Genomic DNA, 72089 nt, shown 5'->3' with positions numbered 1-72089 from the left:
CTTAAATAATGACTGATGTATCTTCATAAAGATAAAGGATTATTTTTGTATATCTCAGGTTTTTTAATTATTATTCAGTTGGTTCTACTTCAGTGCGTACAATCGTTACCAAGGCGCCCTTTAAACAATAGTCACATTAATATTTATCAGTTTCCTGCACGAACTCTCTCAAACATTTAATATCATGGCCGGCTACAATGCGAGAAGGTGCTGATAGAACCACATTTCGATCAATATAAACGACACACAAAGTGGGTTATATATGTTTAATTGGTGATTGTTAAAAATGTCAGCATGGCGAACTGTTATCTGCAATATAACAACCTAGATGAAACTGCTTCCTTGGAAGAGGTTGAGCAAAATGTCGTGCAAAATAAACTAAGTGATACGAAGAAGGCCAAGACAAATGATGTTTATTTATTTTTGATGGGTTTTGGTGTCGCACCGACATATTTATAGGTCACATGGTGACTTTCCAGCTTGGGTGGTAGAGAAAGATCCTAGGTGCCCGCTTGTGATGAAATAATTCACGGAAACACCGACCTTCGGTAAGCCAGATGGATAGTTTCCTAACATGAAGAATAGGACGAAAATGTTTAGGCAATGAGTGATACGCAAATTGCCGATACAGAAGGACTCGATGGGATTTTGAACCTAGTGGATATATTTTATCTTTCGTAATGATCCTATTGTTTGTTGCTTTGGTAAGCTAGGATGTTAATTACAAGATAATGTTTCGCAAGGTGAATCTTCTTATCTACCACCGGCCCGGTACCACTTACGTATGAGCTTGACCAACATATCAAATCAAGATTTATTATGGTAACATTTACGGAACCTTTACTATTGTCCGTAAGTATTGACCTGGCACTTATAAATCTTTGACAATATTTTCGAGCGTTTTCATTAATTTACGCAATATTTGTATCCTGAAAGTATCTACATTACTTAAAGTAACATGTAATGTAAATCGATGACACGGTGGCGTAGAGGCAAGGTATCTGACTTCCACGCGCGTTACCACGATACTTGATATTTCTTTTTTCAATTTATTGTATTGTAATGTTATCTTTAAAATTATTTTATGTATCATATTTCATGAATTTTAATTGCTTTCTCTTGTAGTATTTATTTTCTGGAACGCTGGTGACAGGTAATTTGTCTTTTTATCTAAGATATTTTTAAACGATTTTTTTTTTTCAAATTTTTAAAGGAAAAATATGATTACGTTAAAAATAAACCTAAATTCACATAATTTACCAAATAAGTAGAAGTGCTAAAAAGGGGGGGGGGAAAAAAAAGACTCGATTTTAGAACTCAAAACCCACCCCCGAATTTGCAGTAAAGCTTTGTCCCCACAGCTCCCTGAAATTTGCGACTTTTAAAACAATTAAGAATATATATTAATATTTGTTGTTTTTGCTTTTTATGTTGGGAAACCAAAATTTAATTTGGGGAAAATAAGGGAATTTTCATGGTGCCGGCAAACTTACGGACAATACTTTCTGGTTCAATATGTTTAAAGGTTATATACTCATAAATATAAAGCGTTTTAAAAATGAGAATAAAACTTTGTAGTATTAAAATGGCACTTCCCCATGGGTTTTTTTTGAAAAATTGGGGATAACAATTTTACTATGCCAAAAGTCGGCGGATTCTAACAAAAAAACTATACAGTTGACATTTCTGTCACTAACTGAAGTATTAATTTCTGGCTAGAGGGAAAAAAGGTGCAAATGGAAGGAAAGGGGAAACATAGTGTCCTTTGGTGAAGGTAAATAGCTCTTCCCCTTTGTAAATGAACGCCATTTTTCATTTTTCTGTGGATTAATAAATACGTAATTTTTAGTTGAAATTCCTTTGAATCTGGGCGAAGTAAGCATTTGTGCATAAAGGGGGAAATTGTATGACACATGTACTGTAGGGCTTGGATTATGGATGTACACGTTGTTTTTTTGGGGAGCAAAAAAAGACAAAAATACTGTTGTACAGATAATGATATCATTTTTGGAAGAAAAAAAAGGCAGACATTTTTCGTTGATATGCACCTTTTTAAAAAATATTTGATATTTAATTTAAAAAAATTTTGAGAATGCCTTAAAAGCTTAGAAAACAAAATTTTGTCTATTGGTTTAAAAAACGGGTAAAGGCGGTTTTCATCTTTTTTTTTTTTTAGAATTTTACAAAAATAAAAGTACAGGAAAATTTAAGTTTCCAATTTTAAAAGTGTTGCAATCAAAACTGTATTAAACATTGCCCGAATATCAATGTTAGTTTTTTCCTCCCAAAAACGTCAAAGTCAAAAAATTTTTTTTTTTAAATATTATGCAAAAAATTTTGGGCCCAAACCCTTTTCCCTATACTAAAAAACGACGTCGACGTCAAAGTCTTTACACAAAAGTGTTTTTCCCTTTTGTGTTGGCTTATTACACTTTGCGACGTAAAGACAATATGTAGACGTGCTACAGTCATGCGAAAAAAAAAAACCTAGTTAGGGAAAAAAGTGTATATTAAAAGTCTGGGGTAATCAAAAAAAAGAATTTTCTCTATTTTGTTTTGTTTAAAATTTTCTATCAAGAAAAGAAAATGTTCTCATTTCTGGCAACATTTAAGATAAAAAATGACTAAAACATCAGTTTGATATTTGAAAAAAACCTTTTTACTTTTTTTTTTCAAATTTGTTAGCATTGATCTTTCTTTGGGGAATTGTCTAATGGGTAAACGAGGACAGATTGAAAGGGACTATTTCCCTTTACCCTGCTGGGGGCAATTTTTTTCCCCTTTGCGACCTTGGGCAGGCTAAATGGTCCACTGTTCGTTTTCAGTCTTACATTTTTAAAAAAACCCCTTCAAAATAATGGTAGCACAATTTAAAGGGGAATTTTTTTTAGCAGGCTGGGTTAAATCCCCACGTACTTTAGCCGTAGGTATCGCCATAACAATAATTTTTGTTAATTCACTTTTTTGTTTATAGGTGTATTTGTATTTTGTTTCCCATGATTTGTTAGGGCATACAGGTCGTGAAATTAAAAACCGAATATATTGAAAATATTTCCCAGTAATTTCATGAAAAGTTTAATGCTTTAAGCTCCCTTCACGAGTGACAGGTGAGTTTTGTGACCCCCTCCGTCCCCCCGCCCGTCCGTTCACAAGTATTGTGAACACAAAAGGACCATTTTTTGAAACTTATTTTAATAAAAACTACCACAATTTTTTTTACATGAAATATCGGTTCCATTCAAAAATGGCGATCCGTGTGGGTTCCAGATTTAAAGGCCCTTAAAGGAAAAAAAATTTTGCTTTTTTTGGGGTTTTGAACACGATAGAAACCAAATTTTGCAATTGATTTTTATAACACTTGCACACAACTTGTACTGGCATAATATCTGTGTTCCTTTTGAAAATTGGTCAGATACAAAAAAATTTTTCCCAAAGGTTATGCCCCCCTAAAAGCCAAAAATTTTTTTTTGTTTTTGCGCCTTCTTTTTGGTTTGATTTATACAAACTTGCACAAAATTTTTATCTTGGGGGTTATCTATGCCAAGTTCAAAACTGGGTCATGTGGGGTCAAAACTAGGTCCGAGGTCAAATAAAAGGGAAAAAAATTCTAACATAGAGGCCACTTTTATAATTTATCTGCAGCATTTGGGTCAAAATGTTTATTTTGATGTTTCCTGGCCGATTTTTGAAGGGGGTTAGTGAATAAAAAACTAGGTCCCCAGGTAAAATCAAAGAAAGCGCTTGAAACATCTAGGGACATATTTATGCCCCTATTTATGAAATTTTTGGTCAGGGTGTTTATCTTGATGATTACTAGCCGGGTTTTAAAAACCGGGGTATTGGTTAAAGCTATTCACCCGGTCAAGGGAAGGAAAAGTGTTAAATTTTAGGCCAACTTTGAACCATTTGGCAAAATGTTTATCTTTTGGATTTCAAGGAGTAAAACTTGGTCGTGGGGTAAAAATTGGGTCCCCCTTTTAAAAAAAAGGGAAGTGCGTGTTAACACTCTAGGGCCATCCTTTAATCCTATCTTCATAAAATTGGTAAAAAATTTTTTATCTTAAAAGATTCTTTTGCAAATTTAAAAATGGGTCTTGGGGTCAAAACAGGTCACCACAAAAATTTAAAATGAACAGCTTTTTAAACACGTGGAGACACTTTTTAATTTTTTTATGAAACTTGGTCAAAATTTTTACCCTGATGATTCCAGCCAGGCTTAAAGGTGGCGAAGGGGGCAAAATGACCCTCTTTTTATTTTAAATATAAAATTGTGAGATTTAAGTAAACATTTTTGTTCCCAGTTGAAAAACTTTGGAGGTTTTTGCTTTAGTTCTTGGGGACAAAAAAATGGGAAAGAAACTTAAATGCTGGAAAAATCCACAGTTTTTAAAACGACTTGCTAAAACCCCTACATGCAATTTTTGGGGTTTGGGAATTCCCAAAGGGAATTGAATGAAACTTTTAATTTTTGAAAAGCATCAACTTGATCAAATCGCTGCAGCTTTCCCTCACGGAACAGCGCCTTCCCTTTAAAATCCAGTTTTCTGAAAAGGAAATGGATAGGAAAAGGGAAATTTTGTATATAAAAACGAAATGTATCACTTTTGACTGGCGGGAGGTGTAAACCCATTACATAAATGATAAACATGTGTAATAAAGTTTTAACATGACTTATTTAAAATTTAGGAGACGTTGGAAATTTTGATTGTTTATATAGAAAAAAAAAGAAGAATTTAAAAGTTTCGCGAAAATTAACATTGATAAAAGATTAAAATGTATTAAACTCTTTGAAAAAAAAGAAAAAAATGTTCGACAGAGCATCGTTTTTTATTTTTTATTCAACTCGTTTAATAATCAGTATTAAAAAACCCTGTAATTCCTTGGGGGGGGGGGGGGGGGGGGGAAAAAAAAAAAATTTTTGTTAGCTGCGTTTGAAGTTAATCCCTCTATGGGACTTCTATTTTAACTGGAAAAATGCTTACGACTTTTGTATTTTAAATCCCCGGGCAAAAATTTTAAAAACTTTTGAGCGATTCAGACAAGCTCAGTTCCGGAACAAAGTAACTCAAGGGAAATTTTAAACAGTGAAACTCATAAAATACAGTTTTGCAACAGCTCTTCCAGTGAAAAAAAATCAACAAAAATTTAAAACTTGAAAACCCGAAATTTACAGTTCCGGAGAATGACTCAAAAAAATAAAAAAAGAAAAAAGGGGGGCCCATTAGGCCCCAAACGTCACCTAACAAATTTCTTTACTAAAGCTTCAAAAACAAGAAAGTACCCCCGTAGGTCTATCATAGTCATAAAAGTCAGTTCTAAATAATGTGCAAAACGTACATGTCAAAAAAATTTTTAAAGGCGTTCTTAAAAAAAACAAGGGGGAGTAGTAAATAGGTCACTGAAAGTCGTTTTCGGTAGGTGTGCAAAATTATACATTCTTTTAAATTTCAGGCTGTACTTGAAAAAAAAAGAAAATTTGTAGGTAAAAGGTCCAGAAAGGTGTTTATACTGGGGTATCAGGAAATTATAATTAAACAGTTGGAATAGATCTATAATTTTGAAGTATTTTTCCTATTAACATAAAACAATGCCCCTAGGGGCCCCCAGGCCTCTTTTTCAAACCAAGGGCATAATTCAAAAAAATTGTTAGGATCAATAGAAAAGATTCATAAAAAAACCAAAGCTCCCCCATAATTTCAGCAAGAAATTTTAAGGGGTTTTTTCCGTACAAGTCATGAAAAATTTTAGGCCCTTTGGGGGCATTCAGTTTTTGTGTAGCTCCTAGGCAATGCAAATCCAAATATAAAAAGCAAAAGCTTGCTTTTTCAGGCAAGAAGATATTTAAGTTTTTCCTTATATGTTTTTTAAAATTAGGCAACCATGGCGGGCCTTTTTCACCCCGGGAAAAAAATTTGAACAATTTTTGGAAAGGGGGACACCGGCGATGCATACCAAAATCAAAACCCTAGGTTTTGGGGTTTTTCGAAAGAAAAATTTTTAAAATTTTTTCCCTATACAAGTCTATTAACCAAAGTGACCCCCCGGGCGGGGCATATTCATCCTAGGGGTCTTTGAAAAATCTTGGTACGGACTTTTAGCTACTAAAAAAATTAAAAACCCCCTAGGCCTTATGGTTTTGGAAAAGAAGTTTTTAAAAATTTTCCCATATAAGTCATAAAAAATGGGGGGACCCCCGGGGGTTTTAAACCCAAACCCCAATGTACCCCCCCCCCCCAAAACCCCGGGGCGGGCTTTTTGCCCCTAGGGGGGATAAATTTGAAAAAATTTGAAAGGACCATGATGTGCTAATAAAAAATTCAAGCCCTGGGCCTTTGGTTTTGGAAATTTTTTTTAATTTTTTTTTCCTTTCGGTTGCCTGGCAAACCAAAAAAAGTTTTTTTAAAGAAGACTATCCAAGGCCTCCCGGGGAAATTTTTCATTAACTGTTGGGTTTGGGGGGGGTTTTTGTTTAAAGGAAAAGTGGGGCACGGAAGGATGGGCCGGACGGTAAGTATTAAATGGGCTCCCCCGAGCACTTTGTGCTCAGGGACAAAAAAACAAAGAAAACTAATAAGAAACCCCTTAAAAATGTTAACCCTTTATCGTTAATTTTTAAAATTTAACTGGCCCCTTTTTAATTTGGAAAATTTGGGGGTACTTTCAAAACAAAAAAAGACAAAATGGCAAATTATCAGATCTTCAGGGATGTGGGGGTGATCAAGATCTACAGGTTTAAAACCCCGTAAAATTGTGTCCAGCATGAAAAAGGGTTACTTTGCATAGTTAATTCCGTTCAAACTTTAAAAATCATTTCAAGTGTGGGCTAATGATAATGAATAGTAAAAACATTCCACTGACAGATAAAACATTTTCTCACTCTTTCTACAACGACACTTTTTAAAAGGATGTCTGTCACATGAAGAAACGAAAAACTTTTTAAAAGAACCTTGTAAGGGTATGTGAGAAAGTTAGGGATTTTTGACAAAGAATTTTTTTTTATTTCGTTATTGAAAGGAAGGTTGACATACAAATAAAATGTTTTTTGTTTTTTTTTTTTTTAAATTTATTTTGAAAAAAAGTTATGGGATCAAAATTGATACCAGAACAAATAAAAAAAAAAAAAAAAAGCAAGAAACCCCCTAATGTTTTTTTTTCTTAAAATTTCAGGGGTTTCATGATCGTGATATGAAATTATTTGTTTTCTGGGGTTTTTAACAACATACGTGTATCTAGGACTAAAAATATAAAGGAAAATTTTTCTTTTTTTACAAAACCCCTTAAACCGTGTAATATTAATAATTTCAAAGAAAATTGCTTGGTAATTTAAGTTCAAGGAAAAGTTCTGGGGTTAAGTGATTGACACCTAAATCAACATTTTTTTTAAAAAGATATTGTTTTTTATCTGTTTGGTAAGGTTTGTTTTGCTAAAAAAGTATAGACGCGCTATGAAAAAACCAAACCATTGTGGCTTTGTGACCCTGGTTCGCCCCACCCCTCGGGTATCGCGTATTGGTCAGAATCCACGCTGTTCGCTTACGGTTCCCCTTATTGCATAGACTTTAAAAGCAAACCCGCATGCCCCTGACCAGATTGCGCGGATGCAAAGCCACTATGTTGGTTTTCTCATGGCACTGCTCATATGACCATTTTCGCCGCAGTTTTGTTCTAAAAGGTTGGGGGTAGGGGTTAAAAAGGACCGTAAAACTTAGTGTTTTTGGATTGGGGTTTTTTTAAACTTTTTTTCAGTCCGGTGTTACAAAAAGCAGGAACTAATTGCCCCAATTTTTATGGACTCAACCCGTAGCGATGACTTTGATCACCCCCGTACATTACATTAACAGGCTGCCCAGTCCTAGAACTTCGGAAAGCGGCCAGGGAGTGGCCCCACGACCCCCCATTCGGAAGGGCGGTAAAAAGAGTTTTAAAGAAACTTTTTTTGCAAAAAAGGTAAAAAGGCCCCCTTGAAATTTAGCACCCCAAATCGTACTACGCAGATTCGGGATATTTGGTTGAAAAAAATTCCCGAAAGTTTTCGAATGAATATGCTAGCTCGTTAACTTGATGAAAAGGAACTTTTTGTTTTGTTTCATAAATTTATAAGTATATAAATTAAAAATTAAATATATCATATATGTAAGTGTCGATTTAAGGCTCTGGCCCCCAGTCGTTGAAAAAACACAACAACAACAACAAAAAAAATTTTTTTAGTTTTTGGTTTATCAAATAGTTATGGCAATTTCTCAAGAAGGCATTGAAACTTATTTACTGACAGTTTTAATGCGGGGAAAAAACACAGGGAAAATTATTGGGTATTTATTTTTTTTGCGATTCAAAATTTAAAAAGCTTTTTGTAAGGGGGTATTAAAGGCAAACAAAATTGTGTTTAAATTTTTAACGCCATGTTACAAATCCTCGATGGTAAAATTGGTCAGAAGGTAAGTATTTTTATTGCAGGCCCCCTGGTTGAATTCTTACACGTTATTTTTTCTAAATTTCGATTTTTAAGCAGTTTAAAAAACAAAAACTCATGTTCGTATTTCATATATGAAGAATTAAATTTTAAAGAATTCTTTAACGGCGGGTCTTATTTAATTTTTATAAACCCTTGGGAAAAAAAGTCAAGGAAAAAAGGGAGAAGAAATCCATCGCTTTCATTCTTATATTACGCACGTTTTTTGTAGAAGTAAAATTGTAACAAAAAGTTAGCAAATTGTAAAAGAAAAAAAATTCACGCTGAAAACAAAAAAAAAGGACAATAAAAATTTCAATCATTTACATTCCCCTTTCCCCCTGCTACTTATGAAATTGGTGTATAGTTGAAAGTCCCCGTAAGCTTCGAGAAATTTGGTACACATCCCGACTAAGTATTTTTTTGTTTTTCTTAAAATTGTAATTGGATGTTTTTTAAAAAAATTCTTTTGATTTTAGGCATCCCTGTAATCAAAAATATTTAAAGTAAGGTATTTTTTGCCAAATTTTTTTCCAAATTATTTTTCGATTAAATAATGATGGATTTTTTTTTACCAAACAGTAAAAATGCAAAATTTAATTCAAAACATTTTTCATACTTAAAAAAAATCTCATCGAAAACAAACGCACAGCAACAAAACCAAATATAAGCGACGTATAAGTAAAAAATAAATAAGAAATGTCCATGTTGCTATTTTCGCAGAGCCGTTCTTTTCATGGAAAAATGATGGATGTTTAAGTTCCAATTGTTTTCAAAGGTATCATTTTGTTTTTTTTGGGCAAGGGGTCTATAAAAATGTTTGGGTTTCACCAGATAAATTTAGATATTAGTGAAAAGTTTTAAATGATGTTAATCAAAAGGTGGAAGGCAATAGATGAATTCAAAATGTTCCAATCTGATGCAATAAACCAGATCTAAAGGGTATCTATAATTGGCTTCTTTGGGGACAGTCAAATCATTTGTCTTGCCTGAAAAAAAAAAAAAATACGACAACAAATATGAGGCATAGCCACTGTTCGACTGATTAAAGAGGGGAAAAGGGTTTACTTTTTTCTTTTGGGTGGTGTTTAAAAACCTTAGGGGAAAAAACACGTTTTTGAAAAATGTTATTTATACATAAATATATTTATGTTGTATAATAAAGAAAATTGTTTTAATGAAACAATTTAGTGATAAAATTCACATAATATTCCGTGTGAACATATATATATCATTCAAAATAACATGATTTTAACGACTAAGATCATTTAGATCACCTATCCATGTTCGCTGTTATTTCGAACCAGGATCATGTGTTTCTTTTGTTTATACAATATATGAGCCGGCCATAAGAAAACCAACTAAGGGTTTTTGGCCCAGATGGATCCAGACCACCGCCAGGTGGTGGGGGTTTCCTCTGTTCGCTTTCAAGCCTATAGCATTTGGGAAAAACTTTAGCGAACACAGGGACCCTGACCGCGCGGGGAATGCGCAGGCGGTCTGGACCCATGCAGGTTCAAACCCATTTTTTGTTTCTCTGACGGGCTCATTTAGACATAAAAGGGACATGGTGTACAACAAAATGCTGTTTTTATTACAGATTAAATGTCCCCTTAAGAAAATTTATACAATCCTTTACTTAGAAATGATTTCGTTGCAAGATACCCAGAGATTTATGGATTAAATGTATGGTTCTATCTTAATGTTAAAAAGGGTTTTAAAGTAATGCGGTAGAAAAATTTTCAATTTCCTTTCGTTTTTCAGAAATGGGTTCTCTATATAAACCTTTATTTTGGCGGTGTGATTTTTTGCCCCAAACAAAATAAACCCTTTTAAAAAGAAATGTTTTAAAAAAAAAAAAAAAATTAAAATGCATGTATTACTTTTTAAATAGGACAAAAATCAATTTGAAACAAGAGACAGTGTTGACACTCGATGTAATTTCCAAATTAATTGATCTCCTACCTAAGGACTAGTGCGGTATAAAGAACCCCTAGATGGTCCTCCGCATATCTCATTTGGGTTGCCTGTACATGCATCGCTCTTTCAGCTTTGGGCACTTTCTTCAGACACATGGTTTGTTCCCCCCAAAAAATTTCCTTTTGCCACGTCGATAACAAACATATAAATATTTATGTCATCGATGACCATATATAATAAACTAGGTACCGACATTATTAATGAAAACATACACCTCGGACATTGTTTGATACCTATGTCTGAATAAATTAGAATCATTATATAAATGAAAAAATTAACTATGGCTGTTATTTGCTGTCTGGTCCCACGGCTTAGTCTGTCTTACAGAACATCTTCTTTCATAGCACCCCCCTTAATCAGGAGATTACCATATTTATAATTTTTCATTGAAATGACTTTTACATTTTTTTTTACTACCTCGGTCGGGGCAAATGCGAACTTTTGAATCCGACCTTCAACACAGTCTCGTTGTCATGGGGGGTCCCTCATAGTTTTAGCTTCCCCGGGTACTTTTTACTATCGGAATCGCATAACATCCAATATCGGTACTGACCTAAACTGAAATAAATTTCAAATTTTCTTTTGGCCGCAGTATTTTTGTAAGTTTCACGCTGCTGGTTTTCTTTTGTTGGAGTTGTAAAAAGTTCGGGAGTTTTCCCCTTTTATAATTAAGACGGGCCGATATAAAGCAATAAAATTTCTGATTCAGTATTCTGTTCATGATAAACATTTGTGAAAACTGGATTAGTTTAGATTAGTTCTATGTTCGTCTGGAAAAGGTATGTCGACAAAAAAAAAATGTTCCTTTGGTTTGTTGTAGACAGCTTCACGGTCCGTTAACACGGACCCCAGTTGTATGTATTGTTTGTAAAATGTCTTCAAAAAAAAGAGAAAAAAGACAGGGGTAAGTTATAAAGATAATTGATATCTTCAGGAGGCACAGTGGTGCAGAGCTGGCTATTTATCTTCCGATTCGGAGGTCGCGGGATAAAATAACGACTGACAGTGAGAAGTATATGAACGGTCGAATCTGTAAACCATAAAAGTCAGTACAAACTGTTTTATGAAATCATTGGTCAGTCTGTTTCATTTTTAAAAATCAATTTATCAGTTTTAGCTACACATAAAATAAAATTTCCTTTCATTAACTTCTTGTTATGTTGGCAAAGTATGCAAAATTACTTTATTGCATAATATATGAGAAAAAATATTTTTTTGTATAAAAAATGGGTTTCAAATAAAATAAAATTTTTATAAAAGAGTCTTGTGTAAACAAAGAATTATGTGTTTTTTAGTAAATAATATTGATTTAAAATCATTATATCTATAAATGCCATTCTAGCGCATATTAAACGTAAACATTCATACTAGAGAGATGCACCATTTATTGCACATTCTAAATTTTGTATATTTCCGTTTTGAAGATACAGACTAAAGACTGCATCCGCGTTATGATAAATACAAGCGCAGATGTTAATTCTTATTTAAAATTCCTGTATTTTCTTGAAAAGTAAGAACATGTAGACCTAGGCACGCGGCTTAAAAGATTTAAAGAGTCAAATATTCTGTTCTATAATTTATTAAATAGTTTTTATCAGAAAGCCCAAAATACGGGGGAAAACAATCTTTCCCCTTGATTCAAATTTGATGTTATTCCTTGTTTAACCGCCTTTTGTTAATTTTTACCCCGTCACAATTAAAGCTGTTAAACTAAAATAGAAAGGGTTTGGGCCCCACTTTAAGAAAAAATTTTAAATTTTTGACAGTTTACATCCCTTATGCGGGCTGCTTAGTTTATAGTCGGACTGAAAGTCTAGTTTCCGTCTTTGGCCCCCTTAACACTTTTAGAAAAAGGAAAAGATTTTTAAATTGAAACGGAATTTTTTTTGGAAACCGTGTAAAAAGGTTTATTTTTAAAAATTGAAATAACTTTTAAATGAAGGTACTTTTTAAAATTAGCAGTGAAACATTCCCCTGCATTTTAAGTTAAATTGTTGCTTTCTGTATTCTTTTTTAAGTTTAAGTATGTATTAGTAATTTTTTTTTATCTTTGTCAGGACTAGTACTTCAAGAGTAGACATAAATCTGTTAAAAGTAAATAAAAAAGTAAAATTAATACTAGAAAATCCTTTTAAGAACAATTTTAACATTTCTGTACATGGAAAGGTTTCCGAAAAAGCATTTTTTATTTGTAAAAAGCTCGTATGTTTTAATATTTTACATACAAATAATCTGGTTTTTTTGCTGTATAGTCTCAAAAAATTTTTGAATGGCTGTATACAGTAATTTTTTTTAATGTTTTTGGAAGACTGGAATAAAAAAAAAATATTTGTTAAGGTAGAGAGATAAAATGGATAAAACCCAGACTATTTGTAACTTTTAAAATTTTAGATCTCTTTTTCTATTGTTTAATCAGGGGGAAAAGAAAAAATTTTTAAAACTTAAGAAATAAAGGGGGCCCCTAAAAAAAATTTATTCTTGCAGTGACTTTATGGAACCTTATTTATAGCCATGTGCAGAAGCAAAAAAGTACAAAAATTTTAAATTTTAAAAATTAAATTTTGTGCCTTAGAACAGCAAAATGGCTATATATCCCTAAAGTGTTTTTTATGAATAAAGAAAAAAAAAATTATTTGATTGAAAATTTGAAAAGTGTGATGATGTGCCCTCAGTTACTTTATGGAGTTGAAATCTGGCGTATCAATAAATTTGAGGAACTTGAGCGTGTATAGTATTATGTCTGTAAACGTTTTATGTGCTTAAACTAAATACATCTAATGATTTGACTTTGTGATTGTGAATATATCATTTTATATAGAAACATGTGAAAACTTTTAAAAAATTAGTTATTTAAAAAAAAAGCCCAGCGAGTAAGTTTAAACGTTTATTAATTAGTATAATGATATACAAAATTATTAGTTCACAATAATGGATTTTATGTGTGTCTGCAAAGACACGTTTTTTATAGGTTTTGGGGAAAAAAAATCGATTTTATCAGAAAAAATTTTTTAGCGTTTGTAAATGATTAAAGTAATTTTTTGCACGAGAATGCGGTACGCTAAGTTCAAAAAACAAATTTGTCGTTTTATATGATTGTCAAAGGTTTCCCATGAAAAATATTTGAACTAAACCGCGTGTATTTTTACGAAAATGAAAGGGTGGATAAAAAATTTTTTTTATGTTTTTACTTGAAACGTGAAACAAGAAAATAAAAACCGTCCGTAACGTTTTAAGCGGTAGTAAACTTGCACCGGGGTAGATTCAAATAATTTGGGTACCAAAATTTTTGTATTTTTTTTTAATTTAATGTTTCCCCGTACAAACTCAAGTTTATTTTTTTTACCGCCTACCTTATTTATTTTTGTCACCCTTTAAGAAAATTTTATCCCGGTTTCAAGCAAATCCCTGTTAAAAAAAGAAGGAAAATAGAAATTTAACAGTGTATTTTGGGTAGAGTTTTGGTGTTAATAATTTTAAAATAGCGCGTTTGCTGTCTAATATAAACTACCGGATAGCTCGGGGCCCCTTTTTTCCTGGTAAAGCTTTTATTCTTTTTAACAACTATGTATGATGACGGGTATTTTTCGACGGCTTCAGTGCCATTCTCGTCTAAATGGCAATAGGGATGTTTAAAATATCTTATCTTTTGTTTTTCCCCCTAAATTCGTAGAAAAAATATCTTTCTTGTTTAATATAGCTTTAAAACTTTTATTTCTAAAGTAATTTCGTTTTGTTTTCTTTTTGCATTGATTTAAGGAGAATTCCTATAGTTTTTTTTTTTTCATTTAAATTTTTTTTTTGAAATTCACATTATGATAGGAAAAATTTTTGTGAAAACGTGAACAAAAAAAAATATGGGGACCAGGTTGTTTTTTTGAAAATTGTTTTCAAACCAATGTTGCTAAACTGCCAGGTTTTTCAAGATTTTTTATAATTTTCTGTTTTTTTTAAACCCCAAAAAATACACCAAGCAGCCAAAAAGGTTTTTTTTTTATAGGTTTTTTATATAATTTTGTTCATTCTATTGTAAAAATTTTTCTTACATAATGGGGAAAAATAAAAAAAAAATTTGTTTTATTTCCTTTTTTAACTTTTTTCAATGAAAAATACCATAATGAAAAATATATTTTTTTAAATTTTTGAAAAAAACTTTTCATAGAAATTTTTCCTTTTTTATTTTATAAAATAATTTTATTGTGAGAAAAAAAGGATAAAAAATTTTGGGCACCGGCCCAAAATTTTTTTAAGCCTTTATTTGTACCAACCCGTTCCAAAATGGCCAAACCGAAAATGATTCTGAAAATTCTAATTTAAAAAATTTTTTAAAAATCCAGTTTTTTTTATAATTAATCTAAATGTAAAGGGGTTTTTTACATAAAATCAAATTTTTTTTACCTTTTATAAATAAATTTTCTTTAAAAATCTTAAACCCAACCACAAATTCAATACCTTAATTTTCAATACACAAAACCCCTTTAAACAAATTTTTACTTTAAAACTATCAAAATTTTTATTTCATTCAAATTCTTTTTTAAATTTCGTCCATGTTTTAACAAATTTTGACCATTCGTTTTCCCTAGAAAATTGCTGCGCAGAAAGATGCGCTAAAAAAAATAAGGGGTTCCCTTAAACAAATATTAAAATTAGAATTTCCCGGGGGGTTAATCGGTAGTTGGGGTTTGCGGGGTCGACCACAGTTGGGGTTCAAATGCCCCAAGGGTCCCCGGCCCGTTTGGGGGTTTCCCCCCCGGGGGTTTTAAATTACCCAAAATGTTTTACGGGGTGATTGAAATTCGACTACCGCTCACCCTAAAACCTAGTAAAGGTATTGTGAGAATACCCCTGTACACTCCCCAAAATCCCAATCGGTCAGTTAATTTTTCATTTGTTTTTTTAATAATGTAAATTTTTTCAAAAAATTTCAAGCGACAAGAATAGGGATGCGCTTTATTAATTATTTTTTACCGATCACCGCCAAGTAACCCCTCAGGCGTTTTGCTTAATTTTGGATATTTTGCAAGTGCGGGATGTGTACAACAGAGGTTGTTAACACTTTTGGATTTCTGACGAAAGTCCAACTAGAAAAAACAAATAGGTGAATTGACCATGGCAACGAATGAGCTGTCGGAATGTTGCTAGCTGTGAACTTTCGACATGTGTAATTTTTTTTTTTTGAATTTCAAAAAAAATTTTGATGTTTATTTTTTGTAGTGTTACTTTGATGGTTATTTATTTTGTAACCCTTTTTTCCGTTTAAAGAACCCTTTAATCGATGGTTATCATCCCCCCCCTTTTGGGAAATTCAAAACCAAAGTGCAAATTCTTTAAGGACTGATTTTGAACTGTGAGTATAATGCCCATAGCCCCCGGGGCGTTTTTTTAGTCAATTTAGATGATATGTTTTTTGCGGCTTCCCTAGTAATGTCAAAAATGTACATTAAAACGGTCATTGGGTATAATGCCCCCACTGCAAAACATGCTAAATTGGTCAAAAACCCTAAAGGGTTACTTGGCGGGGAGTCGGTCAAAAAAAAATCAAAAAATTAACTGCAGTACCTTTTTAAATGTCGGTATGTGAAATTTCGTGTAAATACATGATTATTAACAAAAAGTAAAACAAAAAAAATGACCCTTAGGAATTTTGCTGAGTGTTTATAAAAAATATAGACAAGCTGGTTCCACTGAAAAGATTTTTTAAAAATTTACGGGTTTTAAAAACTGTAAAAATGTACATATACCCCCCCTGGGTTGTTTTTTACATTAAAATCAAGTGGATTTATGTTTTAAGGAAAACAATATCCCCGACGCAAAAGTGCTTTTGACCCGAAGGTCTTCTTCCCTTGCTATAAATTGATCCAAGTTGTATGAGATATTTTCAGTAAATCAATATCGGTACTTTTGAGGGGGTTCCATTTATTAAGCCTTTTTAAATTAGTTTATAGGTAAAGTGCATAAACTATTTACGTGGTGTTGCGTAGTTTTATAAATTTTGAAGGGTGGTTCCTTGCACTAGATTAAATTTTAGAGCAGCCCAAAATGGCTTGTTGCAAAGCATTTAAATAAATGCACTTAAGTAAAAACAGGGTAGGTTCCTGAATACCCCAAAAAAAAGAAAATTTCTGGTAATTTGTATTTATTAAGCGAGGTAGGTTCTGTTTAAAAATAGTGAGTTGGAGAATAAAACAAATTTCAAAAAAAAAAAAACAAAAAGTTTTTTTTAAAGTTTTGAGTTTATTCCTAAGTAAGTTTTCTGAACATAAAATCCAAGTATGTCATGAAGACCCCTTGATAGTCGTTTTTTCGTAAGGGATACTGTGAAAGGATTTCAAGAATTCTTTTAGGGGCGGTTATTAAATAATAAAATTCGCCTAATAAGTTATAGGGAAACGTCTAACTGCGTTAATTTTTAGAAACTTTGTATGTTCGGCTTTTGAATTAAAAATTTGAAAATTGTTGAACGTTATGGGTAAAAGCAATTGAGTAAACTTGTAATGCACTACTTGACAAACCCGTAAATTTTTTGTTTTCTTTGGAGATTTATATGGTTTGTCAAAATATTTAGATTTTACTTTTTTTATGTTTTTTTTCCCCACAAAATATATTTCGCCCTGTTCTTATTATGTTTAATGGTTTAATTAAACTAGAGATTTTTTACACCCAAATTGTTGTTTTCATTTTAGCAGCCTTTTAAAAAATCTTTCTCCCCTTTTTTGTTTTTAAAAAATTTTTTCTTTTTTTTTGTTAATACTTGTTTTTTTACAAAAATTTTGTTTAATATTCAGATTTTTATTCCGAACATTTTTTTTGTCCTTTTTTTATTTTTTATTTTTTTATTTCTTTCTTTCTTTCTTTAATTATTTTATTTATTTATTTCTTTATTTGCTTCGTATTTAAATTTAAATTTTTTTATTTATTTATTTTTTTATTTATTTATTTTTTTTTTATTTGTTCTTTATTTATTTTTTTTGTTGTTCAGTTGTTAGAGAAAAGAGTATTTTTCTTATGGAAAATTTTTTATGCTGAACTTTTATTCCTTGAAAAGTGTTGAAATACAATTTTAAAAACGAAATGTGTTCCCTTAAATAGTCTTTTTGTTGCAAATTTTTTTTTTCCCGGTAGTGTTGAAATAAGTTAAAAAAACTAAAAAATGTCCCGAAATGAAAATTCAAGCCTTTGAATTTACATTAGATGTTGATCACGGTTTGTTTCCTGGTTCATTGTTTAATTCAAAATAGCACTTTTTCTTTTTTTTTAAAAAGAAAGTTTTAGGCATAGGAGTTTTTTTCAAAAAAAAAGGAAAACCCTTTTGCTATAAAAAGCCACCTATTTTTTAAAGTGCAATGTGAAATATTGATTTTGGGTAATTTTTTTTTAAAACTTTTTTAACTTTTTGTGTAGGAAGCGTGTAGAAGTTTTTTAACATACGCGTTACCCGGGGCACTCATTTGTATATTTGAATTCTACCCCAATGTTCAGCTCATAATCTTTGTTTCTGGAAATACCCCCAAAATGAAACAAATTTAAAAGGGGTTTATCAGACCAAAATTAGTGCCAAATTCGGGCGCGAGGGCGGGGAAACAACGTTAAATAAATATGTCTCAAGACAATTGTTTTTTCCCCATTCCCTTCCCCCTCCGTCACACTTTTTTCGACCAAATACTGAAGAAAACCCTTTTTAAAGCCAAGGGGGGGTTTAAAATTAGGGCAGCGACCCCTTTTTTTAGGGGCATCCCTCAAAGGCAAAACTGAAAAAATGTAGAATTTTAAACTTCCAAGGATGATTGGAATTCGGTAATGATCCCTTTTTTTTTGAAGTACTTGTTAAAAGGGAAAGACTCGGGGCCTGTAGGGGAAAACCCTTTCCTTCATAATTTCAGAGGGGGAAGGGACAGGACAGAATAGGAAAACCTTTTTTTGTCAGTAACTGGAACCCTTTGATCTAAAATTCAAAAGGGGGGGGATTACAGGTAGTGACCCCCTTTTTTTTTTCGGCCCCACAAAGGTCGGCACAGGGGCCATTGTAAAACCTTATTTTTCACAATAAAAGGAAGAATCTTTAAAACTTCATAGGGGTTTAAAGGGATTTGGGGAAAAAAACCCAAAAATTTTTGAGGTTAAAACAAAGGGCAAGGTACAGGGCCTGAAATAAAAACGTTTTGATCTTTTTTTGAAACCACCCGATTCAGAATTTGAAATTCAATGATGACTGAAAGTAGACAGTTGCTCCTGTTTTATTTTTTTACAATGGAAAACGCTTTCCGATCAATAATTAAACCAAACCAGAAACTTAAAAAAATTTTTAAAAAATGTAGGACTTACAAGTAGAGACCCCTTTTTGTTTTGGGGTCCTGATTAAGGTCAAGGTCAAGGGGCCCCGAACAAGGGGAAAAAGGTTCCGATTAACAATGGGAACCACTTGACCCCGATGTTGAAACTTATAGGATGTTTTTGACATGCCCAAATAGGGGATCCATTGAGTTTTGTGTCTCTTTTACTCTCGTCCCCCTCCCCTTTTGACTTTTTGCCCATTACAATTTACATGGGTATGCATGTCCCCGTTGCTAAATTATATTGTTAATTTTTATTTTTTTTTGTTTGTTATTTTATTCAATGTCTTTTCATTTATTTAAATGTCATTTTTAAATTTTTTATATTTCGTTATTCTTTTATATCTTTGATTTAAAAACAAAACAAAGATAGAAGAAAAAAGAAATATAGAATAACAATAATGCTTTTTCCCTAAGAATATGAACTACAAAAGAACAACGAAAATAAATAGCAATGGTCACTTTGAATTGAAAGACACGACTTGAAAAACAATATCAAAAATACAATAACAAAACGAAAAAATAGAAAAAAAAAATGATTTTTAAAAAGAATATCGAACATACATAAGAATAACACATAAAAAAATAACAATAGCAAATTTTTTGAATTTTAAAGACACGACATTGAAAACAAAAACAAAATACAATAATAATGTAAATTTTAAAATTAAATTTTGAACGTTTTTGCCATTATCCCGGGGGACATGCGTTTTTTCAAAAGCGTTCTGTTTTGTATTGCCATTTTTAATGTCTTCGGCTTGCACAGAAGTTTTTACTTGGAGATTTTGCAAAAACCCGCCCAAATTTAGAAGAGCATCAAACGTCAGAACAAAAACGGGAATCTTGGGCTGACTTAACTGAACAAATGTTTAAAAGTCGACTCGGGAAGTAAAGACAGCGAAGGTCGAAGGGGAAAGAAACAAAGAATCCCTTATTGACCTAACGTAATCTTGGTGGCATGCTTTAAAAACCCTCTACTCCCGGGGAGACCTGTTGAGATGTTTGGCATAAGGGGTTTTATACTGTTTTCAGAATTCTAAACCCAAAAAACTATAGGGACGAATTGACCCCATGGTTTTACCTTTGCATTAATACATAAAAGGCAAAACTATTTTTAAAAGGAGGTAGTTAAACACGAGCTGCGCGGAAAAAAGGAAATATAAATTTTTGTAAATATAAATTTTTATTGGAAAATTTTAATGTAAATTAATTAATACTTTGATATGCAAAGTATACAAATAATTCAATAAAATAATGTACCCCAAGACCCCTGATTACTTAATGAAATAATGATATGAATAATCAGGGGGGTAAGGTCAACCATCGCGGTCAAGTTGCGAAATACATAATTAATAGTTATTGTTTTAAAATTTTATTAAAGAATGTACAAAAATTTTAATTTTGGCAAAACCCTTAATAAACCTTCGAGAAGTACGGTCGTAAAACATAGGTGTAGGGGTTTAAAAGTGCCCCCGGTTTGTGCAAAGTGATGTTTTTAAAGGGATTATCCTGATGTATAATAAAATGCATGGATTTGCAGTTTGTTAGAAAGAAAAATTGCGAATCAGCAGTTATTTCCCGCTTTGCTTTTTTAAAAATAAAAGTAGGAAAAAAATTCGTTTATTTTTTAACCCTTTATTTTTTTTATTTAAAGACCCAAAAAATCAATGAAATCGGAAAAAAAATTTCAAAACAAAGCCAAAATTTATTTGAAAAAAGGCCGTAATAAGTAATTTGACCCCAAATACTTCCCGTAAATCAGAACATCCCATTTTCTTACATTCCGCATGGCAGTTAATATAAGTACATACAAGCCCCTGAATAATGATCATTTTCTCAAGCGAAATAGTCTTAAAATATTTCGACATATAATGTCTGTTCGAAAAATAGTTAAAATAAAAATATCCCAGAATTACGTATAGATAAAAAAGCTATAAATTTAGCGCGGTAACTACATGTAACGCCATGACGTCGATGAGGTCATTTTAAGGGAACGATGTTTTTTAGGTTTTTGTGGTAATTAATTTTTATTTGATTTAAACCATTCACCCTTAAAGGCTCGACAAAACAGTTAAGTGGACGAATAACAAAACAGTTCAGTTCAATTGCTGTACCCTCAATGTTCACTCAGCCTAAGTTTTTTCCATTTTCCTTCTCAAAAAAAAAAAAATAAAAAAAAATCTAGCTAGGGTCGTTAAACTCCCCGAAAGTCATTGATAGGCACTGCAACGTGTCTTATAGTAACCAAGGAAAGACTACGTGATGTTTCAAGTCATTATTTCTGTAGGAAAAAATGGTTTCTATTTGGTTGGGCATTTTTAGGGGGTATTAAAAAGTATCTTACGACGGTTCTTTCTGTTTCTCGTATATTCAGTTATAAAAAAAAAAAATTTAAAAAACGAAAAAGTAAATTTGATCTGAAACATGATGTTTTCAAAAATTTAAATTGTAAAGGGAGAATGTTTTTTGAAATTTGAAAAATTTTGTGATTGCGAGTTGGCTAATTAATTTATTTCTGGTAATTAAATTTAAAAAAAAAAAACTTATGCAAAAAAAAATTTAAAACTGAATTTATCAAGGCCCCTTTCCCTGATGAAAATAAAATTTTTGAAATGTTTTTGTTTTCCAAATCCCCAAAAAACATGTCCCCGTTCATTTAAGCAAAATTCATTTTCAGGTGTTTATAGAAAAGTTAGGTTAAAAAAAGGGTTTATTTTTACGCATATTGGGCAATTTTTTTTTTGGATTTATCATTAGTAGGCTTTTTCATGTCTATATTTTTTTTCAAATTATACCAAAAACCCAACCACTAAAATTTGTTTTGTTTTTACATATCCCAATTTTATATATCAAAACGTAACATGAGATTATGTAATAATTAACTTTTTTTACTATTATATTATTGTCCCTTTTTTTGTGTTTTTGTAAAGGTAAAAATTATTTTAAACTATAAGGGTGGCGAAATTTGATAAAGTTTTTTTGTAGGTTTTTATTTCGATGTTATGTTACGTAAAGAAATATTTTATATTGTTGAATATAAAAATGTAAATTTTCAACAATTCCTTTGTAGGAACGCCCCACGATTTAAAAAACTAAATTTTTAATGGAAATTATAAATTTCTTTAAAATTTTGCAAGGCGGGGCTTATAAAAAAAAAAAAAAATTTAAATACCGGGGCCCCTGTAGAAAGACGTGTCCTGTGCTGTGTCATTCTCTCCAATGAATGATTTACATCCGGTACAGCGGCGGCTTTCCTCGTGGTAAAACACACTCAAACAGTCTGGTATACTCCAGCATTTTACCAAACAATCGGTCTTCCTCACGGCATTTTTGAGAACGAAGGCAATATTTTCATCTCTGCTTTGTACCCCCGAAGGGCCCTTTCGAAACCGGTAAATTTTATTGAAACATACCCTGGTCTACCGAAAAATAAGTATAAAATAACATATTGAAACTTCCCCTTCTGTTTTCTGTATATGATATAACTGAAAAATTTTGAATTACAGTGGTCTTTAAAAACTCGAGTCTTCAAAATGTTATGGAAAATTATGTCTTTAAAGGATTTTCATTATCCCCCACCAATGAATTTTTATATAAATACCGGAGACAAAAATCGATCTTGGGCCGTTTGGATTTCCATGAAACAATGACAAGCAAAAAACCCCGGGTTTGGGATATTTGTAAATTTTAAAGGGGTAGGGTCCTTATTTTTGTAGGCGAGCCCCCTTTGGGAAATAAAGGGGATTTACCAAATTTATACAAATAAATGTGTTTGAATACTTATTTTCTGAAAAAAAATCATTAAACCTGTGTTGATTTGTGCTTAATGGTTTAATAATGCGGAAATAATAACTATATTACCGCAGAAACGCAAACATTTATTTAAATAAATGCAAATAACACGAACGTTTTACTTACTTTAGAAATAAAATTTTTTTGAAGCTCATTTTAAAAAAGGGGGAAAAAAATTTATCTATCTTTTTCAAAAAATTACGATAAAAAGCAAGACTATATAATATATTTTAAAAAATTTGTTTCCCTAGTTAGTTAAAGGTTTAAAATAATAGGTAGTAAAATGTTGAGTATTGCAAGAATTTTCCCACTTTCCCGGTTTATTTAAAGAATGGGACGGCCCTGCAGAACCGTTATCAGACAAGTTGTTTAGAAAAGGTGAAAGAGTTGCATGGAAAAAGAGCCCCGGACAAATCAGTTTTAAATTTTTTTAGGCACATATAAAAATTATCAACATAAGCTTTTTTTGAAACAGTGAAAATAAAAACATTGAAAAAATGTTAAATATCTGTTTTTCCCTTTTCTTTAAATATAAAAAACATTTGGGGGTCATGTACTTTTAACTGGAAAAAACTTGTAACAAACGAATTTAGATGTACAGCTAAACATTAAAAACAAAACAATACATGCTACGGCCAACTTATTTTAATTTACCCCAGTACAAAGGGAACCTACCTCCTTAAATTTTTCGAGGGGGTTTTTTAATTCCGCTTAAAACCGGTGTAGGATGAGGGGGTCAGACTTTAAAATGGGGTTTGCTGTTATATTGTTATGCATCCCTTTCTTCCAAAAAAATATTTTGTAGATTTTATTTTTTGGAATAACTTTCAAACAAAACGGATGGGAAGCAAAAAATTTGTTATTGTGATCATGTTTACTTTTTAACCAACATTTTTCATCGTTAAATACCGATGCGACAAATGATCAAAACATAACTTTATTGTGATATTTTATTTTATGTTAAGTGGTGAAATAGAGAAATAATATTTTTTATAATTTCCTCCCCTTTTTTTGGGCCTTTTGAATTTCTGTACCCTTGATTTTTCCCAATATAAGCCCTACATAAACCATGTCAGTAGACAATCCTATGCGTCAAGCTTGCAAAAGAAGTAGTAATAAAGCTCAGAAATGTTACCTTTATTGTTGGCATTTCCATCATGACCATAGTATGTGGTGCTTCCCACTTTTTCGGTTACACGTGTGGTAGATTTTTTCTGGTGAGAATTTGTTGTTGTTGTCTTAGTTATTTTACAAAAAAACTCAAAATTACCGTTTCGTGTGTTTTTAAATTTTAATTACGTTGTTTTTGTAAACAAAGCAAGGTTTTTTATTCAACAAACTGACGGAATTGACCCGAAAATATTTGAATAGGCTTACTTACCTACTGATATTTGCCACTGTCTGTTAGCCGCGGATTGTGTATATTTTACGGTAATGGACACGTATTGACGATCGGCAATTTCCGTGCGATTCCGTGTCTTCCGAATGCGGTTTCGGTATTCTTAGGCCGTAACAGAAAAATATATTTCACAAAAACCGGAGAATGCCGAAATAGCATTCTGAGAATACGTAAACGAACGGAAATTGGCGATTGTCATTACGGGTTCATTACCTTAAACGAGTATTGGTCTTTTTTGATCATGTAAGCATGTAATGAACAGAAAATTCGTTGAGCTGCACAATTTGGCATAAAATAAAAGGAAAATGTGTTTGTTTTCTGTGCGATATCAAAATATATCTTCACTGATAAGAAAGACAATTCTGATATTTTCACCCAGGCTCCGCCTTTGTGAAAATATTCTATTGACTCCCTTATCGGTGAAGATATATTTCGATACCTCACTGCAAACAAACGAATATCCTCTATTTATTTTACAGATCTACAAAGCATTTGCTTCCGTCTGGTCTCATAGCAAAATATTTCTTTAGACGAAAGATTGTTTTGTACTGCAGTTTGTATACGAGTCCTAGATCTCCAACTATCTATTGATCATAGATAGAAAGATTACAGGTAGTAAGGAGAATCGGGAAATCCGTGCAAGATATTTCCTCCATACCACGTGTTGTATATTTTGTATGTCACAATTGAAAATCTAAACGAGAGGTACCAAGTTAAGATTTATCCTCATACATTTTTGCATATATCACCCGCTTTGCGCGGAGTTCTTGTTTAACAATCTTTCAAAAACCATTCACCAAAAGTAAAACGTATGTCACAGTCAATGGTCAAAGATCAAAGTACCACTTTACTTGTTCCCTTGCATACTGATTAAAACTACCCAGCACTGCTAAAAATTAAATTAAAAAAACATGCTTGTTTTTGAAGATTTTACAAATAATAAAATGTTTTTGCGATCATTAGATCTACATAATACCTTTTATGGACAAATAAATTTTTTGTAAAGGTGAGTTAATATGGAACGCCGGAACTGTCTTATGCTAAATGAATATAAGGTATTTTCTATCTTTAGAGTAGTATCTTCTCAAGATCCTGTTATGTCTTGTTAATTACTGATATCATGTCCACTTAACATACTATCTTGTCTGAGTGACGAACTATTTTACGTTTAACGACATCCTATTTTCTCAAAGTAACATGCCGACATGTCCAGCGTGTATCCTGTCAGAGTGACATACTATTTTATTAAACGACCAACCTATTTTCTCAAACGAACATGCTATCTTTTCTAGTGTGTATACTATCATGTCAGAGTGATGTACTATTTTGTTTAACGACCATCCTATTTTCTCAAAGTAACATGCTATCATGCCCAGTGTGTATACTATCTTGTCTGCGTGACGTACTATTTTGTCAAACGACCACCCTATTATCTCAGTTTAACATGCTATCATGTTCAGTGTGTATACTGTCTTCTAAGAGTAACGTACTTTTTGTCAAATGACCATAACAAGACAGTACGTTCACTGGACATGATAGTATATGTTACTTTGATAAATTAGGATTGTGGTTTAACACAATAGTATTTCAGTCTAACAAGATAGTACACTCAACAAAATTCCTAATCGGTCAGTTAATATTTGCATTACTGTTTTGTTAATAATGTATGTATTTACAAGAAATTTCACATGCCGACATTTGAATAGGTACTGCAGCTTATTATTAATTTATTTTTGACCGACTCACCGCCTAAGTAACCGCATCAGGCGTTTTGCTTAATATTGGATATTTTGCAAGTGCAGGGCATGTGTACCAACATGCACGTGTTCGTTAACACTTTTGGCATTTCTGACGAAAGTCCAACTAGAAAAACACAAATCATGGTGAAATTGACGCATGAGCAACGCAATCGAGCTGTCGGAATGTTGCTAGCTGTGACACATTTACGACACGTGTGTAATTATTTTTTGCAATTTCAAAAGAATTCTGATGTTATTTCTTTGTAGCTGTTACTTTGATGGTTATTTATATTTGTAACCTTATTTCCGTTTACAAGAACCTTCAATCGATGGTTATCTACCATCCGCGCTCTTTTGGCGAAATTCAACCAAAGTGCAATTCCTTGAAGTGACTGATTTTGAACTGTGATGTATAATGCCGATAGCCCGGGCGCGTTGCTCTTGTGTCAATTTCACGATGATATGTGTTTTTATGCCCCCCTTCGAAGAAGGTGGGGTATATTGTTTTGCAGATGTCGGTCGGTCGGTCGGTCGGTCGGTCGGTCGGTCGGTCGGTCGGAATGTAGACCAATCCGTTTCCGGATGATAACTCAAGAACGCTTGGGCCTAAGATCATGAAAGTTGATAGGAAGGTTGGTCATCACCAGCAGATGACCCCTATTGATTTTGAGGTCTGTATGTCAAAGTTCAAGGTCACAGTGACCCTGAATAGTAAAACGGTTTCCGGACGATAACTCAAGAACGCTTGGGCCTAGGATCATGAAAGTTGATATGGAGGTTGGTCTTGACCAGCTGATGACCCCTATTGACTTTGAGGTCAATATGTTAAAGGTCAAGGTCACAGTATTCCTGAACAGTTAAACAGTTTCCGGATGATAACTCAAGAACGCATAGGCCTAGGGTCACAAAAGTTGATAGGGAGGTTTGTCATGACCAGCTGATGACCCCTATTGATTTTGAGGTCAGTATGTCAAAGGTCAAGGTCACATTGACCAGGAACAGTAAAATGGTTTCCTGGCAGTAACTCAAGAACGCTTGGGCCTAGTGTCAGGAAAATTGATAGTAAGGTTGGTCATGATCAGCAGATGACCTTTATTGATTTTGAGGTCATTAGGTCAAAGGTCAAGGACACATTGGCCAGGAACAGTTAAAGCAGTTTCTGATCTTCTTGTCTAAAACCAGAGCCTAGGGCTTTGAAATTTTGTATGTGACATCATCTAGTGGGCTACCAAGATAATTCAAATTATTGCCCTGGGATCTAATATGGCCCCGCCCTGGGGGTCACATGGTTTATATAGACTTATATAGGGAAAACCTTTGACAAACCTCCTATCCAAAACCACAGGGCCTAGGGCTTTGATATTTTGTATGTGACATCATCTAGTGGGCTTCTACTAAGATTGTTCAAATTATCCCCCTAGGGTAAAATATGGCCCCGCCCCGGGGGTCACATGGTTTACATAGACTTATTTAGGGAAAAACTTCGAAAATCTTCTTCTTCAAACCACAAAGACTAGGGCTTTGGTATTTGTAATGTAGCATCATCTAATGATCACGCCATGTACCCGGATAATCTTAACTCTGTTCAGCGAGCCTAACTCAGTGCCAACATGGCTGACAGAAAGACGATGTATGTAGTTAATTTCCTTGTCTTTTTTCATGTTTTTATGTGAGTATGCAATGTTAGCGTAAAACGTTTGATAGTCCTAATATCCTTTATTGATAACATGTTTTGTGTACTAAATATTTCAATTGAAATGTCACATTATGTGGCTGGAATTCATTAAAATGTACTCATAAAAGTCTTCAAAATGAACATGTTTTATGTTTCTAACTGTTTTAAAGTACCAGATATTGGAGTAAGACCTTACTTATTAAATGTATTAGTTCCATAAATATCTCTTTGACAATGTTTAACAGTATCAAAGTTTGAAATTGATTTTTATAGCTTAAAAATTGTATTGATTATGAGGTAGGTTTAAATTTGGGGATAATTCCTAACTGGTATAGGAAACAGTGCTGGATAAATACAAACTTAGAATGGATAAACACCTAACCAAACGAAAACGGCTGTTCGTCTGTGCTTTTTTATGGACTGTTGATGCTCGAAGTTCTTTGATCTACCCACCCCTGCAGGGATGTGGGATTCCTATGTCCAACTTATCCGACTCGTGATTTTTTGCCGGCGGACAAGTGCATTTTTCATTCTGTGTGTCCGCGGACAAGCATACTTTTTCAGGTATAAAATGAGAAAACATAAAATATCATTTAGATTGTGTGTTGCTTCAAGTGTATGGAGGTGATAAAGATAATGGGTTCTTTGACTAGGTCTCGCGCACACTGTAACTCGGTGACTATGATAAAATATCAGAGAAGATTTAGATACAAGAAGATTTATTTAACATTGGATAGGTATAAACATATAACACTAGCTTAAAGCTATTTTCCGACAAACACATGTTAATAAGCTCAACATAAGTAAAACAGCTGTAATAAAATGCAAATATGTTAAAGCACATTAAAGCAAATAAAGCATCTGGCTCTAAGTAGATAAGAAACAAATCACAAATTATCACATACATGTTGCGCATGTATTAAATATTTCAACAGCTTATTTTTTACCACAGTTACTGTGATATGCTATTCTATTTTATTGTCCTAAATAAAGAACTCGATCTCCAGTCTATTTGCGCTTTCATGAAGGTTTAATATTACAAATCAGAGCAAGTGAAATTTGACTATGGACAAGTGGATTTGTAAGTGTCCGTGGACAAGTGAAAAATGTAAGGATACCCACACCCCTGTCCCGTCAGTCCATGCATCACTCACCCCCCCCCCCCACACACACACCCACACACACACACCACACCACGCCACACCACACCACACCACACACACTTTTCTTCCCTACTTACCGTCTGAAAAAATTATATTTAATAATTAATCATAAATCTAATCCAATTTAAACAATATCAAAAATATTCCATTAGCATCTCTATAAAAATCTCTTACACTTTACGATATACAAGATTTGAAACAAACACAATTCTTCTGAAACAGTGTGTGTGTGTGCGTGTGTGTGTGTGTGCGTGTGTGTGTGTGTGTGTGTGTGTGTGTGTGTGCACGTGTGTGTGTGCGTGAGAGAGAGATAGAGAGAGAGAGAGAGAGAGAGAGAGAGAGGGAGTGAGGGTTGGGGACTACAGAACTTCGAACGTCGGTGGTATTAAATAATTTCTTATATATATAAATATATTAACTTTGACTTTTATACTGAGTTATTTTTGAGGGTTTATCCAGATTTTTCCAAACATTGCTATTTGCATAATATTAAAATTATGAAAAAATATTTGACTGTAGTGGGCATACATATAACATCTTGTAAAATAATGACAAAGTTTGAAGACAATACCGCTTATAAAGTAATGTTTACAATAATCAGACCATGTACATGTCAACTCATTCATTTCTATAGAATACTAGTCAGTTAGGTGTTGATCCGTCACACAATTTCGTGTAAGTTAGGTTTTTATCCATTCCTCATGTAAACTGAGTTCGGTTTTTATCAAATCAAAGTTAGGTTTTTATCCCTTTTCTCGCTGTCAGTACATTTGAACATGTATTGTGTCAACATGTAGTGGGTTAACAACATAGTGTAAATGGGCCTATAAAGCAGTATATCTTTGCTTTCAAACAACAAAAGAGTCGAGGCATCAAAAGCATAGAAGTATTTTTAAAGATTTTTTGTAAAAGTTTTCATTGAAAAAGTTGCCTTGTTCGTCGTTTTTCCACCTGAAAACACAAGGATTGATATATTTAACATTATACATTTTGAAATGAATATATACTTGATCAATGGAGATAGATATAACAACAGAAAATTCCTTTATACATCGTAATTACACTGAAAACAAAGTTGTATCGGCTTTACATCCGCCATGTTGACACTGAGTTAGGGTCGCTGAACAGAGTTAAGATTATCCGGGTACATGGCGTGATGATTCTCTACCAAGATTGTTCAAATTATCCCCCTAGGGTCAAATATGGCCCCGCCCTGGGGGTCACATGGTTCATAATTATAGACATATATGGAAAAGCTTTTAAAATCTTCTTGTCAATAACCTACAACATTTAAATTTTGACCACATGTATGGTTTTGATTGGCAAGATGAACCTTGACATGAGTTGACCTTGACCTAGTGACGTACTTTCACATTTCTGTAGCTACAGCCTTAAAATTTGGACCACATGCATAGTTTTGTGCACCGAAAAAAAAATTTGACCTTGAAATTGACCTGGTGACCTACTTTCACATTTTTGAAGGTACAGGCTTCAAATTTGGACCACATGCATAGTTTTGTGTTCCGAAATGAAATTTGACCTTGATTTTGACCTAGTGACCTACTTTCACATTTCTCAAGCTACAGCCTTCAAATTTGGACCACATGCATAGTTTTGTGTACTAAAAAATGTTTGACCTTGAAATTGACCTAGTGACTTACTTTCACATTTTTGAAGGTACATGCTTCAAATTTGGACCACATGCATAGTTTTGTGTACCAAAATGAACTTTGATCTTGAGATTGACCTAGTGACCTACTTTCACATTTCTGATAGTACAGACTTCAAATTTGGACTGCATGCATATTTTTGTGTTCTGAATTGAAATTTGACATTGATTTTTACCTACTACTACCTACTTTCACATTTCTCAATCTACAGCCTCCAAATTTTGAAGCACTTGCATATTTCTGTCTGCCGAAATGAAGTTTGACTTTGATATTGATCTAGTGACCTTCTTTAACATTTTTCAAGCCACAGCTTTCAAATTTGGACCACATACATATTATATTGTACCGAAATGAAATTTGACCTTGATTTTGACCTTGAGCTAGTCTTGAAATTTGGAACATTCAAAAATGGCTCAGTGGATGGCACCAAGATCACTTTGTAATCTCTTGTTAGGTTAAAGGTCAAAGTCAGATTAAAATAGAATGGTAGAACTTTTGCTTACAGTGAACATATAATTTCTGTTCCTTGTGCAATTACTAAATGCATCAAGGGGGGCATTTCGTGTTCGACGAGCTCTTGTTCTAGTAGGACTCTCATTAGTTTTACTTTGGCGGCGAGTCGGCCAAAAATAAATCAATAATTAGCTGCAGTACCTATTTAAATGCCGGTAAGTGAAATTTCGTGTAAGTACATGCATTATTAACAAAATAGTAATACAATAAAAACTGACCGATTAGGAATTTTGCTGAGTGTATGTTATTTTGAGAAACTAGGATGGTCTCTTAACAAAATAGTACGTCACTCTGACAAGATAGTATGTTCACTGGAGATGAAAGCATGTTAATTTGAGAAGGTAGAATGCTTGTTAAACAAAATAGTACGTCATTCTGACAAGATAGTGTGTTACTTTTAGAAAATAGGATGATCGTTTAACAAAATAGTGAGCCACTCTGACAAGGTAGCATATACACTGGAAATGATAAAATGTTACCTTGAGAAATTAGGATTGTCGTTTGACATAATAGTACGTCACTCTGACAAGATAGTATGTTGCTTTAAGAAAATAGGATGATCTTTTTACAAAATAGTGAGCCACTCTGATATACACTCGAAATGATGAAATGTTACCTTGAGAAATTAGGATTGTCGTTTGACATAACAGTACGTCACTCCGACAAGATAGTATATACATTTGACATGATAGCATGTTACTTTGAGAAAATACCAGATAATAAGTTACTTTGAGAAAATAGGTTGATCGTTTAACAAAATAGTACGTCACTCTGACAAGATTCTATATACACTGGGCATAATAGCATGTTACTTTGAGAAAATAGGATGGTCGTTTGATAAAATAGTACGTCAGTCTAACAAGATAGTATATGCACGGACCATGACAGCATATGATGGTCGTTTAACAAAATAGTACGTCACTCTGAGTAGATAGTATGTTCACTGGACATGATAGCATGTTGCTTTAAGAAAATAGGATGGTCGTTTAACAAAAAAGTACATCACTCTGACAAATAGTACATACGTTAGACAAGACAGCATTGCAACTCAACATGATAACACAATAATTCACAAGACATAACAGGATCTTGAGAAGATACTACTCTAAATAGAGTAGTATATTCATCTAACATAAGACAGTTTTAGCGTTCCATATGTTAAGGACAATATTAATGTTGGTTGATAATTTCTATACGATTGATTACAGAACTGTGAAGTTAAAATCTTCAGAAAACGACTGCTTTGCTACAAATGACATAATCATATAAAGGGAGATAACTTACAAGTGTTCATCAGGAACGTATATGTATGACGTCCCATTAATGCGAATATCTCAAGACGAAAATACAATTCGGAAACTGAAGCACGTCTAACCAGTACATTTTAAGAACTTGCATGAGTAAGACGTATTGAAAAAATGTTTGCGAGTATTTTAGGTAGTAGATCTTGCACTTCTTTCTCTCAAAATATTGTTTGCTGTAAATATGGACTATTTATAGCTTACTAGCTTTGTATTGAGAAATATGCACCCGATATGAATTTAATAAAGTGTAAGAGTAATAGTATCTTATTTTACACATTCGAGAAATAGTACAATAAAAATGTCACTTTCGGTAAATATGTAAACAGATAAATAAAGATTCGTAAAAACAGGAAAGTTGATTGTAGAATATTCTATGATTATCGTGTACATAGTTTTCAATCGAAAGAAAAATGGAAGCGCAAGTAAATAGAATACACTTATTGAATGGCGTTCCGCTCAACAGTCAAAACTATTGACAAGAGCTGTTACTATGCCTGTTTCTCGTCGATTCTAGCTTTCTCATCGATTCGAGCCCTTGTGTTTTAGTAAAATTCATGCTCAAGTAGCATGTTCTTCCATCAGAAACTTGTCATTTACATTTTAAAATGCCTTGGAAAATATTAGTCATGAAACCACTGGAAAATTGAGTAAATACCTCTTTAATATTTTACATCAAAAATTGCTTATTTCAAAAGGAAATTAGACAGTGGGCAATATTGTGACCCAAACTTTCAAATTAAAAATAAAAGCATCCTGAACATATTTTGACTGTTGTAACAAGTGAACAAGAAGTCAATCTTTATAGAAATTTGCTTTATGGAAATAGACTGTGCAAACATTAACACTTATTGACCTACCAATTTAGTACCAAACAAAGGGCTCAAATCGATGAGAAAGTTTTAAAATGATGTGGAGTTGGACCTCTTTCAGTCTCTTGCTAAAAAGTTTATATAAAAGATGATAACATTGTAATTCTTATTGTCCATTGTTAAATGCAAATATTTTTGTACCAAAAAACAAAAAATATTTAACTGAACAGGTTTACAAAAAATATGCACAACCCTAAAAGATTTAAGAGGCTCGAATCAAAGAGAAAGCAGCATATTGACAGTCATGTCATTCAATAAGTGTTTTATTACATTATGTCAGTAAGTTATTTTCACAGCATATATATTTCTTTTAATTTTAGACTTATTAGCCCAGTAAGCACATATTGAAAAGGAACCACCGGCCTAGCACAAACTATTGACCGGCGATATATATACGGAGTCATATAATAATATATACGATTTCTAAATGTTGAGACTGTTTTGCCATCTGGTGTCAGAGTGATGTAATGGTGATACCAAAGTCAAATCTCGTTAGAAGTGCAGCTTAGTTCATTTAAAAAACCGAAACGGACATTCAAGAAATCGGGCACACCGTAATGCGTTGCAATTGTACAAATCGCACACTGCGTTGGAATCATTTTTTGTCGATTATTATATGCCTGCAATAAAATTCACCGATTACGAAAACATAGTTATTGATTGACAGTGTCATACTTACGATTTGATGCAAGCGTGCTCAGGGGTCGCTTTGTACAAAATTTTACCATTTTTGATGGAAATTCTACAAAAACGGTAGTCCCTCGTCAAACTGTACAGAAGTGTTTACATTAATGACAAAGAACAAGTGTTTGTGGCTGGAAGAATAAACATGTGGGCTTCTGTCTCACTGGTTGTTTTCGGTCAGACGTGAAAAAATATGGGAAAACTCATTAGAAACTTCACCGATGATAGTCAGCCGGCCATATTTATCCACCGCTTCTACGACGAATCTCCACCGCTTCTGCGAAAGCTATGGCAAGTGTGGACCTTGTGGCAAAGCTGTTACAGCCAGCTGTGAACAGTTTACATAAATGACAAAATAAAATCGAAATTATATACTGACGCAAAAGAAACTTTTTATACTCAGAATATCTGAGCGATATTTGTCGAGCTCGCTTGCGGAAGCGAAGACATAGTTGTCCAAATGGCTGTTCGGTCTATGTGCGTGCGTAGTGCGTTGTGCGTCGTGCGTCAAAGCGTGCGTCCGTCTGGATTTGTTTGTCCGGACCATAGCTTTGACATGCATGGAGCAATCTTATTTATATTTGGCATGAATGTTATCCACAGTGGGACGGAGTGTCATGCGCAACACCCAAGTTCTTATCTCAAAGCTCAAGAAACAGTTGGAGGTCAAAGATCATGTCAGATTTTGTCCGGCATGCATTGAGGAATCTTATTTATATTTGGCAGGAATGTTTAACTCAATGTGTTGAAGTGTCATGTGCGAACTACAGGTTCCTATCTCAAAGGGCAAGGTCACAGGTGGTAGGGCTCAAGGGTCATTTTAGAGTTTGTCCAGCCCATTACTTTGACATGCATTGAGGAATCATGTTTATATTTGTCATGTGCAAACCCTAGGTTCCTTTCTCAAAGGTCAAGGCCACAGTAAGGGATCAAAAATTATTTTAGAGCATGGCCAGGCCCAATCTGACTAAAGTACATCTCCTATTACGCTACGCATAGGATCTGACAACGAGCTATTGATGGCCTCGTTCTGACAACCCTTCCGCTAGCCAATCAAAAGCTAACTTACAACATTCTGCAAGCTTTAAAAAGCCTTGGTTTTTGATATCAACAATTTTTATGTCGAAAGATGTCAGATAGCCGGTTAGCTCAGTCGATAGAGCACTTGCTCTGTAAGCGAGAGGTCCCGGGTTCGAGCCCTGGATTAACTGCAAATTTTTCTTACTCTTTGACATTCGAACAAGTTGACTGATTGGTTCAAACGAGAATAGATTTGCGAAAATAAAAATAGCAATATTGGAAATCCAAAATATACAGAAGTCGAATGTGAATGGGTCGTTCTCAGATCTTCGTTTAGAAGATCAAGTACTTTAGTCAGATTGGGCCAGGCCATAACTTTGATAAGTATAGAGCAATGTTTTTTTCTTTGGCGTAAATGTATGTATGCAGTGCCGTGCATAAGCCTTTGGTCCCTATCTCTAAGGTAAAGGTCACACTTGGGGGTTAAAGGTCATTTAAAAGCTTGTCTGGGCTGTAACTTTGCCATGCATGAAGCAATCTTTTTTATTTGGCATAAATGTTTGCCTAAGTGAGACAGAGTGTCGTGTGCAACTCCCAGTCCTTTTGACAGCTGGTGGGCTCGACATGTACCCGTGGTAATCTAATTTCCAATATAAGTGCACACGTGTACTGATTTGTCTTACTTTTTTAGGATATGTGCTGTGGAAACTGAATGATTGGTTTCGTGTAACTTTTCAACGTGCATATCACGTAAAGTGTTTCCACTATTTCCTTGTCTCAGACCGACTTACTGAACATTTTATGCAATCAAAAGGTCACATTTCACATTTCGCAATGGGACATTTTCATCGACCTGGAAGCACCAGAGTTGACGTTCGTTCGGTCAAGCCAAAGTATCATTGCACATCAACATCGGTATATGACGTTACACATCTATATATCAGGTTAAATCCGCTTCAAGTATTGTACTTAACTATGGCAGTTCTTAACAGTTTTAGAGCGTACGCAAATGCATTAAGGAACAGACGGTCAAATGTTGGTTCGTAAACGTAACCTTGGCTCATCGCCATTTACGTTGGAGTCATACACAGTGTGCAAGTGTTTTTAAACGACAAGTCCCGTTTCAGTCTTGTCGTAAAGTTTGCTGATGGTGAGATACGCGTTTTTCCGCCAAAGAGGCGACTGTTTTGGTGATAATTGTTCATGGAGTGGGTTCGATTTGGTGGTGCAGTGTTATAATTTGGGGCGGGATAATGGAGATCTAAATACAGATCTAGTTGTCATTCCTTACAATCGAAATACCCGGTGTTATGTTGACGACATTCTTCCGCCAGTAGTGGTTTTGTGTCTGCATCAGCAACTCTGTTAGCTAATGAACGATAATGCAAAATAAATCAAGAACGTAAGACACCCAACCGACAATTTTGAAACTGCTATTTTCAATGGAATAGACTAATCGTTAATCTTTGATTTTGACGGATCCCAATGCATCGTGTAGGCAGAAAGATATCCTAAATTTTGCCTTTTAACAAGAGTTGCTTGACAAAAGTAGTAAAACCCATTTGCATATTTTCTTTTTTGCGTCACTATATGTAGGAGTACCAAACAAAACAAACACAAAGTAACCATTGCAACTAAAAATTAAAACTCCAAATAGGCACTACTAATTTTAGAAATATGTGTAGTTTATGTATCCAGGTTAATAAAAACTAAGAAAATATCGTTTTCTGGACGAAAAATTGTGACTATTGGGAAAAATCGATACAACTCTGCTAAAAACAAATACAGTAGTTTAATATGCTTATGTACTTTTCACTGTCAAACTATGCATGGAAAAGGCATACATAATTACTGAAAGTTGATTTAGATGTGGCTTTAATTGGTCTGTGATTAATGATTTGAAAAATAAATGTGTCAAGATCAAATAAAGCCCGCCGTATGTTTTGATGAGAATAAAAATTTGCTAGAAGTACAATGCACATTCAATATGCACATCATTACATATATATATAAATACTGTTTGAATTATCATTTTGAATGATCTTACTAAAACCAAATTTTTCACACAAATAAAGGTCACTGTGGCTGCGTGGGCTAAAGCGTTGAAATATGGTACCGTTTAGAATGAAGGAAAATAAAGGGTAGCAGACGAATAGCTAATAAAATCCTGGGTTGCGCATTTTTAAATTAGATTTTGATAAGGATAATGGTGTTAAGGTCATGGTCACAGTTACAATATGCAATTTCTGACCAAGCATTTATAAAAACATAGTTCGACATTTCATTCGGGTTACTGGGGTCATGATCAAGACCGCCGCTATTTCTGTTATAGGGAAATTATTTCCACTCAGTTATTCTAGGTAGGGTTGAGATATTGTGGTGAAACTTGTATATCTTATATAGCTTATTATAAGATTAAGTGATCGATTTCGCCGTGATAAACATCAAGTTCACTATTACATTAATTACATTAAATGAGCCGCACCATGGGAAAACCAACGTAGTGGCTTTGCGACCAGCATGGATCCAGACCAGCCTGCGCATCCGCGCAGTCTGGTCAGGATCCATGCTGTTCGCTAATGGTTTCTCTAAATTACAATAGGTATTGATAGCGAACAGCATGGATCCTGACCAGACTGCACCACTATGTTGGTTTTCCCATGGCGCGGCTCATATATTTATATTAGAAAAAAAAACATTCTGTCAATCTCCATTTGCTTGTCAACAGCATAACTTTAGATTGCAGAAAAAAGGTTCAGTTACGGTAGGAAGCTATTTTGTGAAGAATCCATTCTATATTTCCCTTAATATTGTAAGTTTATGCTTTCCTTGAAAATCACCATCACTGTTTGCAGGAGTATCGGACAACAAAATTAAAGGGACATTTTAAACACAAATATGTTATGTTGAAATTACGGTAGGTGGCGTTATACCCTTTCAGTATCATAGATACACTCCGGGGGCTTACGTCGATTAACATTGACCTCTTTTATTGTATTAACTATTTTCTTGCTTTAAGTGCAGCTCAAAATCTCAAAGATATTGCTTTGAAACATATACATGTAGCTAGATACCAAGAAGAAGAAGAGAAGACAGTAAGAGTCATAACTCTACCTTGAATTACCTTTAAATGATCTCCCTTGTGATACTCCGAAGTGTAACATTAAAAATGCTGGGCAGATTCAGGTGAACTTGCAATATAAAGTTCAATGGGAAGAACTGCAGAATAAAAGATCCACAGCCATTACTGCATGTTGAATGATATTCAAAGAGTTATGGATAGATATTTCAATTTCATCTAGATATTTGTTCAACTTAAAATGACATGCTTAAACATCTGTTTCGTTGCTTAGTTACACAAAAAAAAATCTAGATTTGTATGTTTCTTCCCTTGAACAAGAAAAACGCCTCTGAAGTAAATACAACGAACTTACATTAAAAGTTTTATTTTTCAAATTTGAATTTTATATCACATGTATTCAGAAAAAAAAAAACGTGAGGAAAATGCGATCGTTAAAACTTGAATATGTGCCTATTTAGACATGCATACTGTTTGCAATATATTTTATAAATAGAATTTATTTGGCGCATCCCGAGAGTTATAGAGACGTTTGCAATATTTATTGAGCGGCCTTTCTTATACATATTATTTCAACGGATTGCTCTTAACGATTTTCATACTCGTCACTAGGAAACTCTTCCACTAAAATATTATACAGCACCGCAATTGCCTATGGTAGAAACTAAAAACGCTGACCTTTTACAAAATAAACGACGTTCACACTAAAAACAAAAATATATTAGGGATGGTCTTTTTGTTTCGTGTAATCAATATATTCACATTATCACATTTCAAATCAAGCAACAAGAAAGTATGTTTCCTAATTTATTTTTATTGTTTGTTTTTCATCATGTATTTAATGCTTCATGAGAGATGTTTAATGTTATAACATATACATTGTTGTATACAATACCGACATATGTTGCACTTCCCTTAACGTTTTATATGTAAATCAATAATCTTTTTTTTTTTATTTCTGCTGAATGCTTACGTTCTAACACAATGTAAGCATTTCGTTTTTTTGTTGTTTTGGTTTTGGTTTTCAGTACATGCATAATCATAATACCGTTGCGCCCTAATTGAAGGACGAAATGTAATTAAAACAAAAAGCATTGTCAATGGCAAAAAGGAGAGAGTGGAAACTCCACAGTTTGCTTAACACGACAAAAATAAAATGCTGCAGGCTCGGTTTGATTGAGCCTGGTCATGAACGGTAGTGGAAAATGTATGCTATCGTCCACGCTCTCTAGCCCCGGGTTAGCCAGAACTCAACATTTATACATGCTACAATTACCAAAAACAATTCAGAGACATCCGTAGATGTGTTCTTACGGCGGTGCACATTAAACCTTTAGGATACACTTGTGTGTACTTTCATGAAAATCGGCGTTTCGTCCCCAGTTAAAATAATGTGCTTACCCTAAACGAGAAAACAATGGGCAGAACTAACCAAACCTGAATTTAGAAAGAGGATGTGAGGTTACGACCGGTGTTTTTTTAATTCAATCAATTTCCGGAATTTTTGAGCTGAAGCAACAAATTGTCATTTTTTGATCAGTCAGTTAATACTTTAACAAATAGTCCTGACAGATCAAAGATTAGCTAAATCCAGTTTTCGTGGGAAGGGGAGCATTGTGAATATACTTTCACCAGTTACTGCGAGAAGTAACAGTTATATATTACCTTAATTGTAAATGTAGGTATATGTAATAAAGTAACAACACACAGACCATTTTATAAAGCAAACGTTTGAAAAGTATTATTGTACAAGAAAACTGTTCGTCGTTTAACATAATTTCCTTTTCGTCACCGCTGATATTTTTGCGAAGATCTTTTTTTATCATTTTGTTGATTTACTTTATTTTGTATTATCTGAAAAAGAATCAAAGTTTCCATGCCACCGGTACTCGAAGTAGATATAAAGAAAACGATGGGATTCTGCGTGCAAATGGTATCACGCTGGGCATATCAAACCTAACATTTAGAGGGGACGAATAATTAAGATCTGTCCGATTCATTGTCCTCCTCCTTAAAATAGACTTAGCATCATAGCTAGTTGTTTAACTTACACCTACATTTATTGCAAGTTGAGTATATGATCGCAAGTGTTTACATGATTAGTGGATATACATGTAAATTAACCTTTCTAAATGTGACTTTGATTAATCAAATGATGGAATTGGCAGTATGTGTCTTCTATTAAAATGCTAGTATTTTTTTCTCTTTCGCGTGACTATCAATAAATGTTTTCCACGAATTAAATTTATTTCTGGATGACTATCGATCTATAGAGCCTGTAATTTCACTTACAAATACCTTACCATGTCTGGGGTTAAAACTATAATATTGATTTGACACTGTAAAATATTTAAATACTGAGAAAAATATTAAAAGCATTTCAGTGCTGCATGCAAATACTAGATTACTTATCAAAATTAGCTAATAAAAAGCGCTTAAATCATATCACATTTTATACTTTTTAAACAAAGCACTTTAAATCGAATATTGTCGCAGGCACCAGCTTATTTTGTCTGAGATAAGCAACCACACGGTCATTTCTTTCGACGTGAGTTGCCTTAGCCTGCCTACAATACAGCCTTCATCAATCCAGAATAACAGAAGTATTGCTACGATACCACTTTCACTTCATACATTAAAAGACAATATTCTAACTTTCTGATAGTAACTTTGCCTGCAGATCAAAACTTTAAAGTACTTAACATCTAACTCTTACAACAACTTTTAGTATCGTTTTTGATATCTTTAAATGTTTAAGTGTTTCATTGATTGCTCACACAAGACACATTTGAAAGGAAATGCAACAAATGATTTGAAATGGCGTCCTGTCCAAAGCATAAGACATGCATTCTAAAAGGCAGACACTACCTACAATGGTTGTGATCATTGCTTTGGATAGTTGCGTGGTTACGAAAAATGCATTGTTTGGAATGACATTCGTTAGTTTGTTTTTTCCTGGGTTCGAAAACCAGTACTTGTGCCCTAGATAATGGACACATGGACCGTTAATTAAGTATACCACTAACTAGGTAACTCTTAAGCACTGGATAAGGGGTCAGGCACAGCGTCTCTTTATCTCGAGGCTCAAAAGCTAAATGTGTATTATGTGTGGTGAAGAATAGCGGACAACAGGATAAGCTTGCAAATAATAAATAAAATATATCTTTCTTTACGTGATTAGTTACATATTTTCGGTATAAAAATATATCTCAGGAAATGTATTTCAACTAGACTCTTTTGATGTTTCTGATATCTTCTGATGTAAGATTTTTTTTCTTAAAACTGTTAAGCCTATTTTGTTCAACGCTAAACTTACCATAACAAATACAAAATAAATAACAAAACAATTAACAACAACAATTGAAGCTGACCATGGTTCAACTCTATAAGCCAGTGATTAACATATGCAGGCAGATGTTTATTGCATAATAATAAGCGTGGGAGTAGGACAATGGTCAGTTTTACAAAACATTCTATGATTGTGTACCCTATAACCTGTGACATAGGATGAGAATTTAAGCGAATTTAAATAGTTAAGGGCTCTTGCTTAAACATTTCATCATGTATCTAATACTGATGCGTATTTTTCATCGAGAAATGCTAACTTACTTTAAACACCGATGCCCATCTTTTCCACGATGTTTAAAACAGCTTAAACTTAAGATACGTAAGAAATGACTTAAGTCAGAAAACAAAATGCCGTCGTGAGTACGATTAAAGTGTTGTTTTTCAGATAAAAGCACTTTAAACATAATTGTGCATGTTGTATCTGTCTGAAATTAATGTTGTTTTTTTTAAAATGTTTTCATCCTCAATAAAAGCCAAGAATTACTTATTAAATTGTTTTATGAATAACAAATATACTTAAGTAAAATAAATTTTTTACCTAAGTAATGCTTAAGTAAATAATCAATTTCTTATACTTATATTTAAGATGCTTTATGAATACCCTGGGCCTTAAAATATGTAACACTTAATTCATACTAAAATAGTTCAACGTTATTATTACAATTGAACAATTACCTTTGAAAAAAATGGAATGATACAACTTAAACTAACTTGAGTTTGCCTGTATATTACGATCAATTTAAGATATCTTCAAAAAATAAATCATCAAATTTAAACATATGTAGCATTTGCTTAAGACTTGTTTGAGTCCTTCAATATAAATTTGAAAGGGTCAAAGATTAAATAGTATTCTGCATTTATATTTTAAAGACGAATATAAATGCCAGTAATGTTGATTGTTTTATTATGACTAAAGCGTATTATCTGGTTCTTGTCCAGAACCTTCACCTGATCCCTCTTCTTGTTCAGCATGATTTATGTCTCTCTTGTGCAGTACAACTAAATATGATCCTGCGGACCTTTTGTCTTTTTCTTGATTGCCACTGTTCTTTTTCTCATCTTGAGATGCTGTTGCTTCCAGATCAGATTCTGTGTAAACTGACGATATTTCTTCTTTTTTGTTTTCTTGCTTTCTTTTATGTTTTTCTTTTGTGTTATTTGCTTCCTTTTCTTTAGTATCAGGGCCATCCAATTCACTGGTATCAGTGGACTTTGTTTCTTCTAAATCAGATTCTGTATACATAGAAGAGTCGTATAAAAGTGCGCCATTTTCTGTTAGATTTGTTTTCGTTTTTGTTTCATTCGAAGTTGTTCTTTGCTTTTTATTTATTATCTTTGATGACAGGTTAGGCTTTGTCAAGTTATGATGTTCTGTTTCATTCGTATCTGTGCCATTGTTCGAGTCTTCAATTTTAAATTCGTTTACCAAACCTGCAAGATTTTAAGATTTTTCCCATGAACTGATATTCAAAATATTCTTATGATATGTTCAATAATGTTTTAAAAAGGTAAATATGTTTACTGGTGTCATTATTAATTCAATCATTCAGAACACATGAACCCAGATTCTTGTTCATATTAATAAAAAAAGAGTTTAACCGTCTTTGCTCGAATCTGTAAGCATTGATGGAAGACATTTGTTTTTTCAAGCCAACTTGATAGTTTGGGTTTTAGATAGCAACAATTCAAAATAACGCATTGCTCCACATCTCTCCTCAATAACTTACAGGGTAATACAATCTGTGAAATGATTCTTTGGAAGAATTAAACGGCTGACTCGGTTTGATTGAGGAAGTAAAGTGTGCAACACCCCTCACGCCCTCTAGCACAGGCTTACGCGGTATTCATTATAAATAAAATGAATGTTCTCAATGATCCAGAAGGACAAAAATCAATATATGATAACTGCTATAATCTCTTTTACTTTGACAAAAAAATCAAAATATAAATTGCCATCCAAGCTAACGAATTTTTGTCGCATGCTTGACATCCAAGCTAACTTTATTGAAATCTCTAACCGTTATTTGAATATGTTACATGTACGTAAATTGTATCCCTATAATGCAGCTAGTTGTCAGTGTTATATTTTTGTACGGGAACTTATTTCACATGCATACAAAAAATCGCATACAAAGGCACTACAAGTATTAATAACAACATTTTGGCTATATTGCCTGTACCTTCAAATGCAGCATTCTAAATTTATCACAAATGTTCAATGTCAAATTAACTCACCCGCGGTCTCTGCGTATATGGTAGCCGTCCAAAAACATAATATACTAAGAATTAAAAGCTGCTCTTTAATCATGTTTAGTTACTTTTAAATCCATTCCAAAACTAAACCTTTCAGGTACCGTATAGATCTACACTTGGTGCATGCCATGTTAGCGTGAAACCACGATCGAAAAATGACTGACTTCCCTTTATGATTCTTTACTGTACGTGGGTTGAATATTGGAACATGTTGCATACGTAAATGATTGACACATGTTATACATAAACATGTCTTAATAGAAAGGATACACTTCTATTAAAGGCTTGAAAGAATGTGCGGATCAATTTTGTTTTTCTGCGGCTCTTGCTGTATATTGTATGAAGGTCATTTACTGCGTGCGTCTTTTCACAGACGGCATTTACAGACTAACGTTCTCCTGTTTATGATATTATTGTTATGATATACGTAAAAAGAACCTTCACTTTGGTATTTGCATTTATTTATAATGATTATATATGCAATATTTCATATGAAGCAGATAAGGGATATCCATCTATACTACAACATTGATCAATCTTCGTATTCCGAAATAGTATTTTTTAATGTTTAATATGCAAGACGAAAGATTACTTTTAATATGCCGGTCTGCATTAGAAAACTGTAACTGCTGTTAATTTTGGTCCTTAAAACTTATAGCAATACCGATTTCATTATTCTTTTCATATATAAAACGTTATGTTCTTGCTAATCTTAACATTCTACTTGTTTTATAATGTTTTGTACGGATGCTCTGTTCTGCAACATCTACAATGAATTTTATACTTTTAAGTTTCTTTGAACAATGGAGCATGCCTAAGCTCATTCTTATTTGATACATTCATTCTGAGAAAATAGTCTTATAGACAAGCTGCCTGTTGGCAACTGAGCAAGATCTATTGAGGTGATGATATAATTTTGCATGTTTAGATAAATTTGAAGCAAAGACCGCAACTAATCTCAATAATAGAAGAATCTATTAATCAGAAGTAACAAGATGTACCACACCCCTTACACCTACTAGCACCACCTTAGACGTTCCGTTCGTAAGCCATTTAGAACAATTGATTAGAATTCATGATACCATAGGTCAAGAAAATAAAGCAGATTCAAAATATGAAACTCTCGACTTACTGACTAATGTTGTACAGCGATTTAATTTTAATTAATTTATATTAACTCACTAAATGTATATATGAGCCGCACCATGAGAAAACCAACATAGTGGTTTGCGACCAGCATGGATCCAGACTAGCCTGCGCATCCACGCAGTCTGGTCAGGATCCATCCTGTTCGCTTTCAAAGCCTATTGCAATTAGAGAAATCGTTAGCGACCAGCATGGATTCTTACCTGATTGCACGGATGCCATGCTGGTCGCAAACGCATTATGTTCGTTTTCTCATGGTGCGGCTCATATCACATGTTAAAATCTGCAGGATAAGTGTTATTCTAACACGACCAGCAAATAACCTACATACATGTACAGCAAAATCTATCTCGGGTTATTCTGCAATAAACCACTCGCGTGCAATGACGTCATCCGATTCAGATGGGTAGCACGGTCGTAAAAAGTAGTTACCATTTTTTTCTAACACTGTTGATACTAGTATGTCGTGTTAGAATCGAAATAACAAGTTCCCAAGTGTGATTTATCGTAGAATTACCCGAGTTTTTCGTTCTTATGCGAAACAATATATCACTCAGGCATACGGCCTTCGTGATATATTCTTACGCATAAAAACTCAAAACTCGGTTATTCTATGATAAACCACGTTTGGGAACTTATTATTTCTTAAATAAAATATACATACTTTTCTAGACCGTTTTGCAAAAATATTTCCATAATTCGAGTACTCTGTATTTGAAGACATTTAGTTTTAGAAGAACATCTAAAAAAGAGGTCTTTAGTTTACCTATTTAAATGTTACATCAGTCGAAGAACATCTAAAAAAGAGGTCTTTAGTTTACCTAGTTTTTCACTATAATACAAAAGATGAGTAGGTAGTTTATATTGCTGTTGGGTTATCTCCTGATCCTTCTCCTGAACCGTCTCCAGAACCATCTTCGTTCTCTCCCTGAAATCCAACTGCATTACGTTTTGCACGGTGTGGTACATATAAATATGAGGAAGCGGACTTTTTATCGTCTTTACGCTTTACTTCATCTTGGGATTTTGTTTCATCGAGATCTGATTCTGTATATATATCTAATAATTGTTCATCATCAAGTCCAGTTTCTTTGTTATTACTGTTTGTTTCCCTGTCTTTTGTGGCATGAGCATCAAGATCTTTGGAGACCTCTTCCAGATCAGATTCTGTGTACATAGAATCTACTGTTTGTATATTGCTATTTTCTTTATTTTCCTCTTTTTCTAATGATTCTTTGTTTTTAATGTTCCCTGTTTTTGCTTGTTCTAGTATGTCTTTTGTTGAATCATGGTGTTCTTTAGCATTTTCCTTCTCTGTCAAGCTGTTGATATTAAATTCCTTAACATCACCTAGAACAGAAAACAAAATCCTTGTATACTGAATAGTAAGAAAAAGCAGGCAAAGAATTTTGCAAGGTGTTTTGGTTGCGCTGCTGTGGATTGCCGTCTTGGAACCTTGACTCTTCCTTTTGGATATTTATTCTTGTTCTTTATGCTTAACAGAAAATTGTATTTACTTGTATTAAAATTTAGTGTAGTTTCATACATATAATATCAACGCCAAAATATTTTATAATGGATATTTATATACAAAAGACATAAAAAACATTTGATGGTCAAGACATGAAACTGTATAGGACCTCTAGCAATTAGTTTAGTTTATACATAATTTATTTTAGGTCGATTGTGAAGGAAGTTCTGCAACTTATATTAATCACTCTCGACTCCTCATTCCTGATGGAATCCATCGCCACGAGAGTATGAGAGAAGAGGCCAGGTTCCCTTTAAATGCTGCGCGCCAAGCAAGAGAGCTATTGGTATCATTTTTCACGTCTTTGGTATGAAGCGGTCGGGGATCGAACCCACGACCTCCCGCACTCAAAGCGGACGCTCTACCACTAGGCTATCGAGGCGGCAATAAGTTTGTCAATACAACTGTTAAAATATTTTATCATTCAGTTTATAAATTATGATAAAATTGTGACATCCACTCCTTGATAGATTTCTTAACGTAAATGGTGTACCACCGTGACGGCAATTCTAGAGAAAATCAATTATGTCCTTCGGCTAATTATCAGTTTGTTCAGGATTGCCGTGAATAAGATCGTCTATCCTTGTCGCGCTTCGTTGCACGTATTGTTAACACATGACAACATGTTAATTTATGTCTCGGTAGATGACACAGCTTTCCTTTCTATTGATCAAATAAAATCTGGAAAGTAGATTTCTCGGACCCTCATCGATGTGGGTTCGCGCCTCACTCGGGGCGTTGAATTCTGTGGAACATAGTGCTTACGAAGTCGGTGATGAATAATGCACGCAGGGCATCGCGTCTTCTCCGCCATCAAGCTGAAGTCGCCCTATACCTAAGTTCGGTGCGACGTTAACACTAAAAAAGATCTGGAGCCGAGAACAAGCAACATGAAATGCGACTTGGTTTGATTGAGTCTGTTCATGAGCAGTAATGGAAAATGCAACACTGCCCACGCCCCTAGCACCGGCTGAAGCAGTATTCAATCTTCAAATCTAAATGAGCTGAACTCAATGTAACCGAAGGACTAGAAAATTGTACTTATGTATCTTTTAATGATATAAATTTAGCTTCATGTATGCACCTTGTCTCTAAATATATATTAAGTGTCAAGGCTGTCACCACTTAGCCTCGTTCCTGTTTTTATTTTTATTGCACTGCATTTTGAAGGTAATGCAATCTAGACTCGAGAAGTTTTTAAACTCGTATGTACAAAATTGTAACAAAATTACAGAGTTTTAATTTAAATTTACTTAAGTTATCAAGCCTTGCAAGATTTTTATAAAGTAATTAAAAGGGTCTCTGATAATTGCTGAACATTTATAGTATATGATGTCAATATAATTTTAGCTTTTCAGTGCCTTAATAAAATGTCCTATGGAATAAGTTACCCCGTTCCCACACCGCAATATGTACCGGCTAATTACAAATGACATATTTGAGCCGCGCAGTGAGAAAACCAAAAGACTGCGTTTGCGACCAGCATGGATCCAGACCAGCCTGCACATCCACGCAGTCTGGTCTGGATCCATGCTGTTCGCTTTCAAAGCCTATTGAATTAGAGAAACCGTTAGCGAACAGCATAGATCCCGACGCAGCTCATTTCACTGTTCTGAAGGGGTTTTTTTGTTATCTCGCCCTGTCCCAGAATTCCCCACCCGGATTGACTGCCTTTGTGTTTAACGCACATTTGAACGTTTTTACCATGAAAAATGTGCAAGATACATTTGATATTCCTGTTTATTCTACGAAAGAAACATTCTGGACTTTTTATAAAGACCTTCCCTTGTGAAGATAAAAGATGGCTTGTATTGGCAAGGGGTAAAATTCAGTAGATAGCTACGTGTAGATGGTAAATGATTGTTTCATTAAAATGTGCATACATGTTAGGCATTTACTGTTAAGTGGGACAAACGCTTTGAGACAAAAATGTGCAAAACATTTGTATATTTAGAACCGACTTTAATAAAAGAAGTGAACAATTCGAACAATTTATACGATTTCTCTATCATTCTGTGTTATAACATAATAAAGAAAATCTGTTTTTGAAATATTAATCTGGTATAATAAATAATAAATAAACATGAACAGCTGTAATGTGCTAGCAAAAAGCTTTTGTGTGATGGTGTATAATTTCCCTGTGTACTTAATATGTTTATAAGAAAATGTAATATTCTTGTAGAATTTTGTGGTTACACAAAGGAAACGTTTATGTATGTCTTTTCATCTGCATGTAAGTTCCGTTTACATGACATTTCTGAAATAATACATGTTGATGAAATAAAAATTCGTTTACTGTAACATCATTTAGTTTCGGTCCTGAATTGCCATGCTTTTCCTCAAAATGACATGTTTATGGGGATATTAATTCAAAAATTTAAACTTTTAAAGAGAATATAATTTGAATTTTATATATTTGTTGGGATTTGGTTTTGTGGATTGACACAGTCATGAAATCCACAAATATAGTCACCCACGAAAAGTAATGGTTTCACAGTATCACAAGAACGACATTCAAGACGGTAGTAAATGATTATTTACATTTTTAAATGTTATATTTTTAATGTTTTAATGCGACATATTTGCAGTTAAACGATACTTCACCTATCATGAACAAACATAATTTAGAGACAGAAAAGCTAATTTTACTCTGACATAATACTGAACCCATACAAAACAAAAACAAAAACAAAGCCACGAAATACAAAATATAAAAGGATACCAAATTTCAGTTTTGTCATGATATCTAACCACTTACCTATGGACTTTGCTGATGTTGATATCGTTATAACACATATTAAATGTATTATAAACCACTGTTTCTTGACCATAGTAAAAGACATCTAAATCCATGATGCGTTTTACCGTATTCTTTGTATGTCTTCTGCTTCCGCATGCATGGCGTTCCTGATCACCTTGTGACGTAGTTTCTAGATGTCCTTTACATTTAAATTGTCTGTATAATTCCGCCTAGCTAAACAAATTACATTTGTACGCGTTAAATGAAGGTGCGGTTGATGAGAAAAATATCGATGTTCAGGTGTGTAATTTTTAAGACGATACTCCAGCTGTGTCTATTTTTGATAAATAGATAGAAATAAACATGTTGTCTATATTGCAGCAACACCCATATTAAAGCTTCATTCAGTTGCTTAGGTGGATCTTTAAGTGCGTTTACCAACTGTTTACTTATGCGATGACGGCATTAGTCAAAGTTTATAAGTATTTTGAATATTTTCGTCATTTTGCCATTATTGAAAATGTAAAATAGCGTACTCTATCAAGAAACAAAAAGATATGTTGTTCAACAAATTGATAGCAGAAGCATTCCACTCATCAAAATGCATCTAAATAAAAACATAATGTGACATGTATTCAAGTCACTGATTCAGATATTTGATATATCCCGGCCCGGCACGTGCATTTTCTGTTTAACAGAGGTTGAAATGTAGGTATATTGTAGGTACATTTGTATATCATACATTTTTACAACAAACGTGCCAATTTTTTCTGTGGCCATGTACCTCCACTTACCTATTGCTTACCTATTAACTATCTTTGTGGAGATGAACAATACTTGTGTATCACCTTTGACTTCGCACTCGTTAACAAAGTATTTTCTATTTGGCATAATGATAATTTTAATAAAAATCTAGATTTAAGCAAATTTAAAGTAAATTCAAATTGAAACAGCTTAAAATTTCATATACTATAAATTCAATCTGCACTAGTTTTAGCACGACAGGCTTTCCATTTGGACAGAATTATCCTTTCCTTTGAATTCAAGACATCCGATATTGTCCACGTTATCAATATTTTAACCATGTAAGTCTTAATTTACGTCAATTTGATATTGACTTCAATGTCAAGGAAAAACAGTCAATTTTGATGCATACACATCTGAGATAACTAATTTTCACACGTTGTGATGAGTAACGTTAATACAGTTCATAATAAATCGACAAAGACGTCCAAAAAACGATTTCATATACACTTTTTTTTTCTCTCGTAAAGAAATTTTGTTTATCAAACACTTTACTCACCAAATATTCATATTTATAAAATATTTGTAATAGTTCTGTGGCAGACAAAATAAATAGTGTGTCAATAGTAATTCCTGTTATAATCTCCAACAACATATTTTTTTAAATATTATTAGGACAAACCCTAAATGAAAGTTTTACTTACATATCTCAAAAACAAAGATCCAAAAGGTTTAGGCAATTCCAAAAAGGCAGCCCCACCCACCACACCCCAAAATAAACACACACAATAAACGACGCCATAAAGATGTGTAGGTATGTATGAATATATGGTTGAAAGTTACACAATAATGCATAGACGAAATAATAAACATTAGAAAACAAGGTAAAATCAAAGAATGAAAAAAAAATGAAACAGGTTGGCGCCGCCGTGGATTGGTCAGTGGCAAAACACTAGCTGGAAGTTTTAAAAGTCAACTGATTAAGTATTTCTTTCCTCAGATTTTTTTTCTGTTACGAACCAAGCAGCCTCTCTCTTTCAAGATGTATGTTCAGATTTGAGTGTCATGTGCTGTTTTTTTTTTAATGATAGCGGAAACAAGAAATGAAACTTCCATAGAAATCTCTCACCTGCAACATAAAGGTTATTAGAAGAACTTTTTACGACAGTCTTTTGACTTACTTTTCAGTCCTGATCAACGGCACAAGTCCAGAAAAAAAGCCGCTGTACATATTATACCATAACCCTACTTTGTGCACATTGTTTTAATTTTTTCCTAGATTTAGTCTTTCATGTCAATGAAAAGATAATTTTATTCATCCCCCGCCGTGGCGGAGGGATTATAGGAATGGTCTCCGTCCGTCCTTCCGTCCGTAACAAAATCGTGTCCGGTCCATATCTCCTAAACCCCTTGAAAGATTTTCATAAAACTTGGGTCAAATGATCACCTCATCAAGACGATGTGCAGAACCCATGAGTCAGCCTTGTCGGTTCAAGGTCAAGGTCACAACTCAAGGTCAAAGGTTTGAGCCTGCCATTTTATGTACGCTCTATATCTCCTAAACCCCTTGAAGGAATTTTATAAAACTTGGGTCAAATGATCACCTCATCAAGATGATGTGCAGAACCCATGAGTCAGCCATGCCGGCTCAAGGTCAAGGTCACAACTCAAGGTCAAAGGTTTGAGCCTTCCATTTTGTGTCAGCTCTATATCTCTTAAACCCCTTGAAGGAATTTTATAAAACTCGGGTCAAATGATCACCTTATCAAGATGATGTGCAGAACCCATGAGTCAGTCATGCCGGCTCAAGGTCAAGGTCACAACTTAGGGTCAAAGGTTTGAGCCTTCCATTTTGTGTCTGCTCTATATCTCCTAAACCCCTTGAAGGATTTTCATCAAACTTTGGTCAAATGATCACCTCATCAAGGCGATGTGCAGAACTTATGAGTCAGCCATGTCGGCTCAAGGTCAAGGTCACAACTGAAGGTCAAAGGTTTGAGCCTTCCATTTCATGTCCGCTCTATATCTCCTAAACCCCTTGAAGGAATTTTATAAAACTTGGGTCAAATGATTACCTCATCAGAACGATGTGCAGAAATTATGAGTCAACCATGCCAGCTCAAGGTCAAGGTCACAACTAAGGGTCGAAGGTTTGAGCCTTCCATTTGGTGTCCACTCTGTATCTCCTTAACCCCTTGAAGGATTTTCATCAAACTTGGGTCAATGATCACCTCATCAAGAACTCATGAGTCAGCCATGTCAACTCAAGGTCAAGGTCACAACTGAAGGTAAAAGGTTTCAGCTCTGTATCTCCTAAACCCCTTGAAGGATTTTCATGAAACTTTGGTCAAACGATCACCTCATCAAGACGTTGTGCAGAATTCATGAGTCAGCCATGTCAGTTCAAGGTCAAGGTCACAGCTAAAATAAAAGGTTTTACCCTTTCACTATCCATAGCAGTGGCGGGGGATTTAGCTGTCTTTCCGACTGCCTTGTTTCTAACAATTTTCGTGCTCTTTACCTTTCAAACAGTAAATGTCATTCTTCTACAACAGATTCAGCCAGTATTTGTTGACAGTATCGCCTCTGATCAAGTCAGATGTCATACCATGCGTCCACAAAGGATCTGTCATTGGGTCCCTCTTCTTCCTATTTCATTTAAATAAGTCCACCGACACATCAAGTCGAAGGTTCAATTATTCTTAGATGATACTGCCATCTACTACTTGTAACATTCCACTGATACTGCGCAGATTTCCCAAAATGATCTTTTTAGGTTAGAAAAGATGATACGATATGGAAACTACTCCAAGAAAATGCAAGATCCGTCACAATACCCGCAATACCATATAAGCTACCAATGTCATTGACCCAAATGACAATAAAGTCATACCACAGGCAACCATCCTATTAAGTTGAATGGCAATAAGCCAAACGGTTCTTAAGATACTAAACAGAAACCTTTATCAGTCGCGAGTGTCACCTTGACCTTTGACATACTGACGCTCAAAACAATAAGGCTAATCTACAAACAACAGACAGTCATTCTATGAAATTTTACGACTATAAACCATCACGTCCCTTTAGTAATGGAGTGACATCTGTTTTCAGTCTCGAGATTACTGTGATCTTGACCTTTTGCATACCGATCCTTACACAATGAAGGGCATTTACTGATTAAAACTAATTATTATTTGAAGTTTAATTACTGTAAACCAATGGATTTTTACTGAGTTACTGAGCGGATACGATTTTCAGTCTCGAGGACATTGCTACATTCACTTTTGATCAACCGACTCAGTAAACAAATGGGTCATCTACTGACGAAAAGCTATATTCCAGGTTTTTGCTATTGTGAGATTATTATTCATGAAAGGAGAAAAAGCTGCTATTTCCAGATTGTGTCTGTTGACCTGTGTTTGTTATGACCATACATATGAGGCATATTCTTGTTGAGGTCTCACTAAAGTTTTGTATGGCAGTGATTTCACTTTTTTATTAACCACCTCCCACTTCCCCCTTCGAAAAAGGGTTCATTGTTTTGCTCATTGTCGGCAAGTCGATCAGTTGGTGTGTCGGTTGGTAAACCATTTCGTTTCCGATCGCTTAATCTCACAATAGCAACTACCTGGAATATTGCTTGTCGTCAGTAGATGACCCCTTTTGTTTACTGAGTCGGCTGATCAAAAGGGAATGTAGCAATGCCCTCGAGTCTGAAAATCGTATCCGCTCAGTAATACGAAAAGAACGACAGAATAGGATCGTTAAATGTTTAATTTTACGACCCTATTCTGTCGTTCATTTTGACGATCCTATTTTGTCGTTCATTTCACATGAACTCCGAAAAATATTTCATTTCTTAAGTATTTCCCGCTACTTCACTGGAGAAATATAGAATGATGTTTAAATTTTGGCAAGAATACGAAACACGGTACAGTGAAGTATGTTTTTATACAACACCACATGAAGTAGAAGGGGTGTACATTAAACTTGTCCGTCCATCAATTTATCTGCTTTTCGTCTGAAACCACAATCTTGTGCTCCTAATTTTTGATCTTAGTGAACTAGGCCTTCCATTTTATCCTTTAAAAGTCTCATTATTTATTAGACCCTATCTCATTTTGCACGTCCAACTTCCCAGTCATCGTTTATCGAGAGATGGTGTTCCTTTCAGTACAGTTTAAACATTAATGTGTGTCATTTACGCACTCTGAATGATACCCATTTATTCCTGGGTGTTAAACTAATCATTGAAATTTACTTGATGTCACGACATAATCTGTAGATTGTATTCAATGACATGTTATGTTTGTGAGAGTTATTGCTGTTTGATTATTTGCGGTATCTTAATATCGTCCTGTGTGTCAAACTCACCTCTCACTATTCGGCCACTTCTACCAATATTTAAATGACAATTAGTCGTGGTACGAATAGTGACAGTTTGCACACAAGCAACTGGTTTAAACTCCCCAGTGGTATTTTACCACTAACCATTCAAAGGCGGTCCAAACTGTGTTTATTTAGCTGTTCGTTACGACTACGTTGTCCATATTTTACTTTATATACTTTTGTATGTATATTTAATCACGAACACATATATACACTGCTATACGGTAACAGTAAAAGGATTCTGCGTTTTCCCATTGAATTTATAACCTTCTTTATATGTACTTGAAAAAATCGGATTAAAATTTGTTTTATTGTTCTAGACTATAAAAGTGTTAACTCTTGTAAATGATTGCTCTTTTAGTACTAAAAGTCTTTTTTCCTTTGGAATTCTCAATTATACGGTTGTTAGTAAAGCGTTGGAATTTCAGGTCAAATCATTTCTACAGTTTCTTAGTAATGGCTGTTCTCGAAATATTTTTTTAATTTATCATTTATCGATAGAATGGTTGCTCTATAGCAATACTCTAACCGCAACAATATTTATTTAATCGTCATGAAGCCCATTTCGAAAAATAATTGACGGTGTTGAATCAGCAATTAAATGCATGTAATTTGACCTATACTGCTTTGCGTGAAATGGACTAGTCTGTGTTCAGACCGTATGTTTTGTTCACAGTAGATTATTCCTGAGACTTTTCAAATTTTGTACAATTATGTCATTTTTCTTCTCAAAACATTAGAAGATAATAACAACCAAGAAAGATCGGTTAGAATGTATTAGAGAAATGATTTCAAAAAAGATTATCTAGTCGGTAGCCAGACTAGAAAGAGATAAGCTTCCTTTGTGTAGCAAATGTTTTACATGTTCAATAAAATCTGTAAAAGATCCTTTGGAAGCAAAGAATGCAACCAAGAAGAATAATAGCAGACTCAATTTGATTGAGTCTGTTCATAAGAGGTAATGAAATGTGCAACACCTCTCACGGCCCCTAGCACCGGCTTTAGCGGAAGTCCATTACATATATGTTTAATATATGATCCCAAAGGACCATAAAATATAACAAAATTACTAAACTGATTCAAGTTGATTGTTTTGGATTATGTTGCAAACTTCTTCTTAAATGCAGTGTATTTCCGTCACAGTGTTACATGATAATGAAAAATGTTTTAAACTTTGAGTTTCAAAACAGGTCAGTATTTCCTAAAGTCCTTTGATCAAAATATTTTTATACTAGTATTTTATTTACAATATCTTATGTCAAATCTTTCTCTGAAATAAAAGCAAATGGCATGAGACTGAAGGCGGTTCGCATAAACTGTAAGATAGACATGACTACAGTGATTATCTGAAACAATGATAAATGAATGAAAGAACAACAACACGATTTACAAACACGACGAATTACTGATTATGTATATACAACACATACAAACAATTAGCATCATTCTCATGCACAATATTGACAATCACCTATACCTGATACATCTGAATAATATAATATTCAGTGTATAACAGACATCTAATTAATGAACTCAAAACAATTGCAAATTTTCGAAAACAAGAATAAAATATGTAAAATCGCATACATTTAAATTGACAATATCAATTACAAGATTATTAGTAAGTCTAAATATATTTGGCTTTTCGAGCGAAGAGCATGCTCTGCAATATGTATCAAAATATCAGCAATGACGTATGTTACAGATGGAAGCAATATACATATATACATATAAACATAATCTGTCAGCAGTGGGATCATCATCTTTTTTACATTGGTTAACTTTTTCTGATGTGCAACATATTTTCATGATCAATAAAATAAAAAAAAAACTGCAGTAACATGCATAAAACAGAGACAGAAAACAACATTCAAGTGTCCGGTTTTTATAACAAACTACACATCTGTTCACTTGCCACGGAAACGGTAAAAATGTATGAAGATGTCTGCCAAAGTTAGCGGATACATATTGCTCGATATAAGAGACTTAAATGGTATCTGGGTATTTCATTATAAACAAAAATCAGTATGTTTATACCTCTCGATATTATTAAGATTTTGATGAAATTAAACTGAACGCATGTTTGTTGAGGTGTACACCATGAATTTGCTGGAACTGTTTTCCTGAATTGATGTAACTGTTGATTCTATATAGTTTTGTAAATCACGCGACGACCAATAGCTTACATGCCATTTTGACTGAAAGAGAATAGCGGTATTATTACAATAACATCATGTGGAAATAAGCAACCGCCAACAACGAATGACTTTCAGCAATTATTTCCGTTATTTCTCTTCGATGCGACCAGTTTTAATCTGAAACTCCGTAAGAAAGACCTAATACGCGAATTATTTCTAGTACTTAATCAAATGAACTCATGAATTATCTTCCATGTATATTTCATCGAAAACATCTTTAGCAATCAGTAACGGTGCCGTTTTATAATTTCATAGGCTTTCACAAATGTCTTTATCAGATTTGTTTTTAATCGTTTCATTCTAAAGATTTTAAACAATTGAAATTTTACCGATGAATAAGTTCTTCAAATATTTTAAGGATGCTAACTTACATTTCAGATTCAATAATTATTGATGGAAGCTAAATGAACAGGCTATAAACAAATAAAAACACAAACTAACTTTTATTCGCCGCCACCTAACATCAGCTCATAGACTCGATCTTTTGTCTGATTTTTCGGAGCTAGTGTGAAGTACTCTTGTCCACCTGATTCGCCTGGCTGTGGTGTTGTGCCAGACGCCCCCTGTAATATCAGCAAATGTTGAATATTGCCAGGGAAATGAAAATAAAATTTTAATAATAAACTTATCAATATCTAGCTTTAGATTTGATCAAGTTTTCAGCTCTTTATAAAGTTCTAAAAATAACGCATTGTGGTGGTATTGTTTACTCTCGAACAGACATAACGTAAAAATCGATGTCAGCATTACAAATATGAATTACATTACACTACATTACCTGATATAATGAATTTCTAATGGCTTAACACGAGCAACTTTTCCATTGAAATATTTTACCTTACAGTCACCTGCAAGTATTGTATCTTTGTCCATTGCATTTTAAAATTTAAATTGTTGAAACCTATAGATACTGGAAAAAGTTATTAAGACCACTTTACCTGCGTATCAGTCCTCGGTGCTTCGGCCATTCTGTTCTGGCATAAGTTCTTTAATAGGTCCACTGACAAAAAAAATAAAAATAAAGATTACTGAAATTTCTTTGCACCAATCATATATACAAAAGAACAACGGCCATTTGTTGTATTAAAAACAATGCAAATAATTAGTTTTTGCAAAAGTAAGCCATATTAGGAGGCATGCATCAAGGAAAAGACTAATAAATATTCTTCAATGACACTATCATACATATCAAGTACATACAAAAAATAATATGAGCAAGTAACCAGTTGAATTTGCATTGTAAGTTAATTAAGAAAGGTCTGTTTATGTATGTTCAGAGTAGGGGGCATAGTTATGGGGAATTTGGTACAACCTTTCCAATTCATAGGCCCGCCAGACTATTTAAAAAGATTATGTAAAGGTCATATCCTTGATATATGCATAAAACAATATTTCCGTTCTAATTAGAATTGAGACTCTATAAACTGGGATGTATTCAACATAATGTTGATTTTTTTTTTTGTATTTTAACTGAAGAGCACAGTTACTACATACCATAGTTCGAAAAGAAAACCTGCTAGAAAGAATGTTTGACATGTATAGAATTGAATCTGTTATAAAATGTACTTAAATAAAGATTAAAAGTATCCGGGACTGTCATTGATTATATGGTGTTTACACAGTCAGTCTGCTGATGTTTCAGAACCTAAGTACAGTTGGAACTCGTTTTCTCGCATTCCAAGGGATCGAGCGTTTAAATTTTTGAAATGGTGTTTTCGGGATGGCACTTGAAAATGAAATGTCATCTACATAACCGGAATTTTGAGATATCGAGTTTCAGCTGTATATGTTTTTCACGGAACGCCATCTCATCTCGTTGTCCGCTTAATGTAATCAAAATATATCTCATTTTAAGTGGGTTCTTGCGAATAATTTCAGAAAGGTTGAACGTTTTCATATAAGGAAAGATTTATAAAGATTTGAATTATATTCCAATATCTAAATGTTAGTTTAGAATAAAAGGTAGTGTGTAAGCTTACCTCTTCCGGGAAGAATTACATGATAGACTGTGATGTAGCCAACAATGGCCATAATTGCTATAACAAATAATTTCCTCCGCATATATCTATCCATGGTTACTGTTTCTTAAAAACAGCAACGTCACCTTAACATTGACCAGGTAAAAAGAAAGTTTTTGCTAGACAATGAAAGGAAAAAGAGTATTGACTCTGGTTTTCTTAACATATAAAAGATCAATGCTTGTTTCAAAAGTTCCAACAGATGGTGAATATCACGAAAGGCTGGACATTTATTGTTTGTTTCTTGGAAAAAGTTTCAGAATTTGGAAAAAAACTGTTATCAATGAAACTTTGAATTAGTTTCAATTATTTCTTTTTCTGTCAGTTTGTCTTAAATGGGTACAGTGCCATCTTTAACTCGGTTTTAGTTGTGTAGTCATTTAAGTTTATATTTTATTGTAGGTCAATCGAAAACAATTTCTTGACACCTATTTTCTTTTTATCATTTTGTGTGTTGTCCATTCTCTCAAGTTTATGAGAAAAAAAGAAGCCAGTTTCGCCATTTAAACTGGGTGCACAACAAGTGAGTTGTTGCTACCATTTCCATGTCTTTGGAATGGTGTGATCAGAGAGACAGACCACAACCACCTGAAGTCGAAATGAGTACTCTCTCACTAGGCTACCTACTCGATCCATTGAACGTTCTTCTTGGGTTTCTTGCCTTTATTTTGATATCTTATAATTGTGAACGAGGTTGCAGTTGAACGAGCAGTCATTCAAAGGTTCATTGTGTTAAATATCTGTATACAATATTGTTTGTGCAGGAACTTCAGAAATTATAAGAGTTATTTGAACTTATTTCAATAATTTCATATATTATTCAATCAAAATTAAAAACAAAATTTAAGTTTTAATGAAAATGTACAATGCCTTACCATTGACAATATTGGTTATGAAATAACAGACTTTGCCCAGCTGATCTAAAAGTCATCTTGACCTTTAATATTTAGTAAGAGTTAAAAACATACCTAGAATTTTAAGTATCAAGGGGTTTATCAAAATATGCATAAAGATTTAACTGAAGTGGTTTCGCAAAAATATGAACAGTAAGTGTGATGTACTATCACGTAATCAACCCGATTTTAATATGGTAGGGATAGAATTAAATATCTGTAAAACGTTTCGTTATCATTGATAATGTACTACTAGTATTGTAAACATTCGCATTATTTACGTATTTTCGTAACCGCAAAAGTACTTAAGCGTCAGAGTTCTATTCTGAAATAACTCACGTAGTATCAATGGGGAAAACTGTTGAAAATAGGAAGATAAAGGTACGAAGAAACAAACTACACTGTTTCCTTTCCCTGACAATTGCCGGAATGTATATATCGGGTAGACTGTACCTATACAATGCAACGACTGTTACATATCCATTGATTTTCTGTGAATTTAATGCAGTCACGCATTCACTGCATGCTTTGACATATCAGAAGAGGGACACTAAATTTTAAAGTGAAATAACCAGCTTCTTATGGACATGACATACAGTTTTTTTCTCTTTGAGAAACAAAAAGAGCTCCGCCTTGAAACAGTCGGTAACATTGATAAATAGATGGAGGACTAAACACAATTGTGGCATGCAATCATACCACTAACCGTGAATCTATCGATTAAGATAGAGTAAATAAATGAATTTTTATAAACTTTTAGATCTATATAAAACGATCAAATAAAAGACCCTGTTAATCTGAATTCTATAATAGAACACCATTTCCAGGTTCTCAGTTACTTATTTCTATATATAGCCCCTAGCGCCCACATGAAATTAGTTGTTCTATATTTACGTGCTTGACTGGAAAAATATGATTTTGTTTTCAGTGAATGCTTGAAGAATATTCAATTTGAGAAGCAACGTCTTTTCGGACCTTAATATTGTTTCAATGGAGTAGATTTGTGTAATGTATTAGCACGGAACAGCTGTTTTCATCAATTTACAGTTTGTTTTCTTTACAAAAAATGTTGGTTCCTATGACACAAAATCGTTTGTTTACACGTGTCACTCTATTGTCTGAACGTAAAACTGACATTGTCATTAACGTTTTCCCGTCCATTGTCTTCCTAAAAATGTTTAAGCTTACATGTTCCGCTTACAATTCTATTTATTACCTATTTGTTTCTTTGACGCAGGTAATTGAACTTCCCTTTGCCCCTTGAGTGTTTCTTCGCTGTGGCGGTTGAAAAAAGTCTCCCCGTATTTTTACAGTTTCTGTTCCTTTGGGATCATGAAGAATGATCATTTTTACAAATAAGCTAGTGCTATGGGATGTGATGGGTGTTGCACAAACTGATTACCTCCCTTGAACAGAATGAATCTGCTTTAATTTAGCTTGGTTCCGTTCTACGATTCCAAAGGATCTTTTAACAGATTTTATCTGAATTAAATTCAAATCCAAAGATATTCTAAAGACTAATATTATTCATTTGCAAAGTTTGAATTTTGGAAAAAAATATTTGAAATACGTAAACATATGTTTTTTCTGTTTGATCCATCTTTTCCAGTAGGAAGTTGTTCCCTTTGATTTCTCTACAAGTAGTTAAATAAGCCATTTTAGAGAACATTGATGGCAGAAACGTTTTGAAACATTTTCTAAATAGCTTGATTAGTTTTTAATAAATAGTAAACAATCGATATGGTATTTTTCATATTAAATTTCAGTCCTTTTTAAGCCATTTTTAAAAAGCAAATTTGATATTAATTGTAAACTGTTTGTTGTAATATTTCAGTTAGCACGGAAGCAATATTTTAAGGCAAAAGGAAAGTAAAATATCTAAAACAAAAATTTGATTTTGTCTGGTTTTATAATGGAAAAATACAGTTTGGTAAAACAAAACCAACATAATTAAAGATATTTGATTTTTTAAAAATACCTTCTGCCATCCTCGGAGACCGTATTTTATCATTTATCATATATTTCGTTCATAAATGAATTAAGCTTTATGTTTTTCCTGACATTTTTTGGCAAAAATTGTTAAGGTCATAAAATGAATGTCATTTATAATTGCATTATGATGTGTTATAGCATACTGCTAAAGTTTGTAAAATTTCAAAAATCTACCCCCAAGTAAATTTAAAGATGCATTGTCCCAGTGTTGCTTTAGCAGAGCTAAGAAGTTTAGAGTAATCATATCATTTCTTCATTGTATCAAGATTACATGTTAATCGAAGTGGTTTTCTCATCACTGTAATCAATAAAACATATCAAGGACACTGACTTTTATAGATCTCGATCACATCTGGAATTTTTAACTTTCTTTCGCAGAGAACCTAAAGTGCAAATATTCCATTAAGATTTATAACAGATTGTCTGTAAAAAATCGAAATGAAGACAGCTTGTCAAACATGAAGTATTGCTGAGTATGGTTTAATTCTTACAAGCGGTATACAAAATTAATGTCGTCAGCACATTTGGACTATGTTTAGTTCTGCATATAATTTGGGGCTTTGTCACCACCGATAGATCTTAGTTCATTTCGCAAGTTAATTACACTGTCTGCTCCAGCAAACTGAATCTAAGATCAGTTTGTGGTAGGCTAGCAAGAAGCCTTTTAACTCCCCAGTATCGTGACCTTTCCAATGCGATGTACATTATTACATTTTACTATTTTGTAATGTATGTACACGAGAACAGTCTTGTGATGCACATATTGCAGCAAAGAATTGTAATAGCAAGCTCGCTTTTTATAGAGTTTATTCATGACAGACAATTTAAGGAATGTATGATACCTCCCACTTAACACCGGTTTAGGCGGAACTCTATTATTGGAGAGGTCTATCAAGACCTCTCCATAGTGTTGGCTTTAAAACAAGGATAATTTAGACCAATCTACTAATTTTACGGCGTTAGATTTCACTTTCTAGCGCAAATTACGGTAGCCAGTCTAAAATGGCCCAATGCGCTTGCGCACAAGCAAGTTTTGAAATCCTCTAAGACGAAAATAATTGTTCGTTTAAAATAAAGAAATATAGTGTAATACTATTGTTACAAATGTTGGAAACGGTTCAGTTATTAACAAAAATATATATAGATATATTGTTACTATTCTTTGTTCGCAGTATTCAAAGATATGCATATGAAATGAATCACGTTAAAATGTATTTCGTTCAATTAAATGAATTTATAGTTTAACTGGCGGGTTCGTTTGCCCCGTTTGGAAGATCTGCCGGAATAAGAAGAGTTCTTCCAAGCTTCTGATAGTCAAAGATGTTAATCACGTGAACAAAACAAGGCGACAATTCGACAAACTGAGTAATAAACTAGAACAAATAAAATGTTTAGAATTTCAAATAGCACATTACAATAACAATAAAAATATCTGAAAAAAAATCATTTTAAAAGGAGAATGATATATTTTTTCACTTCCGGCAGACGTCCGTTTGATTGGGATTTTCTTCTAAGCTTTTCTAAAGCTTCTCGGAAGCTATTCTCTTGGGCTCGTTGACAAACAAGCCTAGCAGGTGAGGTTCTCGCAAAAAATGGTAAGATGCTAATTTGGCAGCTTTCACCAGGGCCAAGTTCAGTGTACAATTATTGCAGTGGTAGGATTTGAACCTTTTTAAATGAAATTCAGTAACTAGGAAATGCTTGGGCTTACAGTCCTCGGACTGGCGGAAGTTGATCATAACCTGAAGATGACTTATGGATTTTGAGGTCATCAGCTTATGGTCACAGTGACTATGACCCCAAATAGGTCACAGTGACCTGCAACAAGGAAACTGTTTTTCGTCTATAGCAAAACCTATCATATAACCAGATAACAATCAGATAACAATTGTTATCTATGTCTCTGATATAACTTTAAAAGGAACAACACTGGACCTCTCCTATGTTTCTTTTTTAAAAGAAGCCTACTTGTAATATCATTTAATTGACTCCATGATCCCTGTATTGATTATATGACCCAGGGAAGTGCTTACGCGTTTTATATCTTTAGCAATATAATGCGTCTAATCGCTAAGGCGACTATGACTTGGACTAGCTGACAAACTATGTTGAATGTCTTTTATTGAAAAGAGCTAATGAGACCTATAAATCTTATAAAGGGTGTGTAGTAAATTCGTTCCTATTCGTTTTGTTACCCTAATAAACTGAATAGTGTCGAACGGATTCTGTTGCACGTCTTGTATTTATACTGTAAAACCTGTTTGGTATACGAGAATATCATCAAATACAATTTGGCATGTGGACCGTAAGCTAGATTTCACATTTAAAAAGTGTGCCACGTTTGGATAAAGCCATTTCGGACAAAATCAAGCTGTTGAATATTTTACAGGCTAGCTTTAAAATTTCGTCACTGATGTCGATTGAACTTTTTCACTTTCGGATGAACATACCTGTAAGCCAGAATCATGAATTTATTTAAGTGACTAGTATAATGTAAACTGTATAATTAAATGGATGGGGGCAGTGAAAATATTTGCCTGTTTGAAGTTGTGTGATTTCAAAACATATAATGTTTTATAGACAAAGAATCCAGTTTGTCCGGAAATTATAATATTTTTATTTAATTTTCTTTAACTGATATGTGTTCTTGTTTGAATCTTTGAATTACAGCGGCACTTGCCTACTCATTTGAAAATGAAGCCTATGGTGAAAATAGGAACGAACATTTTACACACCCTTTATATAACAATGTTCTCTGGTTACATCACCTAGATTATTCGTATACCTATGATTTGTTAATTATTTAAATTTTGAGGTCAGTAATTACAGGGATCAGGCAAATCACTCGTTGTTTGAACTAATGATATTCAGCTCTAACTCCTACTGGTTGGAAGTATTATACTTGACCTGTATTTTCTTAACTGATGCTGTAATTCAATATATTTACCCTGACTCCTTGATGCTCAGCGCCAGTATGCTATCAAATATATAGCAAGGTAAAACCACGATGCCCTCACAGTACTTTGCTAATAACACTGAACCTCGTCTCTTTTACAGCCTCATACCAAATTGTGTGTCTTTGTCTAGCTTTCCGATATTAAGCCTATATATTCTATCGTCTACAGTATTTCGCTGCCTTAAAGGTATATTCCAAAACTGCAACTCTCCTTTGGTCTTTGAAGGACAAGCTTCTTTTCCGACCTGACAGGGTATCTGCAATAGGTTTTCTATCAAGGTACGGGGCTAGATTATTCGTTGAATCTTCGATATGTTTACATTAATCACTTGATACAGAATGAATATACCGTTTGATTATTTGTAGGCTTATTTATAGTCACCGCCGGTAACCCATAAGGGCGGCTCCTCCAAAAGAGTGTTAGTTATGTTAGTGGGAGGATACTGCAAGATACAGAACAGAAGACGCTCCAGTCATAAAAGCTTCCCTTGTTCTTTAGCATGCCAGGTGAAAAGTAACCATACATTGACCTCTTATCCCAATTTTGGTAACTTTTACTTGGAAAACCAAGGCTTGAACTCACGACCCCTGGTTTTGTGGTAAGACAGTGTTACCACTGGACCACTGTGTCCGCTCCAATAAATTCTCTGTACTATTTATACTCTAGCACTCCTGTGCTATCTACGCAGTGCACTCTGATTTAAAAAAAAGTTATTTCTCATCGGTCAGAATTTGTACATAGTTTTTCACAATGAGCACTTGCACTTACAAATTGTTGGTTCCCTTTTACTATTGAATATATTATTATACGCGATACTAGAATCAAGCTATGTTAGTAATTAACCCCAACCAACCATCAAGAACCGAATTCTTATTATAAACATCAATTTAACTATAATTATTGCAATGATAGAATGGCTATGGAGTCAACCACTGTCTGTACTTAAGTGTTACGTCATTAAAACATCAAATATACAAATTATACGGACAATTCCAAAGGACGAAAACATAATGATAACAACCGAGACTATGTACAATGTGACTTTTAACGGCCGCCACGCGGCATTTAAAAACTGATGTTTTGATAGTTCTTTTTTTTTTTTTCGGAAAATTCCTTCGGAGTATAAAACGAAACAAATCAAAAGGATAGCAGACTCGCATTGATTGTGTCTGCATATTCGTAAGATATCAAGAAATGTGCAATACCTCTTACATCCACTAGCTCCGGTTTAAGCGGAAGTCTATTAAGTTTTTTAAAATCTAATCGCGCATTCTTTTGAGATAAAAAGGTATTTGTTGTTGTGTATTCAAACTAATCTGTCTGAGAAATATTTCCACGAGTACTGCTTAAAACTCAGAAACACAAGATACTGTTGAGTTCAGCAAGATGAATCATGACCCTCAATTTTTGACATGCTTTTCAAATTTTTACTGTTTTATTATGTTCCTTTTCAATGACATTAGGTAAAAGTAAGATAAAGTACTTATTACTACGATGGTGGGGCTGAATATAACATTTTAATTATCTTCAAACTCTTTTGTTCTTTTCCTTTCTGTTGACAGTAGGTAAATGTACCAGTGTTATATGTTATTCAACAAGAGGCGTTTCACTTTCAGACTGGGATCTGATTTCATTTACAAAGACTAAGAGACCAAACATAATTTTTAATTCTAAAACACAAAAAACACCACAAAATACAAAATATAACATCTATTTCACAGATTCACAACGCATTAACATGACTGGCGTATATTCAATGAATGAGTCAAAACGTTGTCTGACAACGTATCTAATAGTACGTGTTGTAGGCAGGTTTTTAATTTCTAAGAGTTCTTCGGTAATGTGGCAAAATGGTAATATTGGAATATTTAATGTAACAAGTCATGCTGGATTCTGTATTATGAATTATGGGTGGATCTTCTGTTCACACAGAATAATGACCATTCTAAATGATTCTTTCTGTCATGAATATAATATTATTCTGATAAAGCAATTTTACTATACAACAGTAACGTCTCTAGTCTAAATATGCAATGTGCATGTACATAAATTAAGTATTTTTCCAGCATGCACACACTTGCAGATACAGGCAAACATACATACATACATATATACATACATACACACATTCGTTCACCATCCATCCATCCGTAGGTACACGTGTGCATGAATACAAAAGCCGGTACGTACATAATAACTACTTTTCAAAAGTGATCACTACACATACAGTTTAAGTACAGAAATAATTACTTGAATAGAATAAACATATTTGAAAAATGGGCTATGGAAGACAATTTTTTCAATATAAGAACATATCTACAATGATTCACTTTCAGGAAAAATTAAGTTGTATAAATAAAATTTCGTCTCCTTTTCTAAAATTCACCTTCATTACCATCTCCTGCAATATGCGCATATAATTAGTTTTCTGTAGTTTTTAAAATTATATTCCGTCGGCTAGATCTTTTAGAATTATTTTGCCTTTTTAAGTTCTTTGAAAATACTACTGTTGATTCTTGTATTTCTTACAATATACATTTTAAACAACCATATGTTGTTTTAGTTTTTTTCTGAAGCAGCTGTTCCCATAAATCATTCAAGTCCAATTGTTAGAAATTCTGTCTGATTAACCACATCAAGTTTGCAACATAGTATAATTAACTTTTTCTATACTACAGCATTTTCTATGTTGATTCGTATGAAAGTTATCTCCAATAACGTTCAGAATAAACATTTGATTGAGAGAAAACGGATTGCATTTCAATTGGTCAAACCCGAGACAAAATGGAAACACCTACAGTGGAGAATCGATTTCCACTCCCTTTTCCAGCCAACTTCCTCGGCTAATTACGGTTTCTTTGACACGTTTATACTTGCAATGCTTTAAAGTAATCGAAATCACGTCCACTTTCATTGTATCTGTTATTTGATCTGTCAAACAAAAAAGCCGGTCTTTCATCGTAGCCGTAGAGTAGACAGTCCTCCCGTACCATCTTGCTGAGTTTTTCCATGTAATCCATCGGAACTGTTAGATAAATCTGGCGCATTGCTTCAATTTTTTGAGTTGAAATATCTCGTCTTTCGGCCTCTGTCAACTCTATCGCATTCAATAACGTTTTCTTGAAATCGGCTAGATTTATTTTACCTATTTCTTCTTTAAGGTAAGGTATTGGGACATGTTTAGAAATTACACCAATCATTTGAAAGTAAGTCCACGTTCTTACAAACAGGGAATGGACAGGGATTCCTGAAGTCTTCAGTAAACCTATAGTTACAAATAAATGATTCAACGGGCCATTAAATGTTACTAATCTAAATTTTTTGACTATGTCAGAGGGATAATCACTTATTATTTCGTTCGATCTCCATTCATTAAGAATGATATCCCAGTCAGATTCAAACGTTTCCACTTTACCAATGTAATCAAATTTATATGTGCATGGGTTACATGATTTGTGGCGTATTGGTCTGAAAAACTCGTCCAGAAACTGGCCTTTTTCATATCGATCAACTATGTACTTAATAAATTCCGCAAAAGTCAAATCATGACCGTATTTCAGACTCAATTCAGACGGGTTTTCGCGAACTTGTTGTATCAACTGCGTCCCTCTAGAAAGCCAGTCCTTCTTTGGTAGGTAGAAAGTGTTGCTATATGTTGACAGATAGCGTCCATATGGCTCACGGACAAATACAAACGAAAATGCTTTCTCCATTACTTCACTCGCATTTTCTACGTTGTTTTTGACACTGACTCCATTTTTCAGTAGGCAGTTCACATCACAATCACCAAAGAGTTGTCTCATTACCTCAAGGGAGGAACTGGACCCACATCTGTTAATTCGGCAATACAGTACTGTTTTATTCGGGTCCATATGTGCCCGAATGTCAGTATCGTTTCCAGTTTCATTATACCCTAGATATTTACATGTGTTTTCTACCGTTCGTAGTCTCTCTGCGTTGGATTCTCTTCTGTGTTTTGGAATTCCTTCCTGTGAAAACATGTAGCTATTTAATCTACGTCTGTGTATTTATGACATTATTTCAACACTGTAATTTTTATTTGAATACTGGCAGTTATATTACATATTCAAGAAGACACTAGTTAAAATCTAAAGTAAATAAAGGTCTATTTTACTTCATCACCTGACAATAGTGTATGTCTAGAAAACAAAAGCATCTTTTAACTTGATGTCTACAGAAGAAATCACAGTATAGTAATACTAAAGAGAACAAACAGAATTCGTTTCATCTGGTTGTATCTCTCTGTAAGGCAATTTTCTTAAGGTTTCCCCTCAGTTTTGGGGTCAAATTTAAACGTACCTCAGATGGCAACTTATTCACAAAAGTACGGACTCTGTTTTTGTCTTTCCATGGCTGATCTGCAATTTAAACGTTTATATATATATATTTATATTGTATGTTTGTTTTATAATACATATTCAACGACTTCAAGTAAAAAGTAAAATAGGATATGTGAATCCTTCTCTCTACATGCGAAGGACATCTTGGTTGCAAGGTAACACTTTAATAGCGATATACCAGGTAGTTGATACTGTTGACTTATGTCTGTACTGTTATTTGTAATAATATCGAGAATTTACAGTCACATTACACTTTCATATATTCAGTCTCAGATTTCAGAACTAGAGGCAATGGCATTGAGCATTCAAAAACTCAGTCTCAGACTGTAGAACTGGAGGTAATGAAATCATACTTTCGTGAGCTCAGTTCAGACTTAAAAAAATTTAGGACTCAGACTCAAATTTGTAGTCAGAGGCTTTCAGTGGTACTAGATTGTGACATGTTTACGATTTACCAGTCAGACCAGCCGATTCTTAAGAAAATATTATAATATCATTTTCTAGCGTCAGGTACTTTTAATTTGCAAAATAGATCAGTTATTATGTGACAAGTTAACCATAAAAAATTAAAGACAAGCATTTAATTCAATACCCTTGCTGGGTTTTGATAATTTTACAACTTTATCTGCAGACTGGTTTTTGCCTCATCGTTTTTTGATAAAAATACACTTAACGATACTTTTAAATGCCCCCTTGACATTTTGCAATATCGTTCTTTTTTTTTAAAATGGTATAATTTTGAAATGCCTAATATGTTTACAACAATATGTCTTAAATATCATATTAAAATTTTGACGAAATTAAAATGACATTAATTCATTTTACAACCTCGACCCAATTTTTAAAGTCACAAAAATACAGAAGAATGTCTTTAAAAACAAAAGAATGAATTCAGTTATATTGCAGGCCAAAAACAAAACTATGTTTTATTCCGTCATACCTTAAATTATTGTTAACTTATTAACTTTTCCCATATCATCAACTCAGTTTCATTGTAAATGACATTTTCACTTTTATTTTAAAAGCATTTGAAAGCAAAACTGTCACGTGTATTTTCGTCAATTTTTAAAGCTGGGCAGTGGTCTTAAATTGATCAAAACGATATAATTTCATAAGAAGAATGAGTTGCAGTTTTTATATGTTATTTAAGACATATTTTCCTAATCGTGCGAGAAATCTGATAAATGTATAATTTGTAGTACGAAAGATATTGCAAAAAATATCGAGGCGGCATTAAATATTTCTCACTTTATATATTATTACACTGAAGCAAAAATAAATATGTCTTATCTTACTTCGTGTGTTTAAAGAACTGTGCTTTATCATTCAATAATAGCTCCAGGTATCAAACACAAAAGTCTTGACCTGTTGAATGTTATTTACATCTACTGACAAAAAACTTTAGATAGATATTTGTTTATTCGTCGATTAAAATCATAATAATGCATAGTTATTATCATAAAAACATTGTTCCTAACCTCTAGGTGTTATACTAATAATGTAACAACTATCTTACATAACAGAACCTTGATATCTACGATCATATACCAGAAGATCATCAACGTCAGCAAATATCTGGCCGTAATCTTCCTCCCGGGCAATATTTCTGTACTCAAGTTAAAGTCTCATAATTCTATAGCGAATTACATTCGGGATGATACTTTTTTTCAAGTGGTGCGAGAGGGTTCTCCGTTCTGTGTGCTTCCACAAGGTGTCTACCCTTTGGGGTGTGGGACGAAAGCTAGTGAGGGAGCATCACAGAGCAATGGCTACAGTTTATATGTTAACATTCTAATACTTGTCAATTATGCTGACAATAGTCCTTGTGTTTGGAATATTAAGTATCAAACCAAGGTCATTTTTAGAACAGAAGATTCAAAGAACCTAGAAAGTCTTTTTTATCCTTATAGAGCCTATGATTCAATTTTTGTGCACAAGAATTGATGTGGGTACATTATTGAATGTACACGTATATACATGTACACTTGATTTCCATCTCCTTATATTTGGTAGATTTTGAAAATCCAAAATTTCATCATTATCAATACCACTTAATTGGAAAAAGAAAATTGCATTAATATGATGGATGATTTAAGCTTAGGTGTTAGGCATATCAGCAAATGTCTTGATGAAACAATAATTTAAATAATTAATTCTGTAAGAAGATGATTCTATGAACACAAGCAAAACAAGGCAGACTAAAAACGTTTGATTGAATCTGTTCATGAGAGGAACAGTGTAATGATATATGTAAAATAAATCAACACAGCTAGCTAAATCTTTAGTGGAATTTTGTTATAAAGTATTACTAAATAGATTATATGGTCCAGAAATAGTAGCTACACCGAGTCTCAAGCAATGTACCTGTACTCGAGTGTATTAAATGAAATAATTCAGAACAATGTCCTGTCTAAACTATGCAAAGAATGCAGCTTTGCAGGCTTTGTGCAATTTTAGCAAATGTATCATACTTCATATTCATATTAACATAAAAAGGATACTTTTAACGTAGACCAGGGATCGGTTGACGTAAACATTCTTCATCATCTTGCCGTCACGTCTGGTCCCTAAAATGTAAAAATATAAAAAAGAGAGCAGGCTGAAGCCTACAACGAATATATGTACTGTACATCTTAACAATGTTCAACAACACTGCTAAACGCTTGCAAAAGAAATTTCGTAATAGCAGAGTCTGGTTACAATAGACAGACAAAATTCAATTACAACTTTTAAAGGGAGACCAATCAGGGCCCTCATTGGAGCGATACTTAAAGATTTTAAAACTATATTCCAGCTGTAAGATATTCAAAATTGTCAATAATTATGTAAATCACCATTACACCGCCCCCACTCCATCCGCTCTCTCCCCAAGATATCTTCGTCAGTGATATCAATCAATCCATTTTACTAGCGGATCATTACGTTTCAATTGTATTATTTATTCATGAAACATTAAACAATGCAAATACTAAATGTATGATAAAAAATAAACGTTAATGTGAAGGTTTGAATTGAAGAAGCGCTGAGATTGAATATATATAATTACTTCTTTCATATAACTGAACGAAACAAAAAGTTATAACGTATTAAAAGCAAATTAAATTAACTTACCTCGAAAATAAACCCTTTTACTCCCGGTGTTCGCATAAAAAAAGCTATTTTTCAACTTCCGCTACCATCATTTCATATCCGTTATAATAGTAAGCAATTCATAGATCGGTTTACAGAGGACATTTTGATTCATTGATTGTCAATGCTTGTAAGAATATGTAACATATGTGTTCTTACGCTACATTGTGTTATACAAAAGACAACAAGCACGTGTAACAAATAATTTATGCATGATCAAATACAGTTGTGTTTGTGTGTAATGATTCCGAAGACGACATCTTTCATACAAACAGAGGTATGGTCGATACGTTTGTAAGATTTTTTTAAAGAATGTATCGATTTTCTTATTTTGGGAGAAAGGCTAGGCTTGTACGTAAGCACCTGCCACATAAATAATAAACCATCGATCATTGCAACCAATGTTTATCATTTGTCAGACGTGGCATATGAAACAATCTTGATTTGGCGCGACGATTGTCAGGCTAATACCGCAAAATGAGGTACGTGCACCAATAATGTGTAAATAATTATTACACTTTGATATTTTTTATTGTAGTTACTTGAAGAAAATTCTAAATATAATCACCAGTCGCAGTACAGATGACCCTCAAGACCTTGACCCAAACACCAAATAAACTATTCTAAATTATTCCTGTTATGCACACTGACTTTTGCGAGATCTTAATCACGCATGGCATTATATAAATAGCACATGAATTGATTGTCTCAGTTGATATTGTGAACT

General features: G+C 33.6%; 2 protein-coding genes across 4 annotated transcripts; both read right to left on the bottom strand.

Moving 5' to 3' along the window:
• Nucleotides 1–38457: 38457 nt before the first annotated feature.
• On the bottom strand, nucleotides 38458–48941 carry LOC123551784 (lipase-like). Of its 3 annotated transcripts, XM_045340978.2 has the most exons (3): nucleotides 48700–48941; nucleotides 45232–45760; nucleotides 38458–42442 (listed from the first exon to the last, which is right to left on the bottom strand). In XM_045340978.2, the coding sequence occupies exons 1-2, from the start codon at nucleotides 48782–48784 to the stop codon at nucleotides 45270–45272; spliced, it is 576 nt and encodes a 191-aa protein (XP_045196913.1). In that variant the 5' UTR covers nucleotides 48785–48941; the 3' UTR covers nucleotides 38458–42442; nucleotides 45232–45269. The 3 variants fall into 3 exon arrangements, with proteins under 3 accessions (XP_045196913.1, XP_053397310.1, XP_053397311.1); XM_053541335.1 differs by lacking the exon at nucleotides 45232–45760 and having other exon boundaries at nucleotides 48700–48850; XM_053541336.1 differs by lacking the exons at nucleotides 45232–45760; nucleotides 48700–48941 and adding an exon at nucleotides 43247–43441.
• A 16580-nt stretch (nucleotides 48942–65521) lies between these two features.
• On the bottom strand, nucleotides 65522–71494 carry LOC123551783 (uncharacterized). The gene is made up of 5 exons (XM_045340977.2): nucleotides 71345–71494; nucleotides 70735–70800; nucleotides 69750–69839; nucleotides 68193–68251; nucleotides 65522–67861 (listed from the first exon to the last, which is right to left on the bottom strand). Exons 2-5 carry the CDS (start codon nucleotides 70778–70780, stop codon nucleotides 66740–66742), a joined length of 1317 nt encoding a protein of 438 aa, XP_045196912.1. The 5' UTR covers nucleotides 70781–70800; nucleotides 71345–71494; the 3' UTR covers nucleotides 65522–66739.
• Nucleotides 71495–72089: the final 595 nt, after the last annotated feature.

Source organism: Mercenaria mercenaria, chromosome 4, assembly GCF_021730395.1.
Source record: "Mercenaria mercenaria strain notata chromosome 4, MADL_Memer_1, whole genome shotgun sequence".
Taxonomy (NCBI): Eukaryota; Metazoa; Mollusca; class Bivalvia; order Venerida; family Veneridae; genus Mercenaria; species Mercenaria mercenaria.
The sequence above is the reverse complement of the archived record's forward strand: the minus strand, read 5'-3'. Positions and strand labels throughout refer to the sequence as shown.

Coding starts and splice junctions, on each gene's coding strand:
- LOC123551784 (XM_053541335.1), bottom strand. CDS start 48,784: ATGTCTTTTACTATGGTCAAGAAACAGTGGTTTATAATACATTTAATA. Junction 42,443..48,699: donor AACATCAGCAAAGTCCATAG/GTAAGTGGTTAG, acceptor AAAATCTTGCAG/GTTTGGTAAACGAATTTAAA.
- LOC123551783 (XM_045340977.2), bottom strand. CDS start 70,780: ATGATGAAGAATGTTTACGTCAACCGATCCCTGGTCTACGTTAAAA. Junction 69,840..70,734: donor ATCCCTGGTCTACGTTAAAA/GTATCCTTTTTA, acceptor ACTTGAGTACAG/AAATATTGCCCGGGAGGAAG. Junction 67,862..68,192: donor TGAATAAGTTGCCATCTGAG/GTACGTTTAAAT, acceptor ATGTTTTCACAG/GAAGGAATTCCAAAACACAG.